We start from the raw sequence: 72,089 nt of genomic DNA, 5'->3' as shown, positions 1-72,089 counted from the left end.
TTAAAACCGAAAGACAAACTGAGAGTGTTCTACTATTTGATTATATATTAAAACCGAAAGACAAACTGAGAGTGCTCTACTATTTGATTATATATTAAAACCGAAAGACAAACTGAGAGTGTTCTACTATTTGATTATATATTAAAACCGAAAGACAAACTGAGAGTGCTCTACTATTTGATTATATATTAAAACCGAAAGACAAACTGAGAGTGTGTCTACTATTTGATTATATATTAAAACCGAAAGACAAACTGAGAGTGCTCTACTATTTGATTATATATTAAAACCGAAAGACAAACTGAGAGTGCTCTACTATTTGATTATATATTAAAACCGAAAGACAAACTGAGAGTGCTCTACTATTTGATTATATATTAAAACCGAAAACAAACTGAGAGTGCTCTACTATTTGATTATATATTAAAACCGAAAGACAAACTGAGAGTGCTCTACTATTTGATTATATATTAAAACCGAAAGACAAACTGAGAGTGCTCTACTATTTGATTATATATTAAAACCGAAAGACAAACTGAGAGTGCTCTACTATTTGATTATATATTAAAACCGAAAGACAAACTGAGAGTGCTCTACTATTTGATTATATATTAAAACCGAAAGACAAACTGAGAGTGCTCTACTATTTGATTATATATTAAAACCGAAAGACAAACTGAGAGTGCTCTACTATTTGATTATATATTAAAACCGAAAGACAAACTGAGAGTGCTCTACTATTTGATTATATATTAAAACCGAAAGACAAACTGAGAGTGCTCTACTATTTGATTATATATTAAAACCGAAAGACAAACTGAGAGTGCTCTACTATTTGATTATATATTAAAACCGAAAGACAAACTGAGAGTGCTCTACTATTTGATTATATATTAAAACCGAAAGACAAACTGAGAGTGCTCTACTATTTGATTATATATTAAAACCGAAAGACAAACTGAGAGTGCTCTACTATTTGATTATATATTAAAACCGAAAGACAAACTGAGAGTGCTCTACTATTTGATTATATATTAAAACCGAAAGACAAACTGAGAGTGCTCTACTATTTGATTATATATTAAAACCGAAAGACAAACTGAGAGTGCTCTACTATTTGATTATATATTAAAACCGAAAGACAAACTGAGAGTGTTCTACTATTTGATTATATATTAAAACCGAAAGACAAACTGAGAGTGCTCTACTATTTGATTATATATTAAAACCGAAAGACAAACTGAGAGTGCTCTACTATTTGATTATATATTAAAACCGAAAGACAAACTGAGAGTGCTCTACTATTTGATTATATATTAAAACCGAAAGACAAACTGAGAGTGCTCTACTATTTGATTATATATTAAAACCGAAAGACAAACTGAGAGTGCTCTACTATTTGATTATATATTAAAACCGAAAGACAAACTGAGAGTGCTCTACTATTTGATTATATATTAAAACCGAAAGACAAACTGAGAGTGCTCTACTATTTGATTATATATTAAAACCGAAAGACAAACTGAGAGTGTTCTACTATTTGATTATATATTAAAACCGAAAGACAAACTGAGAGTGCTCTACTATTTGATTATATATTAAAACCGAAAGACAAACTGAGAGTGCTCTACTATTTGATTATATATTAAAACCGAAAGACAAACTGAGAGTGCTCTACTATTTGATTATATATTAAAACCGAAAGACAAACTGAGAGTGCTCTACTATTTGATTATATATTAAAACCGAAAGACAAACTGAGAGTGCTCTACTATTTGATTATATATTAAAACCGAAAGACAAACTGAGAGTGCTCTACTATTTGATTATATATTAAAACCGAAAGACAAACTGAGAGTGCTCTACTATTTGATTATATATTAAAACCGAAAGACAAACTGAGAGTGCTCTACTATTTGATTATATATTAAAACCGAAAGACAAACTGAGAGTGCTCTACTATTTGATTATATATTAAAACCGAAAGACAAACTGAGAGTGCTCTACTATTTGATTATATATTAAAACCGAAAGACAAACTGAGAGTGTTCTACTATTTGATTATATATTAAAACCGAAAGACAAACTGAGAGTGTCCTACTGTTTGATTATATATTAAAACCGAAAGACAAACTGAGAGTGCTCTACTATTTGATTATATATTAAAACCGAAAGACAAACTGAGAGTGATTTACTATTTGATTATATATTAAAACCGAAAGACAAACTGAGAGTGCTCTACTATTTGATTATATATTAAAACCGAAAGACAAACTGAGAGTGCTCTACTATTTGATTATATATTAAAACCGAAAGACAAACTGAGAGTGCTCTACTATTTGATTATATATTAAAACCGAAAGACAAACTGAGAGTGCTCTACTATTTGATTATATATTAAAACCGAAAGACAAACTGAGAGTGCTCTACTATTTGATTATATATTAAAACCGAAAGACAAACTGAGAGTGCTCTACTATTTGATTATATATTAAAACCGAAAGACAAACTGAGAGTGCTCTACTATTTGATTATATATTAAAACCGAAAGACAAACTGAGAGTGCTCTACTATTTGATTATATATTAAAACCGAAAAACAAACTGAGAGTGCTCTACTATTTGATTATATATTAAAACCGAAAGACAAACTGAGAGTGCTCTACTATTTGATTATATATTAAAACCGAAAGACAAACTGAGAGTGCTCTACTATTTGATTATATATTAAAACCGAAAGACAAACTGAGAGTGCTCTACTATTTGATTATATATTAAAACCGAAAGACAAACTGAGAGTGCTCTACTATTTGATTATATATTAAAACCGAAAGACAAACTGAGAGTGCTCTACTATTTGATTATATATTAAAACCGAAAGACAAACTGAGAGTGCTCTACTATTTGATTATATATTAAAACCGAAAGACAAACTGAGAGTGCTCTACTATTTGATTATATATTAAAACCGAAAGACAAACTGAGAGTGTTCTACTATTTGATTATATATTAAAACCGAAAGACAAACTGAGAGTGCTCTACTATTTGATTATATATTAAAACCGAAAGACAAACTGAGAGTGCTCTACTATTTGATTATATATTAAAACCGAAAGACAAACTGAGAGTGCTCTACTATTTGATTATATATTAAAACCGAAAGACAAACTGAGAGTGCTCTACTATTTGATTATATATTAAAACCGAAAGACAAACTGAGAGTGTTCTACTATTTGATTATATATTAAAACCGAAAGACAAACTGAGAGTGCTCTACTATTTGATTATATATTAAAACCGAAAGACAAACTGAGAGTGCTCTACTATTTGATTATATATTAAAACCGAAAGACAAACTGAGAGTGCTCTACTATTTGATTATATATTAAAACCGAAAGACAAACTGAGAGTGCTCTACTATTTGATTATATATTAAAACCGAAAGACAAACTGAGAGTGCTCTACTATTTGATTATATATTAAAACCGAAAGACAAACTGAGAGTGCTCTACTATTTGATTATATATTAAAACCGAAAGACAAACTGAGAGTGCTCTACTATTTGATTATATATTAAAACCGAAAGACAAACTGAGAGTGCTCTACTATTTGATTATATATTAAAACCGAAAACAAACTGAGAAGCTTTACTATTTGATTATACTGAAAGACAAACTGAGTGCTCTACTATTTGATTATATATTAAAACCGAAAGACAAACTGAGAGTGCTCTACTATTTGATTATATATTAAAACCGAAAGACAAACTGAGAGTGCTCTACTATTTGATTATATATTAAAACCGAAAGACAAACTGAGAGTGTTCTACTATTTGATTATATATTAAAACCGAAAGACAAACTGAGAGTGCTCTACTATTTGATTATATATTAAAACCGAAAGACAAACTGAGAGTGCTCTACTATTTGATTATATATTAAAACCGAAAGACAAACTGAGAGTGCTCTACTATTTGATTATATATTAAAACCGAAAGACAAACTGAGAGTGCTCTACTATTTGATTATATATTAAAACCGAAAGACAAACTGAGAGTGCTCTACTATTTGATTATATATTAAAACCGAAAGACAAACTGAGAGTGTTCTACTATTTGATTATATATTAAAACCGAAAGACAAACTGAGAGTGCTCTACTATTTGATTATATATTAAAACCGAAAGACAAACTGAGAGTGTTCTACTATTTGATTATATATTAAAACCGAAAGACAAACTGAGAGTGCTCTACTATTTGATTATATATTAAAACCGAAAGACAAACTGAGAGTGCTCTACTATTTGATTATATATTAAAACCGAAAGACAAACTGAGAGTGCTCTACTATTTGATTATATATTAAAACCGAAAGACAAACTGAGAGTGCTCTACTATTTGATTATATATTAAAACCGAAAGACAAACTGAGAGTGCTCTACTATTTGATTATATATTAAAACCGAAAGACAAACTGAGAGTGCTCTACTATTTGATTATATACTAAAACCGAAAGACAAACTGAGAGTGCTCTACTATTTGATTATATATTAAAACCGAAAGACAAACTGAGAGTGCTCTACTATTTGATTATATATTAAAACCGAAAGACAAACTGAGAGTGCTCTACTATTTGATTATATATTAAAACCGAAAGACAAACTGAGAGTGCTCTACTATTTGATTATATATTAAAACCGAAAGACAAACTGAGAGTGCTCTACTATTTGATTATATATTAAAACCGAAAGACAAACTGAGAGTGCTCTACTATTTGATTATATATTAAAACCGAAAGACAAACTGAGAGTGCTCTACTATTTGATTATATATTAAAACCGAAAGACAAACTGAGAGTGTTCTACTATTTGATTATATATTAAAACCGAAAGACAAACTGAGAGTGCTCTACTATTTGATTATATATTAAAACCGAAAGACAAACTGAGAGTGCTCTACTATTTGATTATATATTAAAACCGAAAGACAAACTGAGAGTGCTCTACTATTTGATTATATATTAAAACCGAAAGACAAACTGAGAGTGCTCTACTATTTGATTATATATTAAAACCGAAAGACAAACTGAGAGTGCTCTACTATTTGATTATATATTAAAACCGAAAGACAAACTGAGAGTGCTCTACTATTTGATTATATATTAAAACCGAAAGACAAACTGAGAGTGCTCTACTATTTGATTATATATTAAAACCGAAAGACAAACTGAGAGTGCTCTACTATTTGATTATATATTAAAACCGAAAGACAAACTGAGAGTGCTCTACTATTTGATTATATATTAAAACCGAAAGACAAACTGAGAGTGCTCTACTATTTGATTATATATTAAAACCGAAAGACAAACTGAGAGTGTTCTACTATTTGATTATATATTAAAACCGAAAGACAAACTGAGAGTGCTCTACTATTTGATTATATATTAAAACCGAAAGACAAACTGAGAGTGCTCTACTATTTGATTATATATTAAAACCGAAAGACAAACTGAGAGTGCTCTACTATTTGATTATATATTAAAACCGAAAGACAAACTGAGAGTGCTCTACTATTTGATTATATATTAAAACCGAAAGACAAACTGAGAGTGCTCTACTATTTGATTATATATTAAAACCGAAAGACAAACTGAGAGTGCTCTACTATTTGATTATATATTAAAACCGAAAGACAAACTGAGAGTGCTCTACTATTTGATTATATATTAAAACCGAAAGACAAACTGAGAGTGCTCTACTATTTGATTATATATTAAAACCGAAAGACAAACTGAGAGTGCTCTACTATTTGATTATATATTAAAACCGAAAGACAAACTGAGAGTGCTCTACTATTTGATTATATATTAAAACCGAAAGACAAACTGAGAGTGCTCTACTATTTGATTATATATTAAAACCGAAAGACAAACTGAGAGTGCTCTACTATTTGATTATATATTAAAACCGAAAGACAAACTGAGAGTGCTCTACTATTTGATTATATATTAAAACCGAAAGACAAACTGAGAGTGCTCTACTATTTGATTATATATTAAAACCGAAAGACAAACTGAGAGTGCTCTACTATTTGATTATATATTAAAACCGAAAGACAAACTGAGAGTGCTCTACTATTTGATTATATATTAAAACCGAAAGACAAACTGAGAGTGCTCTACTATTTGATTATATATTAAAACCGAAAGACAAACTGAGAGTGCTCTACTATTTGATTATATATTAAAACCGAAAGACAAACTGAGAGTGCTCTACTATTTGATTATATATTAAAACCGAAAGACAAACTGAGAGTGCTCTACTATTTGATTATATATTAAAACCGAAAGACAAACTGAGAGTGCTCTACTATTTGATTATATATTAAAACCGAAAGACAAACTGAGAGTGCTCTACTATTTGATTATATATTAAAACCGAAAGACAAACTGAGAGTGCTCTACTATTTGATTATATATTAAAACCGAAAGACAAACTGAGAGTGCTCTACTATTTGATTATATATATAAAACCGAAAGACAAACTGAGAGTGCTCTACTATTTGATTATATATTAAAACCGAAAGACAAACTGAGAGTGCTCTACTATTTGATTATATATTAAAACCGAAAGACAAACTGAGAGTGCTCTACTATTTGATTATATATTAAAACCGAAAGACAAACTGAGAGTGCTCTACTATTTGATTATATATTAAAACCGAAAGACAAACTGAGAGTGCTCTACTATTTGATTATATATTAAAACCGAAAGACAAACTGAGAGTGCTCTACTATTTGATTATATATTAAAACCGAAAGACAAACTGAGAGTGCTCTACTATTTGATTATATATTAAAACCGAAAGACAAACTGAGAGTGCTCTACTATTTGATTATATATTAAAACCGAAAGACAAACTGAGAGTGCTCTACTATTTGATTATATATTAAAACCGAAAGACAAACTGAGAGTGCTCTACTATTTGATTATATATTAAAACCGAAAGACAAACTGAGAGTGCTCTACTATTTGATTATATATTAAAACCGAAAGACAAACTGAGAGTGTTCTACTATTTGATTATATATTAAAACCGAAAGACAAACTGAGAGTGCTCTACTATTTGATTATATATTAAAACCGAAAGACAAACTGAGAGTGCTCTACTATTTGATTATATATTAAAACCGAAAGACAAACTGAGAGTGCTCTACTATTTGATTATATATTAAAACCGAAAGACAAACTGAGAGTGTTCTACTATTTGATTATATATTAAAACCGAAAGACAAACTGAGAGTGCTCTACTATTTGATTATATATTAAAACCGAAAGACAAACTGAGAGTGCTCTACTATTTGATTATATATTAAAACCGAAAGACAAACTGAGAGTGCTCTACTATTTGATTATATATTAAAACCGAAAGACAAACTGAGAGTGCTCTACTATTTGATTATATATTAAAACCGAAAGACAAACTGAGAGTGCTCTACTATTTGATTATATATTAAAACCGAAAGACAAACTGAGAGTGTTCTACTATTTGATTATATATTAAAACCGAAAGACAAACTGAGAGTGCTCTACTATTTGATTATATATTAAAACCGAAAGACAAACTGAGAGTGCTCTACTATTTGATTATATATTAAAACCGAAAGACAAACTGAGAGTGCTCTACTATTTGATTATATATTAAAACCGAAAGACAAACTGAGAGTGCTCTACTATTTGATTATATATTAAAACCGAAAGACAAACTGAGAGTGCTCTACTATTTGATTATATACTAAAACCGAAAGACAAACTGAGAGTGCTCTACTATTTGATTATATATTAAAACCGAAAGACAAACTGAGAGTGTTCTACTATTTGATTATATATTAAAACCGAAAGACAAACTGAGAGTGCTCTACTATTTGATTATATATTAAAACCGAAAGACAAACTGAGAGTGCTCTACTATTTGATTATATATTAAAACCGAAAGACAAACTGAGAGTGCTCTACTATTTGATTATATATTAAAACCGAAAGACAAACTGAGAGTGCTCTACTATTTGATTATATATTAAAACCGAAAGACAAACTGAGAGTGCTCTACTATTTGATTATATATTAAAACCGAAAGACAAACTGAGAGTGCTCTACTATTTGATTATATATTAAAACCGAAAGACAAACTGAGAGTGCTCTACTATTTGATTATATATTAAAACCGAAAGACAAACTGAGAGTGCTCTACTATTTGATTATATATTAAAACCGAAAGACAAACTGAGAGTGCTCTACTATTTGATTATATATTAAAACCGAAAAGACAAACTGAGAGTGCTCTACTATTTGATTATATATTAAAACCGAAAGACAAACTGAGAGTGCTCTACTATTTGATTATATATTAAAACCGAAAGACAAACTGAGAGTGCTCTACTATTTGATTATATATTAAAACCGAAAGACAAACTGAGAGTGTTCTACTATTTGATTATATATTAAAACCAAAAGACAAACTGAGAGTGCTCTACTATTTGATTATATATTAAAACCGAAAGACAAACTGAGAGTGCTCTACTATTTGATTATATATTAAAACCGAAAGACAAACTGAGAGTGCTCTACTATTTGATTATATATTAAAACCGAAAGACAAACTGAGAGTGCTCTACTATTTGATTATATATTAAAACCGAAAGACAAACTGAGAGTGCTCTACTATTTGATTATATATTAAAACCGAAAGACAAACTGAGAGTGCTCTACTATTTGATTATATATTAAAACCGAAAGACAAACTGAGAGTGCTCTACTATTTGATTATATATTAAAACCGAAAGACAAACTGAGAGTGCTCTACTATTTGATTATATATTAAAACCGAAAGACAAACTGAGAGTGCTCTACTATTTGATTATATATTAAAACCGAAAGACAAACTGAGAGTGCTCTACTATTTGATTATATATTAAAACCGAAAGACAAACTGAGAGTGCTCTACTATTTGATTATATATTAAAACCGAAAGACAAACTGAGAGTGCTCTACTATTTGATTATATATTAAAACCGAAAGACAAACTGAGAGTGCTCTACTATTTGATTATATATTAAAACCGAAAGACAAACTGAGAGTGCTCTACTATTTGATTATATATTAAAACCGAAAGACAAACTGAGAGTGCTCTACTATTTGATTATATATTAAAACCGAAAGACAAACTGAGAGTGCTCTACTATTTGATTATATATTAAAACCGAAAGACAAACTGAGAGTGCTCTACTATTTGATTATATATTAAAACCGAAAGACAAACTGAGAGTGCTCTACTATTTGATTATATATTAAAACCGAAAGACAAACTGAGAGTGCTCTACTATTTGATTATATATTAAAACCGAAAGACAAACTGAGAGTGCTCTACTATTTGATTATATATTAAAACCGAAAGACAAACTGAGAGTGCTTTACTATTTGATTATATACTAAAACCGAAAGACAAACTGAGAGTGCTCTACTATTTGATGAGATATTAAAACCGAAAGACAAACTGAGAGTGTTCTACTATTTGATTATATATTAAAACCGAAAGACAAACTGAGAGTGCTCTACTATTTGATTATATATTAAAACCGAAAGACAAACTGAGAGTGTTCTACTATTTGATTATATATTAAAACCGAAAGACAAACTGAGAGTGCTCTACTATTTGATTATATATTAAAACCAAAAGACAAACTGAGAGTGCTCTACTATTTGATTATATATTAAAACCGAAAGACAAACTGAGAGTGCTCTACTATTTGATTATATATTAAAACCGAAAGACAAACTGAGAGTGTTCTACTATTTGATTATATATTAAAACCGAAAGACAAACTGAGAGTGCTCTACTATTTGATTATATATTAAAACCGAAAGACAAACTGAGAGTGCTCTACTATTTGATTATATATTAAAACCGAAAGACAATCTGAGAGTGCTCTACTATTTGATTATATATTAAAACCGAAAGACAAACTGAGAGTGTTCTACTGTTTGATTATATATTAAAACCGAAAGACAAACTGAGAGTGCTCTACTATTTGATTATATATTAAAACCGAAAGACAAACTGAGAGTGTTCTACTATTTGATTATATATTAAAACCGAAAGACAAACTGAGAGTGCTCTATTATTTGATTATATATTAATACCGAAAAACAAACTGAGGTTGCTCTACTATTTGATTATATACTAAAACCGAAAGACAAACTGAGAGTGCTCTACTATTTGATTATATATTAAAACCGAAAGACAAACTGAGAGTGCTCTACTATTTGATTATATATTAAAACCGAAAGACAAACTGAGAGTGCTCTACTATTTGATTATATATTAAAACCGAAAGACAAACTGAGAGTGCTCTACTATTTGATTATATATTAAAACCGAAAGACAAACTGAGAGTGCTCTACTATTTGATTATATATTAAAACCGAAAGACAAACTGAGAGTGCTCTACTATTTGATTATATATTAAAACCGAAAGACAAACTGAGAGTGCTCTACTATTTGATTATATATTAAAACCGAAAGACAAACTGAGAGTGTTCTACTATTTGATTATATATTAAAACCGAAAGACAAACTGAGAGTGCTCTACTATTTGATTATATATTAAAACCGAAAGACAAACTGAGAGTGCTCTACTATTTGATTATATATTAAAACCGAAAGACAAACTGAGAGTGCTCTACTATTTGATTATATATTAAAACCGAAAGACAAACTGAGTGCTCTACTATTTGATTATATATTAAAACCGAAACAAAACTGTGCTACTATTTGATTATATATTAAAACCGAAAGACAAACTGAGAGTGCTCTACTATTTGATTATATATTAAAACCGAAAGACAAACTGAGAGTGCTCTACTATTTGATTATATATTAAAACCGAAAGACAAACTGAGAGTGCTCTACTATTTGATTATATATTAAAACCGAAAGACAAACTGAGAGTGCTCTACTATTTGATTATATACTAAAACCGAAAGACAAACTGAGAGTGCTCTACTATTTGATTATATATTAAAACCGAAAGACAAACTGAGAGTGCTCTACTATTTGATTATATATTAAAACCGAAAGACAAACTGAGAGTGCTCTACTATTTGATTATATATTAAAACCGAAAGACAAACTGAGAGTGCTCTACTATTTGATTATATATTAAAACCGAAAGACAAACTGAGAGTGCTCTACTATTTGATTATATATTAAAACCGAAAGACAAACTGAGAGTGTTCTACTATTTGATTATATATTAAAACCGAAAGACAAACTGAGAGTGCTCTACTATTTGATTATATATTAAAACCGAAAGACAAACTGAGAGTGCTCTACTATTTGATTATATATTAAAACCGAAAGACAAACTGAGAGTGCTCTACTATTTGATTATATATTAAAACCGAAAGACAAACTGAGAGTGCTCTACTATTTGATTATATATTAAAACCGAAAGACAAACTGAGAGTGCTCTACTATTTGATTATATATTAAAACCGAAAGACAAACTGAGAGTGCTCTACTATTTGATTATATATTAAAACCGAAAGACAAACTGAGAGTGCTCTACTATTTGATTATATATTAAAACCGAAAGACAAACTGAGAGTGCTCTACTATTTGATTATATATTAAAACCGAAAGACAAACTGAAGAAAAACAAACTGAGAGTGCTCTACTATTTGATTATATATTAAAACTGAAAGACAAACTGAGAGTGCTCTACTATTTGATTATATATTAAAACCGAAAGACAAACTGAGAGTGCTCTACTATTTGATTATATATTAAAACCGAAAGACAAACTGAGAGTGCTCTACTATTTGATTATATATTAAAACCGAAAGACAAACTGAGAGTGCTCTACTATTTGATTATATATTAAAACCGAAAGACAAACTGAGAGTGCTCTACTATTTGATTATATATTAAAACCGAAAGACAAACTGAGAGTGCTCTACTATTTGATTATATACTAAAACCGAAAGACAAACTGAGAGTGCTCTACTATTTGATTATATATTAAAACCGAAAGACAATCTGAGAGTGCTCTACTATTTCATTATATATTAAAACCGAAAGACAAACTGAGAGTGCTCTACTATTTGATTATATATTAAAACCGAAAGACAAACTGAGAGTGCTCTACTATTTGATTATATATTAAAACCGAAAGACAAACTGAGAGTGTTCTACTATTTGATTATATATTAAAACCGAAAGACAAACTGAGAGTGCTCTACTATTTGATTTTATATTAAAACCGAAAGACAAACTGAGAGTGTTCTACTATTTGATTATATATTAAAACCGAAAGACAAACTGAGAGTGCTCTACTATTTGATTATATATTAAAACCGAAAGACAAACTGAGAGTGCTCTACTATTTGATTATATATTAAAACCGAAAGACAAACTGAGAGTGCTCTACTATTTGATTATATATTAAAACCGAAAGACAAACTGAGAGTGTTCTACTGTTTGATTATATATTAAAACCGAAAGACAAACTGAGAGTGCTCTACTATTTGATTATATATTAAAACCGAAAGACAAACTGAGAGTGTTCTACTATTTGATTATATATTAAAACCAAAAGACAAACTGAGAGTGCTCTACTATTTGATTATATATTAAAACCGAAAGACAAACTGAGAGTGTTCTACTATTTGATTATATATTAAAACCGAAAGACAAACTGAGAGTGTTCTACTATTTGATTATATATTAAAACCGAAAGACAAACTGCTCTACTATTTGATTATATATTAAAACCGAAAGACAAACTGAGAGTGTTCTACTATTTGATTATATATTAAAACCAAAGACAAACTGAGAGTGCTCTACTATTTGATTATATATTAAAACCGAAAGACAAACTGAGAGTGCTCTACTATTTGATTATATATTAAAACCGAAAGACAAACTGAGAGTGCTCTACTATTTGATTATATATTAAAACCGAAAGACAAACTGAGAGTGCTCTACTATTTGATTATATACTAAAACCGAAAGACAAACTGAGAGTGCTCTACTATTTGATTATATAGTAAAACCGAAAGACAAACTGAGAGTGCTCTACTATTTGATTATATATTAAAACCGAAAGACAAACTGAGAGTGCTCTACTATTTGATTATATATTAAAACCGAAAGACAAACTGAGAGTGCTCTACTATTTGATTATATATTAAAACCGAAAGACAAACTGAGAGTGCTCTACTATTTGATTATATATTAAAACCGAAAGACAAACTGAGAGTGCTCTACTATTTGATTATATATTAAAACCGAAAGACAAACTGAGAGTGCTCTACTATTTGATTATATATTAAAACCGAAAGACAAACTGAGAGTGCTCTACTATTTGATTATATATTAAAACCGAAAGACAAACTGAGAGTGCTCTACTATTTGATTATATATTAAAACCGAAAGACAAACTGAGAGTGCTCTACTATTTGATTATATACTAAAACCGAAATACAAACTGAGAGTGCTTTACTATTTGATTATATACTAAAACCGAAAGACAAACTGAGAGTTCTCTACTATTTGATGAGATATTAAAACCGAAAGACAAACTGAGAGTGTTCTACTGTTTGATTATATATTAAAACCGAAAGACAAACTGAGAGTGCTCTACTATTTGATTTTATATTAAAATCGAATGAGAAACTGAGAGTGTTCTACTATTTGATTAGATGTTAAAATCGAAAGACAAGCTGAGAGTGCTCTACTATTTGATGATATACTAAAACCGAAAGACAAACTGAGAGTGCTCTACTATTTGATTATATACTAAAACCGAAAGACAATCTGAGAGTGCTCTTCTATTTGATTATATATTAAAACCGAAAGACAAACTGAGAGTGTTCTACTATTTGATTATATATTAAAACCGAAAGACAAACTGAGAGTGCTCTACTATTTGATTATATATTAAAACCGAAAGACAAACTGAGAGTGTTCTACTATTTGATTACATATTAAAACCCAAAGACAAACTAAGAGTGCTGTATTATTTTATTATATATTAATACCGAAAAACAAACTGAGGTTGCTCTACTATTTGATTATATACTAAAACCGAAAGACAATCTGAGAGTGCTCTACTATTTGATTATATAGTAAAACCGAAAGACAATCTGAGAGTTCTCTACTATTTCATTATATACTAAAAGCTAAAGACAAACTGAGAATGCTCAACTCTTTGATTATATAGTAAAACCGAAAGACAAACTGAGAGTGCTCTACTGTTTGATTATATATTAAAAGGGAAAGACAAACTGCGAGTGTTCTACTGTTTTATTATATATTAAAACCGGAAGACAAACTGAGAGTGTTCTACTATTTGATTACATATTAAAACCAAAAGACAAACTGAGAGTGCTGTACTATTTGAATATATATTAAAACTGAAAGACAAACTGAGAGTGCTCTACTATTTGATTATATATTAAACCCGAAAGACAAACTGAGAGTGTTCTACTATTTGATTATATACTGAAACCGAAAGAGAAACTTAAAGTGCTCTACTATTTGATTATATAGTAAAATCGAAAGACAAGCTGAGAGTGCTCTACTATTTGATTATATATTAATACTGAAAAACAAAGTGAGAGTGCTCTACTATTTGATGATATACTAAAACCAAAAGACAAACTGAGAGTTCTCTACTATTTGATTATATAGTAAAACCGAAAGACAAACTGAGAGTGCTGAACCATTTGATTATTTAGTAAAACATAAAGACAAACTGAGAGTGTTTTACTGTTTGATTATATATTAAAACCGAAAGACAAACTGAGAGTGCTCTACTATTTTATTATATATTAAAACCGAAAGACAAACTGAGAGTGTACTACTATTAGATTACATATTAAAACCGAATGACAAACTGAGAGTGCTCTACTATTTGATTATATATTAATACCGAAAAACAAACTGAGAGTGCTCTACTATTTGATTACATATTAATACCGAAAGACTAACTGAGAGTTCTCTTGTATTTGATTATATGTTAAAACCGAAAGACAAGCTGAGAGTGCTATACTATTTGATTATGTACTGAAACTGAAAGAGAAACTGAGAGTGCTCTACTATTTGATTATATATAAAAATTAATATTATATATTAATAAATTATATATTACATCACTTGACTCTAACTTAGTGGCAAGACAAGTTTTGGCTACCAAACAGTAAGTTACATCTCTTGACTCTAACTTTGTGACAACACAAGTCTTGGCTACCAAACAGTAAGTTACATCAATTGACTCTAACTTAGGGGCAAGACAAGTGTTGGCTACCAAACAGTAAGTTACATCACATGACTCTAACTTAGGGGCAAGACAAGTGTTGGCTGAGAATTAGTAAGATACATCACTTAAATCTAACTTAGTGGCAAAACAAGTGTTGGCTGCGAAACAGTAAGTTACGCCCAGTGATTCTAACTTATCGATATGTGTTGTCTAACAAACAGTACGTTACATCCAATGTCTTACTGACAAGTGTTGGCTACCAAATAGTAAGTTACATCACTTGACTCTAAGTTAGTAGCAAGACAAGTGTTGGCTACCAGTCAGTTACATCAAGTAACTCGCTAACAACTGTTGGCTAACAAACAATTAGTTACATCACTTGATTCCAAATTTGTAGCAAGATAAAAGTTGGCTAACAAATTGTAAGTTACATCACTTAATTCTAATTTGGTAGCAAGACAAGTGTTGGTTAAGAAACAGTAAGTTACATCTCTTGACTCTAACTTAGTGGCAAGCTAAACAGTAAGTTACATCCAGTGACTCAATGACAACTGTTGGCTACCAAACATAAGTTACATACCTTGACTCTAACTTAGTAGCAAGACAAGTGTTGGATAAGAAACAGTAAGTTACATCGTTTGACTCTAACTTAGTGGCAAGACAAGTGTTGGCTGCCAAACAGTAAGTTGCATCCAGTGACTCGCTGACAACTGTTGGCTACCAAACAGTAAGTTACATCACTTGACTCTTACTTTGTAGCAAGACAAGCGTTGGATAACAAACAGTAAATTACATCACTTGACTTTAACTTAGTGGCAAAAGAAGTGTGGGCTATCAAACATTAAGTTACGTCCACTGATTCTAACTTACTGATAAGTGTTGACTAACAAACAGTAAATTACGTCACTTGACTATAACTTAGTGTCAAGACAAGTGATGGCTACCAAAGAGTAAATTACATCCAGTAACTCGCTTACAACTGTTGACTACCAAAGAGTAAGTTACATCACTTGATTCTTACTTAGTGGAAAGACAAGAGTTGGTAAACAAACAGTAAAATACATCACTTGACTCTAACTTAATGGCAAGACAAGTGTTGGCTGAAAAACAGTAAGTTATATCCAGTGACTCGCTGAAAACTATTTTTTACCATACAGTAAATTACATCACTTGACTCTAGCTTAGTGACAAGACAAGTGTTGTCTACCAAACAGTAAGTTACATCACTTGACTCTAACTTAATGGCAAGACAAGTGTTGTCTACCAAACAGTAAGTTACATCACTTGACTCTAACTTAATGGCAAGACAAGTGTTGTCTACCAAACAGTAAGTTACATCACTTGACTCTAACTTAATGGCAAGACAAGTGTTGGCTACCAAACAGTAAGATACATCACTTATCTCTAACATAGTGGCAAGACAAGTGTTGGCTACCAAACAGTAAGTTACATCACTTGTCTCTAACATAGTGGCAAGACAAATGTTGGCTAACAAACAGTAAGTTACAACCAGTGACTCGTTGGAAACTGTTGACTGCCAAACAGTAAGTTACATCACTTGATTCTTACTTAGTGGAAAGACACGAGTTGGTAAACAAACAGTAAGTTACATCACATGACTCTAACTTAATGGCAAGACAAGTGTTGGCTAACAAACAGTAAGATACATCACTTGTCTCTAACATAGTGGCAAGACATGTGTTGGCTAACAAACAGTAAGATACATCCAGTGACTTGCTGACAACTGTTGGCTACCAAACAGTAAGTTACATCCCTTGACTCTGACGTAGTAGCAAGAGAAGTGTTGGCTAACAAACAGTAAGTTACATCACTTGACTCTAACTTAGTGGTAAGACAAGTGTTGTTTACCAAACAGTAATTTACAACCAGTGATTCGTTGAAAACTGTTGGCTACCAAACAGTAAGTTACATCACTTGACTATACCTTAGTGACAAAACAAGTGTTGGCTACCAAACAGTAAGTTACATCACTTGACTCGAACTTAGGGGCAAGACAAGTGTTGGCTACCAAACAGTAAGTTACATCACTTGACTCTAACTTAGTGGAAAGACAAGTGTTAGCTACAAAACAGTAAGTTACATCCAGTGACTCGCTGACAACTGTTGGCTACCAAACAGTAAGTTACATCACTTGACTCTAACTTAGTGGCAAGACAAGTGTTGGCTAACAAACACTATGTGACATCACTTGACACTAACTTAGTGACAAGACAAGTGTTGGCTACCAAACAGTGAGTTACATCCAGTGACTCGCTGACAATTGTTGGCTACCAAACAGTAAGTTACATCATTTGACTCTATCTTAGTGGTAAGACAAGTGTTAGCTACCAAACAGTAAGTTACATCAATTGTTTCTAACTTAGTGGCAAAACAAGTGTTGGCTAACAAAGAATAAGTTACATCATTTTACTCTAACTTAGTGGCAAGACAAGTGTTGGCTAACAAAGAATAAGTTACATCACTTTACTCTAACTTAGTGGCAAGACAAGTGTTGGCTACCAGACAATAATTTACATCCAGTGAGTTTCTTTTGAACTAGAAAATTATTATTCCAGGTAAACTTTAATAAGAAATAAAATAATATCTAAGCATACTACTAAATACCAAATGTCCGAGAATGATAGTGGTGGTTCTTATTACTGAATATAAATTATTTGAAGATTGTAATGTTGGTTCTCGTTATAGAATACCAGATGTTTGAGGATAATATTGTTGGCTTTCATTACAGAATACCAGATGGTCGAGGATAGTAGTGTTGGTCCTCATTAGTGAATACCAGATGTTCTAGGATAGTAGCGTTGGTCCTCATTACAGAATACCAGATGTTCAAGGATAGTAGTGTTGGTCCTCATTAGTGAATACCAGATGTTCTAGGATAGTAGTGCTTGTCCTCATTACTAAATGCCAGGTGTTTGAGTATAATTGTGTTGACCCTAATTAATGAATACCAGATGTTCAAGGATAGTAGCGTTGGTCCTCATTAGTGAATTCCAGACGTTTGAGGATAGTAGTGTTGGTCCTCATTAGTGAATACCAGATGTTCTAGGATAGTATTGTTGGTCCTCATTAGTGAATATCAGACGTTTGAGGATAGTAGTGTTGGTCCTCATTAGTAAATACCAGATGTTCTAGGATAGTATTGTTGGTCCACATTAGTGAATACCAGATGTTCTAGGATAGTAGTGCTTGTCCTCGTTACTAAATGCCAGGTGTTTGGGTATAATAGTGTTGGTCCTCGTTACTAAATGCCAGGTGTTTGACTATAATAGTGTTGGTCCTCATTAGTGAATACCAGACGTTTGAGGATAGTAGTGTTGGTCCTCATTAGTGAATACCAGATGTTCTAAGATAGTATTGTTAGTCCTCATTACTGAATGTTGAATTTCCAAAACATAATAGTAGTGGTCTTCATTACTTAACAGTGTGTACGTGACCCAAGTATAGGCTAGTGGCTATTTTATCAGTCTGTGAATCTCAGTTTCTTCATCTTGTGCCTTTTTCTACATCTTTTCCCTAAAAACGCACTACGCACTTTGGTTCTTGAGAATGTTATAAGAATAACGGTCGACTCTCAATGTTCGGTCTACAAAATGTTGGCAATGGGTGGTGTTAAATAGCTGATTTCTCTCTATTTTGTTACTTCCAAAGTTACTAAAGAAAACAAGTGATGAGCAACGTTTCTAGTTGTGTCCACTATAACTTTCTGAAATCGGTGTTTAGGAAATCATGAGTGTTCAAACTTTCAGTGGACTAACGTTGTCCAGAAAACTCACTGAAAATGTCAAATTATCCAAACTGACCCCTAAAAAACGACACTTTGAGACTGTAATATAATTGACGTAATTCAACCATAGCTAGGATGAACCTTAGTCATACTGTAACAGGATAATTCCACCACCCTGTTTTCTATAATTGAATCAATATATAATAACAATACCGTTATAACAAAACTAAAATTACATATAATTATCATTCCTTATTGAACTCATTATGAGATGTTGAGATGCTGATGTCGAACCAACCAGCAACAAAGGAGGATCGGATAAGGTTGGCAATCAATCAACTCCTAACCTTAACTGAATATACATTTGTTGTTCTCTAGTATTACATCGGCGACTATTAAATCTCCAACACGTTTAGTTGCTATGATCACATACATTATGACTTAAGGATGACAACAACGAATGGTGATGAGAGAATTAGTTTGAATTTTAGTCTCGGTATGAGGGTGGTTTTGTTTTAAGTTCGTTATTGTTTTATGGCGGTAATTTTAATCACCTACAAGCAATAAATGTATTATATGATGTTAGATATATTGACTTAGTGCATATATATATATATATGCAAATAAGACCCTGGAAATATATACCTATTATATGTTTCTATTAAACATACTTTAAATACAAGCAGTTATAAACATATTCAAAAATATTACTTTCACACTAGTTAATAATGAACAAAGATAACAATACTACTTTCTCACCATTTAATCATGAACAAGTGCAACAATACTACTTTCACAATAGTTAATCATGAACAAATACAACATTACTTTAACACTAGTTAATCATGAACAAATACAAAAATACTACTTTCACACTAGTTAATAATCAGCAAATACAACAGCATTACTTTCACACCAGTTAATAATGAACAAATACAACAGCATTACTTTCACACTAGTTAATAATGTGCAAATACAACAGCATTACTTTCACACTAGTTAATCATGAACAGATACAACAATACTACTTTCACACTAGTCATGAACAAATACAATAATAATTTCACACTAGTTTATCATGAACAGATACAACAATATTAATTTCACACTAGTTAATCATGAACAAATACAACAATACTACTTTCACACCAGTTAATCATGAACAAAATATCAACATTACATTCACACTAGTTAATAATGAGCAAATACAACATTACTTTCACACTACTTAATAATGAACAAATACAAAAATACTTCTTTCACACTAATTAATCATGAACAGATACAACAATATTACTTTCACACTAGTTAATCATGAACAGATACAATATTAATTTCACAGTAGTTAATCATGAACAAATACAACACTATTTTCACACTAGTTAATCATGAACAATAATAACAATACTACTTTCAAACTAGTTAATCATGAACAGAGATAACAATATTAATTTCACACTAGGTAATCATGAACAAATACAACACTACTTTCACACTAGTTAATAATGAACAATGATAACAATACTACTTTCACACTAGTTAATCATGAACAAATACAACACTACTTTCACACTAGTTAATAATGAACAATGATAATACATCTACTTTCACACTAGTTAATCATGAACAAATAGAACAATATTACTTTCACACTAGTTAATCATGAGCAAAGGTAGCAATACTACTTTCACACTAGTTTATTTTGGATCACTGTAATTGATTCACGTTTCGCAGGTAGTGTGATGTCACCAGAAATTGCCTTTCTTGGGGAAGGGTATGAAACAGTCGTTTTCGGCACAAAACATTCCCACATTAATATTATAAAAATGTGTTCAGATCCAAGATGTGAATGTTCCTTGTACTTAATGGGATGAGAAAACAAACGAATGTGAATTAGTTTAGAGCACCTGAACTGTGTATATAGGGATTTGCAACAAGTTATACGCCAGTAGCTTTAGTAAGCAAAATTCAGTGTCTTGCAATAAGTGAGAATCTAGGAATGAAAGGTCAGAGGCAAATTAGTCCACGTACTCCAAGCAACAGTAAAAGGTCAGAGACAAATTTATCCATGTACTCCAAGCAGCAGTGAAAGGTCAGACAAATTAGTCCATGTACTCCAAGCAACAGTGTATAACATAAAGTTAAAAAAAGGACAAACTTTGAATCGAAAATACTTAATTTTGATGTTTTGTTCGTTATATAGTTATTATGCTATATTATCGATAATTTAAAGAACTTGCAATACCCTTCCTCGTAACTACTTTAACCTCAACTGGTTTGGGGTCGGCTGGTAATTTTGTATTTACCAGAGGTTGTACCAGACCCACTAGTCATTTTCTAGAAAAAAAAGAAGTGAAAAGGATAACGTTTGTCTATAAACGAGGTAAACAGTGTATGGTTTTATGAAGCTAGACACTTCCAGTCATTCCTTCCATTCAACAAACGTATACCTCAAACAGTTGGGGAATGAAACAAATACATACTGGACAATTCGCAAGACTACTAAATCGTGCGTTATTAAGATTTTGAAACGGGCACTTGGAAACGAGGACGTATATTAGATGGATTATAGAATGCATGCACGTAGCAGTAATGAGCTTCAGAAATGACAAACCTTCGACGACGTCTCTTGCAATGAAAATTACGCTGCAAGTTAGTCAGACAGAGCATGACCAGACGTGACAACCTGTACTGTCACGATGTGGTGAAGCTCCACAATTGTTTTAACCTAAATAATTTAACCTGGTATAACTTGTTCTCAATAGTTTTCATACTTTTCCAACTGTGATGATTCTTTATTAAAATGCCCGTCCCATAAAAAAAAAAAGAGATTATCTTGACAACAATTCAGAATAAGTTCCTGAAGAAAGCATGTTATCAATATTCACTGGTAACCAATGCAACTTTATATAATACACAAATATGTCAACATTCTCATGTGTATAACATCTGGAACATTTTGAAATATCATTAAAGCATTTAGAGAACATTGCCTCGATGGATATCTTTCTGTCGGAATATTCTTATGTTGTATTGTTTGTAAACAGTAAGGCATACAGAGGAAAAAGAACTATTGCTTTTCTACTGTTATAGTATTTACACACCCCATTTAATAGTTACCAGAAGAGGGTAAGAAGCACTAATTGTACACTTCAAGTACCAAGACAGTAACTACATCACTTTATTGTCCACATGAATGCCAGATGAATAACTGTCACTTTGTTGTCCACATGATTGTTAGATGAATAACGGTGTAACTTTATTATCCACATGAACGCCAGATGAATAACTGTCACTTTGTTGTCCACATGATTGTTAGATGAATAACGGTGTAACTTTATCATCCACATGAACGCCAGATGAATAACTGTCACTTTGTTGTCCACATGATTGTTAGTTGAATAACGGTGTAACTTTATTATCCACATGAACGCCAGATGAATAACTGTCACTTTGTTGTCCACATGATTGTTAGATGAATAACTGTCACTTTGTTGTCCACATGAATGCTAAAGCCAATGGACTACAAGATAATTAAGCAGTAACGGTGAGGAATATACAATGTTAAAATTCGGTTTGTTTCTGTTTGCTGAACAATGCGCACCTATATCATTATGTTAGTCAAGAAAAAAAGAACATTCCAGGATGTTTTAAAATATTTCTTTGTTTTCAAGAACAAAGCCACAACAAGCCACCTACTATATCGACAACTAGGAATGGAACCCCGGATTATAGTTATAATTCAATAGAATTTGTACCATCTTATCTCAGGACTAATTTTTAACAACTAGCAACATATAAATAATTTAAATTCCGTCAAATTGTTCTGAATTATTGTTTATGATAATAAAATTATTTAATTTTTGGTTGTATATTATTTTTGTAACCCATAATCACCGATTGTTTAAGAGTAAAGTTTATTTTCTCATGCATGTAATTTACAAGTAATTCTTGTTGCTTTACGAATTGAAGTCACAAATTTATTAATAATAATTTTTATTAGCATCCTCTTTATCCACCGAAAGTTTCATCGGTTAACACTACACATTGTTATGAGTTAGAAGTGTAAATCAATTAATTCTTTGGACAATGAATTGAAGTACTTCCTCATTAAGAAACTTGCGTTGTTGAAACAAAATCCGAAAACGACTCGAAAATCTCAAATCCAAAAAGAACAAATAAACAGCTAGTAGACCTCGCAATGCAAAACTTGGTATGCCAAGTCATCTTTGAACAATGCTGTTCTCCATTTGGATGTAGCTTACGCACAACTTACTTTCTCCTGTTTTTAAGAAACTAAAATAAACTTGATCTACTGCTCGTAGTAAGGCGGGTAGAGTTAGGTGTACCGACAGTCGGGATATTTTCTTACTTATTTTTTCTTACTTTGAAACAGATGCTGGAAGTTCTAGATTAACTCTGTTCCAATTATCAAAATAATTATATTTGTTTTAAGATATGTCATAGCACAATTCTGATAAATAAGAGTTATATCTTACAATTTATCATTTTAACCTTCACAGTGGTAAACTTTAAACTGTATTTGTACTTCCCGTGTGTTGATGCGTTATTAATAAACAAAATGTTTCTGAATTCACAATAACAACAGAAATGTGTATGTGTTCTAAACAATGCTTCCTCTTTCAAAATACACATCTCTAGTTTTTATTTATTGTTCAAAACAGAAAAGGTAAAAATATATACGTTCTGTGAATGACAACATTTGAAAACATGGATTTTAACTTCATATGATACCATCAATATATGTTCCATGTAATATAACTAATATAAGACTTTACCATGATAAACAATGTATAATAATACAAGTCATTATATTATAGTACTTTACTATTATGTACGACACGTCACTGGTACAGTACCTTACTATTATGTACGACACGTCACTGGTATAGTACTTTACTATTATGCACGACACGTCACTGGTATAACACCTTACTATTATGTACGACACGCCACTGGTATAGTACTTTACTATTATGTACGACACGTTACTGGTATAGTACTTTACTATTATGTACGACACGTCACTGGTATAGTATTTTACTATTATGCACGACACGTAACTGGTATAGTACTATACTATTATGTACGCACGTCACTGGTATAGTACTTTACTATTATGCACGACACGTCACTGTTATAGTACTTTACTATTATGTACGACACGTCACTGGTATAACACCTTACTATTATGTACGACACGCCACTGGTATAGTACTTTACTATTATGTACGACACGTCACTGGTATAACACCTTACTATTATGTACGACACGCCACTGGTATAGTACTTTACTATTATGTACGACACGTCACTGGTATAACACCTTACTATTATGTACGACACGCCACTGGTATAGTACTTTACTATTATGTACGACACGTTACTGGTATAGTACTTTACTATTATGTACGACACGTCACTGGTATAGTATTTTACTATTATGCACGACACGTAACTGGTATAGTACTATACTATTATGTACGACACGTCACTGGTATAGTACTTTACTATTATGCACGACACGTCACTGTTATAGTACTTTACTATTATGTACGACACGTCACTGGTATAACACCTTACTATTATGTACGACACGCCACTGGTATAGTACTTTACTATTATGTACGACACGTCACTGGTACCTTACTATTATGTACGACACGCCACTGGTATAGTACTTTACTATTATGTACGACACGTCACTGGTACAGTACTTTACTATTATGTACGACATGTCACTGGTATAACAACTTACTATTATGTACGACACGCCACTGGTATAGTACTTTACTATTATGTACGACACGTTACTGGTATAGTACTTTACTATTATGCACGACACGTCACTGTTATAGTACTTTACTATTATGTACGACACGTCACTGGTATAGTACTTTACTATTATGCACGACACGTCACTTAGTACTTTACTATTATGCACGACACGTCACTGGTATAGTACTTTACTATTATGCACGACACGTCACTGTTATAGCACCTTACTATTATGTACGACACGTCACTGGTATAGTACTTTACTATTATGCACGACACGTCACTGTTATAGTACTTTACTATTATGTACGACACGTCACTGGTATAGTACTTTACTATTATGTACGACACGTCACTGGTATAGTACTTTACTATTATGCACGACACGTCACTGGTATAGTACTTTACTATTATGCACGACACGTCACTGTTATAGTACTTTACTATTATGTACGATACGACACTGGTATAGTACTTTACTATTATGCACGACACGTAACTGGTATAATAATTTAGTATAATATTCGATACGTCACTGTTATAGTACTTTACTATTATGCACGACACGTCACTGTTATAGTACTTTACTATTATGCACGACACGTCACTGTTATAGTACTTTACTATTATGTACGACACGTCACTGGTATAGTACTTTACTATTATGTACGACACGTCACTGGTATAGTACTTTACTATTATGCACGACACGTCACTGGTATAGTACTTTACTATTATGCACGACACGTCACTGTTATAGTACTTTACTATTATGTACGACACGTCACTGGTACAGTACTTTACTATTATGCACGACACGTCACTGGTATAGTACTTTACTATTATGCACGACACGTCACTTAGTACTTTACTATTATGCACGACACGTCACTGGTATAGTACTTTACTATTATGCACGACACGTCACTGTTATAGCACCTTACTATTATGTACGACACGTCACTGATATAGTACTTTACTATTATGCACGACACGTCACTGTTATAGTACTTTACTATTATGTACGACACGTCACTGGTATAGTACTTTACTATTATGTACGACACGTCACTGGTATAGTACTTTACTATTATGCACGACACGTCACTGGTATAGTACTTTACTATTATGCACGACACGTCACTGTTATAGTACTTTACTATTATGCACGACACGTCACTGGTATAGTACTTTACTATTATGTACGATACGACACTGGTATAGTACTTTACTATTATGCACGACACGTAACTGGTATAATAATTTAGTATAATATTCGATACGTCACTGTTATAGTACTTTACTATTATGCACGACACGTCACTGTTATAGTACTTTACTATTATGTACGACACGTCACTGGTACAGTACTTTACTATTATGCACGACACGTCACTGGTATAGTACTTTACTATTATGCACGACACGTCACTTAGTACTTTACTATTATGCACGACACGTCACTGGTATAGTACTTTACTATTATGCACGACACGTCACTGTTATAGCACCTTACTATTATGTACGACACGTCACTGGTATAGTACTTTACTATTATGCACGACACGTCACTGTTATAGTACTTTACTATTATGTACGACACGTCATTGGTATAGTACTTTACTATTATGCACGACACGTCACTGGTATAGTACTTTACTATTATGCACGACACGTCACTGTTATAGTACTTTACTATTATGCACGACACGTCACTGGTATAGTACTTTACTATTATGTACGATACGACACTGGTATAGTACTTTACTATTATGCACGACACGTAACTGGTATAATAATTTAGTATAATATTCGATACGTCACTGTTATAATACTTTAATATACGATATGTCACTGATGTAATACTTTACTATAATAAACAATGTCACTAAACAATATTTCTAAATTAAACAATACACTTTTACATAGTTTTTATGATATATGTTTACTGATAATGTAGCATAACATGCAGTATGACCTGACAAATAAACATATATTATAAAGTAAATACAAACACTTGATGAACAATGAAGTCACCCTCCGCTTGAAATGAAAGTTTTATCACCTGATATGGTTTTAGTTATGCCTTTAAAGCATAGTTGGTCCATACTTACATAACACTATTCATATCCTTTCCACTGTTATTATTTAACTCATTGTTTATTAAGCCACTTGTAATTCACCGAAAAGTAACTTAACACCACGTGTGTTACACCTAACTCTTGATAAATGATCTTGAAATGTAATAAGAAATGATCAGTGATTTGTTCTAGTTTCATTTTGACCGTATACTGAATGTTCTGCTGAAGGGAATGCTTATTTTTAGATATACTGTTGTCGTATGGCACTGACAACCGAACGAATCGGATTAGAATAGGCTGAAAAGAAAGTGGATGTGGGTTCTTGTAACACGGACGAAACCGTTGATCCAAAAATGGAACTAAAATAGTTTGTTGCTCCACACACTCCAACAGAGACCTCATGACTTTGTTTGGGGAATTCTCATTGAATCACAGTGTTGGTGGGATTGTCTGGTCACACTGCTGGTCCAATCAGAAAAAGGGTTGTATTACACTCTAGATCTGCAAAACAATGGCGTTAGTTTGTTCCGATTTAAAAGGAAAGCGTTCCATTTTGTGGCACAGAGCAGCTTTCGAACGTAAGTGGTGACTTTTACCTTTGTCTTTGGTAATGGTGTCCTGCCTATTTACAAGGGTCTATCAGACAGTGTGTGTTTTAATGAAATATTCTGTTTAACCAGAGACTGAGTGAGTGACCAACATGCGACTGGTATTCAAAGGCTAACAGATTGCTGTTTTACCCGATTTCTGGGTAGTAACCAAAACCATTACCTTTGCTCCTTCCTCAAACACCCATCTAGTCATTATACTCCGTCCTTTATTGTATCATGAAATGTTTGAACTGAAAACACTGGTCATATTTTAAATCCTTCCCCTAACATCAAGCTAAAAATCCTTCCACACCAATCACTGGTCTTGTCCTTTAAGACTTAGTGAAATGACCCAGGTCTTATTTTAAATCCTTCCTCTTAACACCCAGCTGAAACTCCTTCCATACCAATCATTAGCTTTGTCCTTTAAGACTTAGTGAAGTGATCCAGGTCTTATTTTAAATCCTCCCTCTAACACCCAGCTAAAACTCCTTCCATACCAATAATTAGCTTTGTCCTTTGAGAGTTAGTGAAGTGACCCAGGTCTTATTTTAAATCCTTCCTCTTAACACCCAGCTGAAACTCCTTCCATACCAATCATTAGCTTTGTCCTTTAAGACTTAGTGAAGTGATCCAGGTCTTATTTTAAATCCTCCCTCTAACACCCAGCTAAAACTCCTTCCATACCAATAATTAGCTTTGTCCTTTGAGAGTTAGTGAAGTGACCCAGGTCTTATTTTAAATCCTTCCTCTAACACCCAGCTAAGACTCCTTCCATATCCATCACTGGTCTTGTCCTTTAAGACTCAGTGAAGTGATCCAGGTCTTATTTTAAATCCTTCCTGTGACAACCAACAAATATTTTTTTTCATACTAATCATTGTACCGTGCCCTTTACAGTTTGGTGATATGTTTGATTCTGAAAACCCAGGCCATATTATAAATCCTTCCTCTAATATCCAGTAAACACTTCTACCATATGAACTATTGTGGTAAAGTGTTTGGTCTTATCTAACAAGTGAAAGTCTCACACATAAGACTTACCTTCTCATGAAAGTTAGATGTTGTACGTTTACACATTTTTAAACTTTCAATCATATTTTTCCAACCAACTACACCTTTTACACGGCATGATGTTCCCAAATGTCTATTCTGTTTCTGATTGGATAAGCAATTTAACCGTTGTACTTCTTAAGGCCTAACCATAACATGGAGTTAAGAACTTATTCATACGTCTTACAGTCAATTTATGAATGAAGAAATGCAGTGTTCTTTTTTAAAATATTTTTATTAGAATTACTTAACCCTTCCCTGTCCTGTTATCGTGAATTATTTTTTATTAAATAACTAAGCCTCAACTCAATTCTCCCTGAGTATCTTAAATTTATTATTTTAATATTTTGTATTAGATAGGCTTATGTAGGCTTATTTAACGACTTGGTCCAACTGATAACAACAGCAGCTTTCGTTGTTCAGTTGGCGGTACCAGCCTATTAATTCAGATCTGATATCAGTAGTCAACCGAACACATAACTGTAGTTTAAGCATATTTATTGTTAAAATTCTTAGCGTTTTATTAGCTGCACAATTTCGAATTAAACTATGATTTAGGTATGGAATGTAATCAAAGTTGCACACAATGTTTTCTCCAACACAAAAAGTTGTGAGGATAAATGTTTTCCCGATTATATCGTTTATAACCAATTTAAGAAATAACAAAAAAAAATTGTCTCTAAACTCTTTACAATTTGTTACAAAAGAAAACCATTTCGTGTAGTTTTAGGAATATATTTCACTTTGCAATGTTTGTTTCTTTATAGTTAAGCACAAACCTACACCAAACGCTGTTTGTACGCTGCCCACGACGATTATCAAAACCCGGTTTCTTGTGATACAAGTCCGCAAATTTACCAGTGGGGGCATATTTAAAATCTGTATCATAATAATGAAACATATAAAAGTTACCTCGTAAAAGTTAACGTACGTTTAAAAACAACATTACAAAACCAACAACCATACACGAGGTTGATACTTTATAAATCACAGAATTTTACTTCTATCATAAAAAAACGACAAACCAAATGGTAGTGAATGTTGTTCTTTAAAAACAATGCCGGAAGTTGGTATCGGGGTCTCCATATTAACACCGTACTGTGTACGATACATCTAAGTATCATTATATTTCATATGAGTATTAATGTTAAAAAACGGGCATACTCAACTTGAAGTATTAACGCTTCTTTTAGGAGCTAGAAACCGGTTTTCCATATCCGTGGTGGGCAGAATACAGATACCCCATGCTCAACTTAAAACAAATAAAATATAGAAATTTAAATTTAAAGGGGTAAACCAACAATACTAAAACGTGCATAGAATGTTTTACTTGTAGATTTTTGAATAATACTGAACGTTATCTTGTAGACAATTCTTGAAGAGAGTCGAACACTAGTTAGTTAGCTCCCTAATGGCTCAGTGCTAAAATCCGGGTTTCGCTATCAGTGATGGACACAATAAAAATACAAATAATTAATTTAAAATATAATAAAGGAACTTTTATAGTAGCAAGTAGATAAGTTATTAACTTAGTAGTAGTTAAATGTAACTCTTAGCTAATGGTGATTTGATACTTATCTCTACCGCCCATGGCATAGCGGTTTGCTTGTGGATTTATACCGCTAAAAACTAAAAGCTTTCTGAATCAATTATTTAGTTTACTAGGATCTTTAATAAAAACATAAATGGTTCCTATTAAAATCTTTAATATTCCAACGTTCAATTTTTAATATCATTGTGAAGTGTATTTAAATAGAAAATAACGAAAATTTTGAAAATTAATCCAGTTTACCGTACTGACATCTTAACTAACTAAACCAAGAAAATATAATCCGTTATCGTTACCTTTAGAAGTTCTTAAAAAGAATTATTATTCATATTTGGTAATAATTACTAACACTTTCAAAACATTGAAAGTTATATCAAAATTAAATTAGCTCAGATTAGAATAATACAATAAAATGCAAATATCAGTTACGTTAATTGAAAAATTATATTTATAATAATAATTCTAGAATAACTAGATTTATGCGTCTTGTTTCCTTCTTTTTTCCTTAAGTATTCGCTGCCACTTCTGTTCTTCTGCGTCCTCCAGAGGTTCTTAAGCCTTGTTAGGCCTTCGTCTTTGATTTTACCTTTACAAAACAAAAATGGCTCCACCACCAACAGAAGATCCCGATCCAAGCGAGTACCTGTTCGTCTCCCTCGAACAGAAACGTAAAGACCAGACTATGCCCTATGATGGCAAGAAGATGGTGTGGGTCCCGGATGAGAAGGAGGGATTTATTATCGGTAATATTGTAAGCACGAAGGGAGATCAAGTAACAGTGGACTGTCCCGGTGGTGACGTAAGTCGATAGTATTTTTGTAACGACCTCTACTGTTGTGGCTGAGTTTTTGAATAATTTGTAGAAAAAAAAATATACATATAAATAAATAAACATTGTCCATTCCATTTAATGATGAAAACGTTTTGTGAATTACAAGTTAAACACTTGAAAATTATTATTATTAGATACGTCTTACTTCACAAATAACGATAAACAATTACTTATTTCTTGTATCTACAGTATTTATTGTACTTATATTTCTTCGTTGAAACATAAAATTACGGAAACAGAAAAACCATAATAAATAATAAAAGTTATAATAGATCAAACAACTAAAAGCGTAATAAACAATAAACCATTGTGACAAGTGAAACAATTAAAATCTTAATCATTAATAAACCATTGTTATAGATCAAACAACTGAAAACGTAACAAAAAATAAACCATTGTAACTGATCAAACAACTAAAACCTTTTTAGTTAAAAAATTAGCACACAGGATTACCTACAAAAGTTGTAGTGGTTTCAAACGAAACATAAAAATTGAGAGCTTTCTAATAGTTTACCATTCAACTTGAGGACAATAAAAACGTTTTTCATCATTCCGTTTTCCAAATTATTGTTTTAAAATGAACGTAATAGTGCTGTTTTATGCATAGCTGATTATAATGGTAACTCAAGTTGGACACATTGTGTTGTGGTTAGTAGATCAAAGAATTGTATCGCAGTTTCTAAAAAATAATACTTTTTTCATTGCATATATTTTACTGCTGCCATCTATTTACCATTTATTGCATTTAACAAAATAAAATATCGGAAATATTGTAATGGTTTCCATACTCACAACCACGGAAAACTGAAGGTGTGATTTAATGGTCTTTGCTGGTATTCTTGTGTTAGAAGATAAAGTTTGTTAAACTTCTGTTTTTCCAAGCAAAATCATTTGTGCTTTCATTTTTATTCGTGACATGATTGTAGCGCGTCATCAAGAAAGACCTGCTGCAACAGGTTAACCCACCAAAGTTCGAAAAGACCGAAGACATGTCTAACTTAACCTACCTGAACGACGCCAGTGTTTTACATAACCTAAAACAACGGTATTACAACAAGATGATCTATGTGAGTATTATCTGGTAAACTACTATTTTAATTTTACTTACGGTTCCTGTGCTAGTGACAGACTGCCACCTACCGCCAACTTTTGGTCAACTCTAATAGAATAATCGGTGTTATTAGAATCTCATCACCATTCTAACCACCAGGCCATACCCAGACCATTTTGTTTGGACCGGCATGCCCAGGTGGTTAAGGCACTCGACTCGTAATCTGAGGGTTGAGGGTTCGAATCTCCGTCACATCAAATATACTCGCCCTTTCAGCAGTGGGGGCTTTATAATGAGACGGTCAATCCAGCTATTCGTTGGTATAAGAGTAGCCCAAACGTTGGCGGTGGGCGATGATGACTAGTTGCTTTCCCCCTAGTCTTACACTGCTAAACTAGGGACTGCTACCGCAGGTAGTCCTCGTGTAGCTTTGCGCAAAATTCAAAAGAAATCAAACCTTTTCTGTAAGTTTATCAGTAACAACAGTATTAATGAGTTTATATTTTTCAGTCACAGCATTTCTTTACCAAGTTTAGATGAAAATAGTTTGTAAATTATATAAAAGTGGCATGCAAACTTCGAGGATTAGGTTAATTCGAATAGCCGTAAAAGAATCGAAATACTAGCGTTCATCGTGGGGAACATGTGCTTGTCCCTTTACAAATTCTTTGTTCTGTCCACAGACCTACTCTGGCTTGTTCTGTGTAGTGATCAACCCGTACAAGCGTTTCCCTATCTACACGAACCGAGTTGTCCAGATGTACAAGGGTAAGAGGAGGACTGAGATGGCTCCTCACTTGTTTGCCGTTTCTGATGGAGCTTACAATGACATGTTGCAGAGTAAGTTGCATGTTCATTGGGTTTAATGGAGATAACTAGAATTTGCAGTAAAATTTATTTTCTTGGATTATTTAAAAAGTTACTTGATGCACAAAAGTGTGAGAGCTATTTTGAGAAGTAAATTATTCATATTGTTAAGTTTCACATGTGTGCATTATATTCTGAAATGTAATCTTTCATTGTTTTTGTGTTGGTTTTTTCAGACCGTGAGGACCAGTCCATGCTGATTACGTAAGTATGTTAGTTTGTGTAATTTTCAAAGTATAAAATAAATCATCATGTTTGGAGTATGTAAATGTTTTCCAATACATGATTTATCGTCCTCAATATTACACATCTGGGCATTGATTACTATTTTTATTTTTAACTACTACGTCCTATATAAGCCTAAGAACAATACATTAACCGACTTGTTGTTATATGTTATACTGAAATCTTATTAAAAGAGTGGCAATTCTCTCTTAGAAAGGAGAAAATATATTTATATGGAAATACTTGTTTGAATTATTTATTTTAAGCATACGCTTACAAACATAAAAATGACGGATTTACCTAAACCCCTCTCCTCAAAACCGTCCTTCAAATATCTGGATGTCTATGTTTTCTCAGTAAAACCACCTTTTTTTTTTAAATTAAAGTGTCCAACTTGTCCTTCCCCTATGTGCCATTTTATTTTATAAATTTGGCTTGTCCAATTCCCACCGAAACCTAGTCTGAAAGAGTTGCATCAGTTTGAATGTTATTTGACGTCTGGACGAACAAAGAAGTCCAAAAATTTGATTCAACCTCCCCCATCCCTTCATAAACCCTCGTCCTTCTCTGCCACTGGGATTCTTATCATCTTAACATCAATATTTACCTTTCAAAAACAGTGGCGAGTCCGGTGCCGGTAAGACCGAGAACACCAAGAAAGTTATTGCGTACTTTGCAAACGTCGGTGCCAGTACTAAAAAGGAGGACAAGGAGAAAATTTCTAAGAAGGTAATACAACCTCTAGGGGTTAGGGGCTCCTGTTGCACAACCAGCCTGGTTCACTCCATGTCCCCCTAACTTTCTGAAGAGCTCTTCAGTAACACGTAACAAAACACAAGTTTCCCTAAATGATTTTGTTTTCCATTTTAAATCGAACTACTACCTCGCAGATCGTCTTTTGACGATCCTGTTGTGACACATCCTGTTTTATTGTTGTTTATATCAGTGTAATTACACAACACCATAATCTACGTCTGAAATTAACAACACGCTACTAACCTAACAAACCTGGCAGAATTTTCTAATTATCAAACTAACGTCAGAACTCCACTTTACAATGGTTGCTAGTCCTGCACCCAGCTGCTTGAATCCTGCTTTGCACCAATTGCTAGACTTGTACCAAAGATGTTTTTTTGTCTGTATTTTGTGGTTAATAGTAGAGATACAAGTAGTTTCCGTCTTTAGTTAGTTGTGAAGAAAATCGACTAAAGTAATTATCACTTTTAAAATTTATCATATACCACAGTAGTTTAGTTGTCATATGCCACAGTAGTTTATTTAATAATAACATAATATTCTATAATAAGGCAAACTTTTAAAGCCAAACATAAAGAATATAGAAGTAGTATACTTTTATTCGGGTAATAACTGTTTATTGTATGAATCTAAACATCACACTAATATATGCATGGAATTGAATTGTGGATATGTGGCATTGGCTAGTCTTTAAACTTTATAGCTCACGCAAACACTCACGACAAAAATGTCTTTTGAAAAATTCAATTGGCATTTTAGCTTCAGCATAAAGTTTACATTCATTTGTATGTATTCGTCAGTCGATAACTAAATAGTTAATAGAATATTAGTGCTTGAACAGTGTTTTACATCCATAACTCCACTTGATCAATCTTCACTACAGATAACGTTTACAGAGGAGATTTGTAAAGTTTTGTCATTTTTCTGGTGTTTTTAAATGTACGTAGGGTAACTTAGAAGACCAGGTCGTCCAAACCAATCCTGTTCTGGAGGCTTTTGGTAATGCCAAAACTGTACGTAACGACAACTCTTCTCGATTCGTAAGTAGTTCCTTTTCCTAATTACTTTATCACGAATACATTATACAAGAAATGTCTGCTCTGTATACTTAGCACTGTAAGGGTAAAACAAGTTTAACCAAAAGAATACAATAAACTTTGATTACAGCTACATGAATCACTAACACTAAAATAACAGTATCAGAATAAACTTTTAATGCATCTATAAAAATTACTGACAATAGACAGAACAACAATAAAAGTTTAATGTATTTCCTAGAATGAAATTGTTTTTTAATAATTTTATTATTTCATGCATTTAAACTTCTTCAAGTGCTTTTGTATGTGTCAACTTCCATCTTAAGTTTGAACTATCCTGTTTGTTTTTTTTAACTCATGCTTCGCCTTTTGGTGTTTTAGGGTAAATTCATTCGAATCCATTTTGGTGGCATGGGTAAACTGGCAGGTGCAGATATTGAAACATGTAAGTTAACAAATTTTTTTTGTTTTTAGTTTTCAGTAGTTTTTGAAGATAGAATTAGTATTTGGTCACCAAAGTTATTCAGATAAATATATTTATATTTAATTTTAATTTACGATAATAATTTTGTCACAATCTTCGAATTATTATATTTATTCTCTTGATGGACAGATTTTCTCACACTGGTGTCGTCCGTATTGACGCACAGAATAATGTACAATAAATCAAATATTTGATTAAGCCTTTAAAAACAAATCGATAGCATATCAAATTAAATGTATTTATCTTCATCATATATCTTATAAATTATTAACTTATTAACTATCACAATTTACAAACTTTATTTTGATATTTAATCATGTACTGTTGGCACAACAATGAAGATAGGATTTGGAATTTGTTCTACAGTATACCTGTCCTGTTAATAAAACAATTGACCATAGTAAGGTTTCGCCTTTGCGTTTTCTTCAGGACTAGTACATAAAGTTTTTGATATTAGATTATTTGTTAAATTATCAAAACTGCGTGCAAATGCACTTCTCGGGTCTACCTAACATGCTCGTAAAAATATATAAAATATTATTACTGTCTCACATTTATTTTAATATTGCAGTATTGGGTAACATTTGACATATATTACTTGTGTGAAACACATAAATAAATAAAACTAGAAAATGTTTTATGATCAGTTACAAAATAGATAGTGTATTACATAGTTTAACAATTTCATATTCGCAACAGCAAAATAACTAGCTGCATTCTTGATGTTTTTTAGTCTATCACTGCTAGTAAACTATGTATCCTTTTAATTTAAATTACTTGTTTCTCAACAGCTTCTGTTTTGTCACTAAACAACTAATATTTTAAAATTATATTTATTTTTGTACTTTACGTAAGCAATATATGTTAAATATTGGTATAGCAATACTGTAATATCAGAATAAATTTGAAACAGTAATAATATTCTATACGTTGTTAAAAGCATGTTAAGGTGGACATTTTAAATAATTTAACGAATACTGTAATATTAATTTAATGATAAATATCTGGAGTGTAAGGATAAATTTTTTTAAAACTTTGTTATCAAAATATGTAAATCTCTCCAGTTATCACTACAGATTTGAAAGACAACAAACAATGACTAAAGCAGGACACAACAATCAGTGACCAAGTATAGGCCTTTATGTGACTAATACTGTGTGTTTAAATGTTTAAAACTCACTGTTATTCTAGGAATTAGAAGTGATGTATCTGTGAAAATTAGAAACTGTTAAAAACGTTTTCTATATGTTAAATACTCAATACATGTTTTTGTTTTGCAACATTTTACAATCATAGTTAGATGGTAATTAAATTAGCTGTGCTACGTTATTTACTAGGATAAATTTTAGCTGTGATCGGTATAGATAGTTTGCTTTGATAAGAAGGTATTAATAATTTAATTAATTAATACATGTAGTATTTCCTTACGTATCAACCAGTCATGAGATATTTTCGTTTTGTTTAGGCCTACAATCTGATATCAGTGTAACAATCAGTAATTATGTTGTAAAAATAAGACAATAACGTAAATAATATATCTTCTTCTGAGTAGTAATCTTATACATGTTTTAAAACCGTTGGTAAAAGATACGTTCAATCTCTTGTATTAGGAATTCTAATGAGTAGGAATTAAAACAGTTATATTTAATTGTTCAGACTGTGAAATTCACTGTGTTAGAAGTGACTGAAATCATTGTCTTTAGATCTTCTGGAAAAAGCTCGTGTGATTTCACAGCAACCTGCAGAACGGTCCTACCACATCTTCTACCAACTCTCATCTGAGGGTATTCCTGGGACAAGAGGTAAGTTAGGCTTAATATTTTACTAAAATGAGTATTGTATTACGTCTATTGTTCACTCATGTCTGAAGTTATTACTAGGACTAAGTTACACATGAATGTAGGTTCTTTAAGTTAGGTCCAATATTTAATTAAGATGTGTATATTGTATGATATATCTATTGTTCTCTTGTTTGAAGTTGTCACTTGGACTAAAATATGTGTGTAGGTGCTTTAAGTAAAGCCTTATGTTGTATCATATCTGTCACTTCCTTTTTGAGAGTATCCCTGGAATTAAAGGCAAAATTACATAATTTTGTTTTTCCGTATCTTTTATCACCTTATGTCTGAAGGTATTTCTAAGATTAGAGGTTAATCAGTATGCAGTCCTTAGATTAGGACTAGTGATCTGACTTAATCCGTTTTTGAAGCTGTTATTTTACGAAGGATATGTAAAATTAAACTATTATATCTTAATTTTTGCATACTTGCTATGGCGTTAGACGTAATGTATAGATAGCAACCTTTCACTAAACAATTCTTATACAATGTTTGTATGTGTGACTGATGAAATATTTATTTACAGAAAAGCTCGTCCTGTCCGACAACATCTATGATTATCATTTCGTGTCTCAAGGAAAGACAGACATTCCTGGTGTTGATGACGGTGAAGAAATGCGCCTGACAGACGTGAGTACAATAAATAGCTCATAATGATTAGGTTTATGATTACACTTGTACGCATGTATTCTGCGGGTTCGACGGAAACTCTTATTTTTCTGATGTAAAACAGTTTTGCTTATAATATTGCAGCCGCCTATGGTTTTTACATTTTCTGCATATTCCACACAGTTAGCGAATTTTATTTCAAGAACCATGCATGTGGTTTAAGCCACATTTCACTTCCAGGTTCAATGTTATAACACATATTCTTTGCAAATGTTTTGATAGGTTATTGTCATGCGTCTCGGCCCCGGTAATATGAATGCTTTGTATACTGATTGTGCATCACACCATATGTGTTGTTTTCACAAATTAGAACCCCCCCTCAAACATTATATATACGGGAGTGAGAGGTGAAATTGTTTTTTAAGCATCTAATAATTAAAAACCGAGACACAACTGTAATAAATGTAGGGTAAGAATACGAATATCGCTGTGGTAACAGTAAGATATAAACATTGTTGTAACTATTATGTGATAGATAATACAAACATTGTTATGGTAACAGTAAGATATAAACATTGTTGACACTATTGTGTGATAGATAATACAAACACTGTCGTGGTAACAGTAAGATATAAACATTGTTGTAATTATTGTATAATAAATAATACAAACACTGTCGTGGTAACAGTAAGATATAAACATTGTTTTAATTATTGTATGAAAAATAATTCAAACACTGTCGTGGTAACAATAAGATATAAACATTGTCATTATTATATGACAAATATTACAAACACTGTTGTGATGGAATATTACACATATTACTAACAATTTGACACAGATTCTAAACTGGAAATGTGAACCAGTTTAAAATATTCTGAACACAGGACTGGTTAATGGTCAGAAATTGTATATATATTCAGTGTTGAAGTAGGGGAGACATAACAGAAGTATTGCGTACAGCAGCGTGAATGTTACGCAGAACGTTCTATATCTGTTATGATGTACATGGTTTTGTTTTCTACGTAGCACGCTTTTGATGTGTTGGGCTTTACTGACGATGACAAATCCAACATCTACAAGATTGTCGGTGCTGTCATGCACTTGGGTGAAATGAAGTTCAAACAACGACCCAGAGAGGAACAGGCCGAAGCTGACGGGACAGCGGAAGGTGAGCGAGTGGGTCACCTGCTGGGTGTGAACCCTGCTGACCTGTACAAAAACTTTCTCAAACCTAAGATCAAAGTCGGCAACGAGCTTGTTACTCAAGGAAGAAATAAGGACCAGGTAAGGAAACTGTTAGGAATACGGACTTACAAATGAAAATAGAATAAAATGTGAACCAAATCATATCTGTTTTATTCGCTGCCAACGAGACCTTTCGCCCGTATCAGGGATTTTCGCGGCCGTCTGTTTTCTGACAGATGTAGCACTGGTTGAAACATTATTTTTATTAACTGATTCAAGAACAAGTTTTACTGTTGGACATATAGTTTGATGAAGTGTACTTTTTTAACAATTTTACATCGGAATTCGCGTGAGGATTATTTCAAAGTCAGACCATCTAATGAGGGATTATCAAAGGATTTTCCACAACTATATACGACGTAAACATAGAAAGCGACACTTTCACCTTGCTTATCTAAATTGAAACTGGAAAATACCACTAACAAATGACATGAAGTGGTATTATTAACAAATGACATGAAGTGGTATTATTAACAAATGACATGAAGTGGTATTATTAACAAGTGACATGAAATGGTATTATTAACATATGACATGAAGTGATATTATTAACAAATGACATGAAATGGTATTATTAACAAATGACATGAAATGGTATTATTAACAAACGACATGAAATGGTATTATTAACATATGACATGAAGTGATATTATTAACAAATGACATGAAATGGTATTATTAACAAATGACATGAAATGGTATTATTAACAAATGACATGAACTGGTATTATTAACAAATGACATGAAGTGGTATTATTAACAAATGACATGAAATGGTATTATTAACAAACGACATGAAATGGTATTATTAACAAACGACATGAAATGGTATTATTAACAAATGACATGAAATGGTATTATTAACAAACGACATGAAATTGTATTATTAACAAACGACATGAAATTGTATTATTAACAAATGACATGAAATGGTATTATTAACAAATGACATGAAATGGTATTATTAACAAATGACATGAACTGGTATTATTAATAAAGGACATGAAATGGTATTATTAACAAATGACATGAAATGGTATTATTAACAAATGACATGAAATGGTATTATTAACAAACGACATGAAATTGTATTATTAACAAATGACATGAAATTGTATTATTAACAAACGACATGAAATGGTATTATTAACAAGTGACATGAAATGGTATTATTAACAAATGACATGAACTGGTATTATTAATAAAGGACATGAAATGGTATTATTAACAAACGACATGAAATTGTATTATTAACAAACGACATGAAATTGTATTATTAACAAATGACATGAAATGGTATTATTAACAAATGACATGAACTGGTATTATTAATAAATGACATGAAATGGTATTATTAACAAACGACATGAAATGGTATTATTAACAAACGACATGAAATGGTATTATTAACAAATGACATGAAATGGTATTATTAACAAACGACATGAAATTGTATTATTAACAAACGACATGAAATTGTATTATTAACAAATGACATGAAATGGTATTATTAACAAATGACATGAAATGGTATTATTAACAAATGACATGAAATTGTATTATTAACAAACGACATGAAATTGTATTATTAACAAATGACATGAAATGGTATTATTAACAAATGACATGAAATTGTATTATTAACAAACGACATGAAATTGTATTATTAACAAACGACATGAAATGGTATTATTAACAAACGACATGAAATTGTATTATTAACAAACGACATGAAATGGTATTATTAACAAATGACATGAAATTGTATTATTAACAAACGACATGAAATGGTATTATTAACAAATGACATGAAATGGTATTATTAACAAATGACATGAACTGGTATTATTAATAAAGGACATGAAATGGTATTATTAACAAATGACATGAAATGGTATTATTAACAAATGACATGAAATGGTATTATTAACAAACGACATGAAATTGTATTATTAACAAATGACATGAAATGGTATTATTAACAAATGACATGAAATTGTATTATTAACAAACGACATGAAATGGTATTATTAACAAATGACATGAAATTGTATTATTAACAAACGACATGAAATGGTATTATTAACAAATGACATGAAATGGTATTATTAACAAACGACATGAAATTGTATTATTAACAAACGACATGAAATGGTTTTATTAACAAATGACATGAAATGGTATTATTAACAAATGACATGAAATTGTATTATTAACAAATGACATGAAATGGTATTATTAACATATGACATGAAATGGTATTATTAACAAACGACATGAAATGGTATTATTAACAAACGACATGAAATGGTATTATTAACAAATGACATGAAGTGGTATTATTAACAAATGACATGAAGTGGTATTATTAACAAATGACATGAAATGGTATTATTAACAAATGACATGAAGTGGTATTATTAACAAATGACATGAAGTGGTATTATTAACAAATGACATGAAATGGTATTATTAACAAACGACATGAAATGGTATTATTAACAAATGACATGAAATGGTATTATTAACAAATGACATGAAGTGGTATTATTAACAAATGACATGAAATGGTATTATTAACAAACGACATGAAGTGGTATTATTAACAAATGACATGAAGTGGTATTATTAACAAATGACATGAAGTGGTATTATTAACAAATGACATGAAGTGGTATTATTAACAAACGACATGAAATGGTATTATTAACAAACGACATGAAATGGTATTATTAACAAATGACATGAAATGGTATTATTAACAAATGACATGAAGTGGTATTATTAACAAACGACATGAAGTGGTATTATTAACAAATGACATGAAATGGTATTATTAACAAATGACATGAAGTGGTATTATTAACAAATGACATGAAGTGGTATTAGTAACAAATGACATGAAGTGGTATTATTAACAAATGATATGAAATGGTATTATTAACAAATGACATGAAGTGATATTATTAACAAATGACATGAAGTGATATTATTAACAAATGACATGAAGTGATATTATTAACAAATGACATGAAGTGATATTATTAACAAATGACATGAAGTGATATTATAATGTTTTTTGAATTCTTTACTTTATGGTTTTTTTATAGTGCACATATTCTGTCGGCGCTATAGCAAAGGGTATGTACGACAAGCTTTTCAAGTGGTTGGTCAAGAAAGTCAACGAAACACTGGACACTAAACAGAAGAGACAACATTTTATTGGCGTACTGGACATTGCTGGTTTCGAGATCTTTGACGTAAGTCTGATAAACATCACGGAAAACCGTTTTGAAAAAAATTAAAATTATACTTGTTTAATGTTGGTGTGGCGTTTAATGTTGGTGTGGTGTTTAATGTTGGTGTGGTGTTTGAATTTCGTGTTCTTATTAATACAATACTTTTATATTGAACGGTTTGAACTAAAACATTTGATAGTTTTACCTGATGGTTTTTTGCCATAAAGATTGTTTTACAAATTTTACAGTTCATGCGTTATGTACAACGTATCGTGTGTCTATTATAACGTATCGTGTGTCTATTATAACGTATCGTGTGTCTATTATGACGTATTGTGTGTGTATTATGACGTATCGTGTGTCTATTATAACGTATCGTGTGTCTATTATGACGTATCGTGTGTCTATTATAACGTATCGTGTGTCTATTATAACGTATCGTGTGTTTATTATGACGTATCGTGTGTGTATTATGACGTATCGTGTGTCTATTATGACGTATCGTGTGTGTATTATTTTCTAGTTCAATGGATTTGAACAACTGTGTATAAACTTTACAAACGAGAAACTACAGCAGTTTTTCAACCACCACATGTTCGTGTTGGAGCAGGAAGAGTACAAAAGAGAAGGTATTGATTGGGAATTTATTGATTTTGGTCTGGATTTACAAGCTTGTATTGAACTTATTGAGAAGGTAAGGACTTGTAGTAATTTCTCACTTTCTCGTTTAACGTAAATGACTTATTGTATAACCATTGCTTTCTTTTTGATTGTTTTAGTTAAGAACTAGCTGTGTAGTCACTGTTCCCTTTTCTATTGTTCTCACTTAAAGTTAAAGACTAGTTATATAATAATTGTTCCCCTTTTAGCTGTTCTGGCATAAAGCTGTACACTAGTTATACAGTGAGTGTTACTTTTTAATTGTTTTAATTTAAAATTAAGGTGTTGTGCTATGTGTTATTATCCACAAAAATTAAGTGAAATCTTTCTGTTTCACGGTAACACTACGAATAATCACATTTCGTAACCATCGCTTGAAAATTGCAAAAAGTACTGTCGCAGATGATTTTCTCCATAACAAAAGACCTTCACCTGATTTATAGCTGTTTTAAGCTTTATTACACGCGAAATAAGTGAATTAATGGTGAATATGTAATCAGTTACATACATTTTCTGTACACGTTGTCATGAACATGAGTTTGAGTGAAAAGAAACAATATAGAATAGAGTTCATTCTACCTTGTGTCAATAATCACCATAACTCTGACTTCTAGCCCATGGGTGTCCTGTCCATCCTTGAAGAAGAATCCATGTTCCCCAAGGCTACCGATAGAACCTTTGAGGAGAAATTGAAGAACAACCACCTGGGTAAATCTCCCAACTTTATTAAGCCTAAACCTCCTAAGCCTGGCCAACAAGAAGCTCACTTCGCAATTGTGCATTACGCTGGCACAGTAAGTGTTAGGTTTGTTTGTATTAGGCTAAATTTGGTGTATCCTAAAATGTAAACAATTTGCGATATAATGTATTCGGACTTCATTTGAAAATAATATTAGAAAAGGCAGGAAGTTCGATATAATACATAAAACAGTCAACACTTAAGTTCTTGAATATTTAAATGGTTCACTAGTAGGTTCCTATGGCAGTAAATTACTTTATTATGCCTTTTGTTTAAATATTTGCTGTTTTTCAGGTGCCATACAACCTAAACCATTGGCTTGAGAAGAACAAGGACCCTCTAAACGACACTGTTGTTGACCAGTTCAAACATGGTCAGAACCAGCTGCTGATTGCTATTTTTGAGGATCATCCTGGACTTGGTGGTGGCGACCAAGGTGGCGGCGGTAAAGGTAAGATTTGTTTGATAAGTTCTGCTACACGTACAAATGTAAGATTTGTTTGATATGTTCTGCTACACGTACTCTATAATTACTGAAAATTCGCTTTACGTATTGACTTAATTTAAGGTTCGAAATAGAACCAATCTTGAAATGTGCCCACTTTTAATACACTTCATCACTTTACATTAAAGTTTTAAAGTGACTTCATCACTTTACAATAAAGTATTAAAGTGACTTCATCACTTTGCATTAAAGTTTTAAAGTGACTTCTGGTAATATGTGTAAGATTGAATATTAAGAAGTAATAGATATGTTCTGGTGTAAGACATGATTATTTTATTTATATTGATAATTTATCTAATAATAAACTTCAGTTATTGTTAAAAACTTAAGGGTAAAAATTAATGATGTCTTTTGGACGGTCCAATACTCTGGAGTTCGATTTCTATGGTGGCAAGAGCCCATTGTGCAGTCTTGGGCTTGAAAACAAAAACATTATTGACGAAGTAAGGCAAATTTCAAACAGTAATAGTTTGAAAGACACGAAGTAAGGCAAATTTCAAACAGTAATCGTTTGAAAGACACGAAGTAAGGCAAATTTCAAACAGTAATAGTTTGAAAGACACGAAGTAAGGCAAATTTCAAACAGTAATCGTTTGAAAGACACGAAGTAAGGCAAATTTCAAACAGTAATAGTTTGAACGACACGAAGTAAGGCAAATTTCAAACAGTAATCGTTTGAAAGACACGAAGTAAGGCAAATTTCAAACAGTAATAGTTTGAAAGACACGAAGTAAGGCAAATTGCAAACAGTAATAGTTTGAACGACACGAAGTAAGGCAAATTTCAAACAGTAATCGTTTGAAAGACACGAAGTAAGGCAAATTTCAAACAGTAATAGTTTGAAAGACACGAAGTAAGGCAAGTTTCAAACAGTAATCGTTTGAAAGACACGAAGTAAGGCAAATTGCAAACAGTAATAGTTTGAACGACACGAAGTAAGGCAAATTTCAAACAGTACTCGTTTGAAAGACACGAAGTACGGCAAATTTCAAACAGTACTCGTTTGAAAGACACGAAGTAAGGCAAATTTCAAACAGTAATCGTTTGAAAGAAATATAGTATTAGATTAAGTTCACACAAATTATCTGTTTGTTTGTAATAACAATGAATTTCTCTACTGTGCCCACCAGGGGTAGCGAAATTAAGTTTACATTATTTACTGTGTGAACGTTTGGCCAGATGAATTAGTAACTTGGTTGTTTACATCTACTGTTTGCACACTTGGTCAGATAAATTAGTAAAATGGTTGTTTACATCTACTATTTGCACACTTGACCTGATGAATTAGTAACTCGGTTGTTTACATCTACCGTTTGAACGCTTGGCCTGATGAATTAGTAACTCGGTTGTTTACATTTATTATATTGGTTCTTTTGTTCAGGTCGTAAGAAAGGTTCAGGTTTCCAGACAGTGTCCGGACTGTACAGGGTGAGTAACAGTAATATGACAGTTAATCGTGTTGTAACACAATAAATAATGATAGAAAATTAAAGTTTTTTCTTAAAAGTTATGGATATAGTGACGAATTAAATATAATGTCACCAGTGATGACAGAAGTTTGCAGATAATTGTAATACAATGTAATACCTGTCTCTAAACTCTCTTGGATAAGGAGCTGTAATTGAATAGAAGTAAAACGTTTTATTTTGGAGTAAAGAGTTTATTGTGTACTTTGAGATTAGTTTTATTCTTTCATAATATTTATTTCAATGATAGCGAAACTCTTTAGTTTACTCCCTCCTACAGGAACAGTTGAACAAGCTGATGACCACCCTCCGAGCCACCCAGCCCCACTTTGTCCGATGCATCATTCCAAATGAAACTAAATCTCCAGGTAGAACCCCAACCTTTCTTTGTTTAGAGATCCATACAAAGCATGTGTAGTGAGAACTTACAGCAGAGGAGGCCCCCAAATTGGTGCTATGTGACAGCAGAAGAGGCCCACAAGCTGGTGCTGTGTTACAGCAGAGGAGGCCTCCAAACTGGTGCTGTGTGACAGCAGAGGAGGCCACCAAGCTGATGCTGTGTGACAGCAGAGGAGGCCCAAAGCTGGTGCTGTGTTACAGCAGAGGAGGCCTTGAAGCTGGTGCTGTGTCACGGCAGAGGAGGCTACCAAGCTGATGCTGTGTAACAGCAGAAGAGACCCCAAGCTGGTTCTGTGTCACGGCAGAGGAGGCCTCCAAACTAGTGCTGCGTGACAGCAGAGGAGGCCACCAAGCTGGTGCTATGTAACAATACACCATTTTTTGTAATTCCCTGGCTTCTGCTGTAAGTTCTTCATGTTCAGATCACCAGGACCACCAGACTCGAACCTTACATTGAAAACCCTACAGGTAAATTTCACCTCACCCATAGCAGGTTCCCTCGAAATGTAGCTTAATTCTACTGCCCAACTAGATGAAATTAACGTTAACTGTTAACTACTAGATACTATTGTAGACGTAGAACTAACAACACTTTAAGTAATTCACTTAATTACTGAACTGTTGTTTCCAGTAACGCCAACAAACATAACGCTGTGAGCTAAAAGAAGCATTACCCAGCAATGTAACCAGTTGTATGATGCTAACAGTCTTTCATGCTCTAACTTTTTATGTTTTGCTTCATTTAGTGTGTTGCTTTCAGTGCTCAACTAACTGTTCTGTACTGCAGATGGACGTTCATTTTACTACGTCAGCAACTGAGCAAGTTATTGACCACTTTGAGGAATGGAGCGCCACACTTTGTACGTTACCTTAATGATATGGTAAGTATGCAGATAGTAAAGTGGCCCAGCTCTTAACGTGTAAGAATATAGCTCGTCTTTCTAATAAAAGCAGGTAAGTTTTGTTTGCCCTTTATTGCTGGATTCGTTTTTATGTTTCAGTTAAATACTATGAAAGGTAATAACTGGAGTAAAAAATGATTATTAGTGTTAAGGCTAAGATACAATAATTCGTGATGTGATGTAAGACAATTAGTGATAGGGTGATTTTATAATTGAATGATAACTTTGTTATCTACTTCACTTCTAAGTTTTAATATTCTCTCTGACATACATTAACTGGTGTCGCCCTCTAGGAGTAATCGACTCTCACTTGGTGATGCACCAGCTGACCTGTAACGGTGTACTGGAAGGTATCCGTATTTGCAGAAAAGGTTTTCCAAACAGAATGATTTATCCTGACTTCAAACACAGGTAACGTGAGCAGGGTTCTTTATCAGTGTCTCATATAACGTGGATAGGGTTCTTTATCAACGTTTCAGGTAACAAGGATAAGGTTATTTACTCAGTGATGTCGAGAAAACCCACTTGTAGAGAAATATATATGCAAAAAAACGGCTCGTTTGGGTTGAGAAAATATTTTACATAGAAGAGCGAACAACGTTTCGACCTTCTGACGGTCATCGTGTAGTATACTGTAGTATACTTCCTGTAGTATACTGGAAAGAATAAAATCTAAGTGAAAACTGAGTCTAATACCAATATTTCTGACGGTCATCGTCAGAAGGTCGAAACGTTGTTCGCTCTTCTATGTAAAATATTTTCTCAACCCAAACGAGCCGTTTTTTGCATATAAGGTTATTTACTGATGTCTCAGATAACGTGGACGGGGTTCTTTATCAACGTCTCGGGTAATATGAGCAGGGTTATTTATTGATGTCTCAGGTAACGTTGGCTGGGTTATTTATCAATGTCTCTGGTAACGTGGACAGCGTTATTTATTACGTCTCAGGTAATACGGGCAGGGTTCTTTATCAACGTCTCGGGTAATATGGGCAGGGTTATTTATTGATGTCTCAGGTGACGTTGGCTGGGTTATTTATCAATGTCTCTGGTAACGTGGACAGCGTTATTTATTACGTCTCAGGTAATACGGGCAGGGTTCTTTATCAACGTCTCGGGTAATATGGGCAGGGTTATTTATTGATGTCTCAGGTGACGTTGGCTGGGTTATTTATCAACGTCTCAGGTAACGTGGGCAGGGTTATTTACCATTGTGTTAAAATAAAGTTTCTCATGTAATTATCTAACGCAACATTGAGTGGTTTAACAATGAAGTGTATATTCCATATTGAAAGGTATGAAATAATAATATACTATATAAGTATCTGTCTAAATTATATGATTTATGAATACACTAATTATTTAACTCATGCCAATATTTTATATCTGAAATGTATAGTGAATTATTAATGAATGCTTATAAATATTTGAGGTAATATAAACATATATTTAGACATATTTATAAATGTTTTTTTTATATTGTCGAAAATGAAGATTTCTTTAAAAGCATAATTCTAGTAATGTTCATTTCCGATATATATTAACTTCAATATTATATTGATGTTTAAATGTCAAACCATCACGATATCTGTGGGACGTTATCAAGGTCCTAGACAGTGAAATTTACTTATACAGTCTCTCTCCAGTCACTATGTAAAGTATTTACTGTGAATATATCTTCATACCACAAACCTTAGCAGTTAAAAGGGTGTCCACAGAAGTTGGAAGATATTTAAGTAACTCATTGATGTAGTAATGGTGACCCTTTACCAATACCTGTTCCAGGTACACTATCTTGGCTCCAAATGCAGTACCCAAAGGAGCGTTTGTAGACGCTAAAAATGCAACAGAGAAAGTTCTAGAAAGTATCCAACTCGAAGCCAACGACTTCCGGTTGGGCCATACTAAGGCATGTACAAGTTCTATAATATTCTGACAAACTCATGGAATTCTCTGATTCTTAATGTAATTACTATTGTTAAAAGCTCATTTTCCGACAGCCCTGGAAACCAAAGGCTTGCTGACAGAATAATGGTGATAGTTTTTGTTGGAATATTAGTATTATGTTTTGTCAGACTCTCTGATAAGTCAAGATACCTTCAGAACCTCTGTTTCTCCTACTTGTACTACCTTTTACTGAAACAGAATATCTTCCAAGATATACAATATTTGTAGAAAGCCAAATACACCTTTTGACACGAGGAGGTCCTCAAAACAGTTTATTTTCCTTCCTATAACAACAAAAAGAAAAACCAGAATAATAAATAGCTTACTTCTCGTAGTATACTTCAAAGATAAAAATATATCAGATCTGAGTCTGATACCAAACTACCATCAAAACAGCTTCCTCCCTTTCCTTCCTGTAGTACACTGGAAAGAATAAAATCTAAGTGAGAACTGAGTCTAATACCAAACTACCATCTAAACAGCTTCCTCCCTTTCCTTCCTGTAGTATACTGGAAAGAATCAAGTCTAAGTGAGAACTGAGTCTGATACCAAACTACCATCAAAACAGCTTCCTCCCTTTCCTTCCTGTAGTATACTGGAAAGAATAAAATCTAAGTGAGAACTGAGTCTAATACCAAACTACCATCAAAACAGCTTCCTCCCTTTCCTTCCTGTAGTATACTGGAAAGAATCAAGTCTCAGTGAGAACTGAGTCTGATACCAAACTACCATCAAAACAGCTTCCTCCCTTTCCTTCCTGTAGTATACTGGAAAGAATCAAGTCTAAGTGAGAACTGAGTCTGATACCAAACTACCATCAAAACAGCTTCCTCCCTTTCCTTCCTGTAGTATACTGGAAAGAATCAAGTCTAAGTGAGAACTGAGTCTAATACCAAACTACCTTCAAAACAGCTTCCTACCTTTCCTTCCTGTAGTATACTAGAAAGAGTAAAATCTAAGTCAGAGCTGTGTCTGATACCAAACTACCATCAAAACAGCTTCCTCCTTTTCCTTCCTGTAGTATACTGGAAAGAATCAAATCTAAGTCAGAGCTGTGTCTAATACCAAACTACCATCAAAACAGCTTCCTCCCTTTCCTTCCTGTAGTATACTGGAAAGAATCAAGTCTAAGTGAGAACTGAGTCTGATACCAAACTACCATCAAAACAGCTTCCTCCCTTTCCTTCCTGTAGTATACTGGAAAGAATCAAATCTAAGTCAGAGCTGTGTCTGATACCAAACTACCATCAAAACAGCTTCTTCCCTTTCCTTCCTGTAGTATACTGGAAAGAATCAAATCTAAGTCAGAGCTGTGTCTGATACCAAACTACCATCAAAACAGCTTCCTCCCTTTCCTTCCTGTAGTATACTGGAAAGAATCAAATCTAAGTGAGAACTGAGTCTGATATCAAACTACCATCAAAACAGCTTCCTCCCTTTCCTTACTGTAATATACTGGAAAGAATCAAATCTAAGTGAGAACTGAGTCTGATACCAAACTACCATCAAAACAGCTTCCTCCCTTTCCTTCCTGTAGTATACTGGAAAGAATCAAATCTAAGTCAGAGCTGTGTCTGATACCAAACTACCATCAAAACAGCTTCTTCCCTTTCCTTCCTGTAGTATACTGGAAAGAATCAAATCTAAGTCAGAGCTGTGTCTGATACCAAACTACCATCAAAACAGCTTCCTCCCTTTCCTTCCTGTAGTATACTGGAAAGAATCAAATCTAAGTGAGAACTGAGTCTGATACCAAACTACCATCAAAACAGCTTCCTCCCTTTCCTTCCTGTAGTATACTGGAAAGAATCAAGTCTAAGTGAGAACTGAGTCTGATACCAAACTACCATCAAAACAGCTTCCTCCCTTTCCTTCCTGTAGTATACTGGAAATAATCAAATCTAAGTCAGAGCTGTGTCTGATACCAAACTACCATCAAAACAGCTTCCTCCCTTTCCTTCCTGTAGTATACTGGAAAGAATCAAATCTAAGTGAGAACTGAGTCTGATACCAAACTACCATCAAAACAGCTTCCTCCCTTTCCTTCCTGTAGTATACTGGATAGAATCAAATCTAAGTGAGAATTGAGTCTGATACCAAACTACCATCAAAACAGCTTCCTCCCTTTCCTTCCTGTAGTATACTGGAAAGAATAAAATCTAAGTCAGAGCTGTGTCTGATACCAAACTACCATCAAAACAGCTTCCTCCTTTTCCTTCCTGTAGTATACTGGAAAGAATCAAATCTAAGTCAGAGCTGTGTCTGATACCAAACTACCATCAAAACAGCTTCCTCCCTTTCCTTCCTGTAGTATACTGGAAAGAATCAAATCTAAGTCAGAGCTGTGTCTGATACCAAACTACCATCAAAACAGCTTCCTCCCTTTCCTTACTGTAATATACTGGATAAATTGTCATTCAGCACGTTCGGTTCTGTTCTTTAAAGATTTGTTAATAATTGAATGGACAAAAGAAACTCGTGCATGTCCTTTCCTTAGTATGAACAATAAATAGAGAGAATATGTTACACAAAACGTGCGACTGGTCTTTAAGCACGTTACTGTCCTGTAGTTTCACTTATCCTCTGTATTCTTTATAGAAATATTGGTCTAAAGACCTCAATTAAGGTCCCTGTAATACACTTGTTTTCTCAGGTTAAAACCACTGACAGTGAACTTTCCGATTCTTAGACTAATAATTAAAGCCTACCTTACGACTTACTTCAGAGTGTAATAAAATGATTAAAGAAAGCAAATCAAAATTACAATAGATGTAAATGTTAGATCTTACACCGAAATTAACATAAAGGTGTCATAGCAACGTTTAATTGTGATAACAACGTAAATTTGTTGTACGATAAATATTTACTGTTTTAACATTAACTATCATTTAGGTCAACTTGTGACAATTGTTTGAAATATCTGTATTCTCCTATCACGGTTTAGACATAGAAAGTTTTGTGTTTCCTGTCCACAACTAAACTAGCCTCCATCCCCACCACGTAGTTGATCTTTTGTTAAAACGTGCTTTAGATTAGTTAGCAAAAGTTATCACATGAGAAAATGTCAGAGAATGCTGATTTATAGCTTTGGGTGAAATTAGAATGAAGTCCTTTACTGTTTCCTCGCATGTATTTTCAAATCCTATGTTTCATCATATAAATCCCTCTATTTCCCAATGATCCACCCAGATATGCCATCCTAGCTCCTAATGCTGTTCCTAAAGGATTCGTGGACGCTAAAGTGGCCACAGAAAAAGTGTTAGAAGCAATTCAACTGGACGTCACTGAATTTCGTTATGGCCATACGAAGGTAGGTTTGTGGTCAAGGCGAAACTCGTCTCCCAGAACGTAAAGTAGGTACTGGTGTATAGTTCTTTTTAATTGTAAAACAACATACGCACCGAGAAATATCGTTTCTTTTAGAATTAATATTTCTTTATGTTACTTCTGAGTAATTTTAAGTTTAAAACTGTCTTTTCTTTCCTGTTTTGGATGTTACTGTTTTTAACTGGTCATAGCCAACTTTCAATGTTATTCTGTTATCTCAATGTTTTGTAACACTGTTTCATTAATTATTTTATGGTCACAACATTTTAAGTGGTTATCGTGTTTAATCGATCATAAAATGTTATATCTCAATCTTGTATCAACAAGTGTAACACTGTAGATCATAATCGTGAATAAAGAGTTACAAAACTATAGATTCTAATCGTGTATAAAGAGTTACAAAACTATAAATTTTAATCTCGTATAAAGAGTTACAACACTGTAGATTCTAATCGTGTATAAAGAGTTACAACACTGTAGATTCTAATCTCGAATAAAGAGTTACGTTGTACAAACAATGATTCCCTGTTCACCTCAGTTTTAAGTTTTTCTGGTTTTTACAATGTTAGGTGTTTTTCCGCGCCGGTGTTTTGGGTAGACTTGAAGAAATGCGAGATGAACGTCTGAGCAAGATCATCTCTTGGCTCCAGAGTTGGATCAGATGGTACATGTGTAAGAAGGAATTCAAGAAACTTCAAGAACAGAGGTAACTTTTGTTGTCTTTATTTCACAATCGTAGAATGTCTTTAGAGTAATGAGGAAAATCTTTATATCCTCGCGTGATGAAGAAATGATAAATATGACCATTGGTTGCAGTAAGATTATTCCTGGTACTAAAAATAATTCATTTGAATTTTCAGAGTTGCTTTACTTATTATCCAGAGGAATCTTCGAAAGTTTCTGCAGCTTAGAAACTGGTTATGGTGGAAACTGTATTCCAAGGTGGGTTCAGATGACAAATGTTCTTTACTGTGTAATTTGTGACATTAAAAATTGAATGAGCCAAAAAGGGTTCCAGTAATAAACATTTATTTAATTTGAAATAAATCATCTTACCCTGTATTTTAGCAAAATGTAACTGTGTAGAAATGTTATTAAGATATTTTGAATTATAAGAAATTTAAATTGTAAAACCTCCAGTGTCAGAGAATTAGAAGGTGTGTTTCTATTCATATAAAACTTACTAAAGAGTGCCGAAACTCTTGAACTAAATGTATTATTAATTACAGTTTAAACTCATACAAAAAAGTGCGTTACGTTCCTGATAACAGTGTGCTTCAGTGTCTTATTGTGGTCACCTCTTTGTAGGTCAAGCCGTTGTTGAGTATCGCCAGGGTGGAGGACGAGCTTCGGGCTTTAGAAGAGAAGTTGAAAGCAGCGACTGAGGCCTTGGAGAAGGAAGAGAAACTGAGAAAGGAGCTGGAGACTCAGAATGTGAAGGTTCTTCAGGAGAAAAATGACTTGTACATGCAGCTGGAAGCTGAGAGGAGCTCGTCTGGAGACGTCGAAGAGCGACTGACCAAGGCTCTGACACAGAAGGGAGACTTGGAATCCCAAGTACAGGTGCGTTTTGTGGAAAGAAAGCATGTTTTATCCGTCTGTTACAGCCAGTTTTATTCTTTTACGTACTTGGTGGATCCACAGTTTGTTTATATCACCTAAATAATCCATTTCTATGTCTATACATCGAATACATACCTGCTTAGCTCAGGAGTCTCGAAATAGATTTCATCCGACTATGCTCATTTCATCCGACTTTGCTCCAATAGTAATGAAACATAATTTACGATATTTGATAAGCTATTGATCTTCTATAAGTTATCGGTGAATCTTAGTAAGACCCGCCCACCAACCTGTACTCAGCAAATCGGCGACTGGGCTTTTTGAATGTTTTCCCAGAAATGCCACAACCTAGCCAGATAGGTATGTTGGCGCTGCCAAGAAACGACCAGAAGGGGTGTTTTCTTCACCTTCGTTTCACCCACTGTCAGGTGTTCTTACGATATAGGTGTCGAGGCAGACCTTGTTTCACTGAAAGAGAAGATATCTGTTATTATTTATTTTCTCTAATTATATTACTGTCGACAGATAACGCGTTCAGTTTTTAAATCTTATTTCTGTTTATCATTAGCTGGAATATTTCTTTCTTTTGTGTAAAATTAAACCTTCTTTATGAGAACCGATAACGAGTGGTTAAATCAAGTAAAACCACGCTTAGTTTAGAATGTCAGGAGTAACTCACACAAATAAAGACGATTCAAACTTTGGTCGTGTGCAGGAGCTGAACGAGAGACTCTCCCAGTATGAGATGTCTGCATCCCAGCTAAACCAGAGCAAGAAGAAACTCGAGGGAGACATCAGCTCCCTGAAGAAGGAGATAGAAGATCTGCAACTCGCCCTGCAAAAGGTACTGATATTGATTACTATTGATGTTAGTTGAAACCAGCTTAGATTGTTATGTGATGTTAGTTGGAACCAGCTTGGATAGTTACGTGGTGTTAGTTGAAACCAGCTTAGACGGTCACGTGATGTTAGTTGAAACCAGCTTAGATTGTTACGTGATGTTAGTTGGAACCAGCTTGGATAGTTACGTGATGTTAGTTGAAACCAGCTTAGACAGTTACGTGATGTTAGTTGAAACCAGCTTAGACAGTTACGTGATGTTAGTTGAAACCAGCTTAGACAGTTACGTAATGTTAGTTGAAACCAGCTTAGATTGTTACGTGATGTTAGTTGGAACCAGCTTGGATAGTTACGTGATGTTAGTTGAAACCAGCTTAGACAGTTACGTGATGTTAGTTGAAACCAGCTTAGACAGTTACGTGATGTTAGTTGAAACCAGCTTAGACAGTTACGTAATGTTAGTTAAAACCAGCTTAGACAGTTACGTGATGGTAGTTGGAACCAGCTTGGATAGTTACGTGATGTTAGTTGAAACCAGCTTAGACGGTCACGTGATGTTAGTTGGAACCAGCTTGGATAGTTACGTGATGTTAGTTAAAACCAGCTTAGACGGTTACGTGATGGTAGTTGAAACCAGCTTAGACGGTTACGTGATGTTAGTTGAAACCATCTTAGACGGTTACGTGATATTAGTTGGAACCAGCTTAGATAGTTACGTGATATTAGTTGAAACCACCTTAGACAGTTACGTGATGTTAGTTAAAACCAGCTTAGACGGTTACGTGATGTTAGTTGAAACCAGCTTAGACGGTTACGTGATATTAGTTGAAACCAGCTTAGACGGTTACGTGATGTTAGTTGAAACCAGCTTAGACGGTCACGTGATGTTAGTTGGAACCAGCTTGGATAGTTACGTGATGTTAGTTGAAACCATCTTAGACGGTTACGTGATATTAGTTGGAACCAGCTTAGATAGTTACGTGATATTAGTTGAAACCACCTTAGACAGTTACGTGATGTTAGTTAAAACCAGCTTAGACAGTTACGTGATGGTAGTTGAAACCAGCTTAGACGGGTACATGATGTTAGTTGAAACCAGCTTAGACGGGTACGTGATGTTAGTTAAAACCAGCTTTGACAGTTACGTGATGGTAGTTGAAACCAGCTTATACGGGTGCGTGATGTTAGTTGAAGCCAGCTTAGACGGTTACGTGATGTTAGTTGAAACCAGCTTATATAGTTACGTAATGTTAATTATCATTAGTATTTCATATTAGGTTATTTTATTAATCAGTGACGTGTAATTAGTTTACACTACAAAACGTTAATAAAACGTGTACTTTCAATGAGATTTTCATGGTTAAGTTTCTTTCAAGTGTTCCTTCTTACAATGTTTGTCACGTTGTTTGTAGATTTAGTAAACTGTAACATGTATTTATAGGCTGAACAAGATAAGTCAACCAAAGACCACCAGATCAGAAACCTAAATGATGAGATAGCCCATCAAGACGAATTAATCAACAAACTAAATAAAGAAAAGAAACACTTACAGGAAGTTAACCAGGTACGTTTATAAACAGTTACTTACACTTTAAACAGAAACATTTACAGGAAGTTAACCAGGTGCGTTTATAAACAGTTACTTCCACTTTAAACAGAAACACTTACAGGAAGTTAACCAGGTACGTTTATAAACAGTTACTTCCACTTTAAACAGAAACACTTACAGGAAGTTAACCAGGTACGTTTATAAACAGTTACTTCCACTTAAAACAGAAACACTTACAGGAAGTTAACCAGGTACGTTTATAAACAGTTACTTACACTTTAAACAGAAACATTTACAGGAAGTTAACCAGGTACGTTTATAAACAGTTACTTCCACTTTAAACAGAAACACTTACAGGAAGTTAACCAGGTACGTTTATAAACAGTTACTTCCACTTAAAATAGAAACACTTACAGGAAGTTAACCAGGTACGTTTATAAACAGTTACTTACACTTTAAACAGAAACATTTACAGGAAGTTAGCCAGGTACGTTTATAAACAGTTACGTCCACTTTAAACAGAAACATTTACAGAAAGTTGACCAGGTACGTTTATAAACAGTTACGTCCACTTTAAACAGAAACATTTACAGGAAGTTGACCAGGTACGTTTATAAACAGTTACTTACTTCCATTAAATAATTATACTAATTTAAGATTGACGTTTAGCAAACAATTACAGTTTATTTATTACGTTAAGATTATTGAAATTGTTGTAAATAATTTTTAAGGCTAAGAACCACACATGTATTTAAACTTTAAAATTTATCTGAGATCTACCAAACCACTGAAGACGGAATATAAGAGGAATGGAATGTTGTTTATTTTGATGTAGAAAACATCAGAAGATCTACAGGGTTCTGAAGATAAAGTGAATCATCTGAACAAAGTGAAAGCTAAACTGGAACAGACCCTAGATGAGGTATGTATGTTTGACGGGAACGTAAGAATAGTCACAGTAAACAGAAAAAGCTTTTACTGAAAAAAACGGGACCAAGCAAGTATAGGTAATGTATTCTTGTTGACCACAATAGTTGGAAGACAAGCTAGTATAGGTAATGTATTTTTGTTGACCACAATAGTTGGAAGACAAGCTAGTATAGGTAATGTATTCTTGTTGACCACAATAGTTGGAAGACAAGCTGGTATAGGTAATGTATTCTTGTTCACCACAATAGTTGGAAGACAAGCTAGTATAGGTAATGTATTCTTGTTCACCACAATAGTTGGAAGACAAGCTAGTATAGGTAATGTATTCTTGTTCACCACAATAGTTGGAAGACAAGCTAGTATAGGTAATGTATTTTTGTTGACCACAATAGTTGGAAGACAAGCTAATATAGGTAATGTATTCTTGTTCACCACAATAGTTGGAAGACAAGCTAGTATAGGTAATGTATTTTTGTTGACCACAATAGTTGGAAGACAAGCTAATATAGGTAATGTATTCTTGTTGACCACAATAGTTGGAAGACAAGCTAGTATAGGTAATGTATTCTTGTTGACCACAATAGTTGGAAGACAACTTGGAGAGAGAGAAGAAACTGAGGGGAGACGTAGAGAAGATGAGGAGAAAGGTAGAGGGGGACCTGAAGCTTGCCCAGGAAGCTATAATGGATTTGGAGAAAAACAAGAAGGAAATGGAACAAGCCCTTCAAAGGTAAGGATTATCTTCCTTCGGAACAAGTACGATTTTAACATAAGAATTATCTTCCTTCGGAACAAGTAAGGATTTTAACATAAGAATTATCTTCCTTCGGAACAAGTACGATTTTAACATAAGAATTATCTTCCTTCGGAACAAGTACGATTTTAACATAAGGATTATCTTCCTTCGGAACAAGTACGATTTTAACATAAGAATTATCTTCCTTCGGAACAAGTACGATTTTAACATAAGAATTATCTTCCTTCGGAACAAGTACGATTTTAATCTTTAACAAAATATATGTTTTGAAAATCGTTATTTCAAAATGATCATTATGATTTTCTTCTGAAGGAAAGAGAAGGAAACAGCCAGTATCGCTTCAAAACTGGAAGACGAGCAAAGTTTGGTTGCCAAACTCCAGAAACAGATCAAAGAACTTCAGGTGAGTGAAACTGTGCACCTTGTTGGTGCACGTGTCTCCATCATGTCTGTACCGTGTTGCTGGTACACGTGTCTCCATCATGTCTGTACCGTGTTGTTGGTGCACGTGTCTCCATCATGTCTGTACCGTGTTGCTGGTGCACGTGTCTCCATCATGTCTGTACCGTGTTGCTGGTGCACGTGTCTCCATCATGTCTGTACCGTGTTGCTGGTGCACGTGTGTCCATCATGTCTCTACCGTGTTGCTGGTGCACGTGTTTCCATCATGTCTGTACCGTGTTGCTGGTGCACGTGTTTTCATCATGTCTGTACCGTGTTGCTGGTGCACGTGTCTCCATCATGTCTGTACCGTGTTGCTGATGCACGTGTTTCCATCATGTCTGTACCGTGTTGCTGGTGCACGTGTCTCCATCATGCCCGTATTTGAACTCCTATGTCTTAGTGTCATCGATAAAAACTTTATCTATGTGTAAGTTTTTCTAGTGTAAAAGTTTGTCAAACCGAGCAACATGTTAGATGTACCCACAACTATTTTAGTGACATTTCCGACCGAGTTCAGCGCCTACGTATACTTATCTAGTAACTGATAAATGGTGCTGTTCCTTTCAACGTGGCAACAGACCGTAAACATGTACTGGTGATGTATGAGGAGAGACTCACGTTCCATCACTCTAGAACGTGACACGTGCTAGTATGCTCTTATAAGGAGACATATCAATTCCGAATATGTTGGCCAACAGCCAGTACCTTCTGGTGTCACCAAAGAAAATTTCATTTGTTAATGAAACGATTTTAATTTTTATTTTGTTAAACCTAAAGGGTGGGTTTCAAACATGACTGTGATATTATGGAGAGATGAAGCAAAGTCATGGAACTCGCTGAGACTATCATAGAATTAAAAAAAAACATGGTTTATTGAGAACCAACGGTAATTTTTTGTAGTAGAAAGAAAATCTCAAAATCAAAATCCTAAAAGAAATGTTCAAACCAAGATGTTTTTTTGAGTTAAAGAAATGTTTATCGTAGACAAAAAGCTACCAGCCGTTTTTCTCCTAGTATTTTGTCCATTTCTAGTGAAAATAACCCAGAACAAATTTTTATAGTATGCGTTAATGTTTCATGTAATTTAGGACTTTTTACTAAATCGGTAATTAAGCAGTTTATCTCACTGCTAACACTAAAATAATTCCAAATAGCGAACAACATGAAAACTGTGATAATTGGGAACTGTGTAATCCCGGGTAAATATTTTGTTGTTTTTTTGAGACGAGATTAGAGCTTATAACTTTGTGAAAGTTTCTCAAATTCAGAAGCCATTAACATCAAAGTACATTTTAACATCAAAAATAACCATTCTAAGAACACACTGAACATCTTTTAGAGAACCATCAACACCGTTTATGTTTTTTAAATGTTATTACATTTTTTTAACAGGCAAGGATCGAAGAGTTAGAAGAAGAACTGGAAGCCGAGAGACAAGCCAGGGCTAAGGTAAATATTAAACATCCAGGTTTGACATGATACAAGTTTTCAAACTTAAACATCAAAATGCGCAGTTTATTCACTGCTGGGTATATATATAGACATATATTTATTTATATAGGCTGAAAAACAGAGAGCTGACCTCGGTCGGGAACTTGAGGAACTTAGTGAGCGATTGGACGAAGCTGGTGGCGCCACCTCTGCTCAGGTAGATTGTGAAAATTTTTATTTTTAATGTAATGTATTATTAAGTTATTTTCACTGAAATCAGAGTCTTTAATCATAACACTGTATAATTGAAGATGTCTCGTTTTATTGTTTATGGCAGAGGTGAGCACAGAGAAACTTTAATGAATAACTGCTTTTAAGAATCAAACACTTAGTAACAGCTACATTGGAAGATTGCAAAGTTACTGATCTATTAACAGATCGAGATGAACAAAAAGCGGGAAGTTGAGCTGGCCAAACTGAAGCGTGACCTGGAGGAGTCCAGTATTCAACATGAACAAGTACTATCTAACCTCAGGAAGAAAAATAACGATACAATAGCCGAGCTAAGTGAACAAATAGACCACTTGACCAAGCAGAAAGTCAAGTAAGATGTTTTAACAAATTGACCACCTTACCAAACAGTAAGTCAAGTAAGATGTTTTAACAAATTGACCACCTTACCAAACAGTAAGTCAAGTAAGATGTTTTAACAAATTGACCACCTTACCAAACAGTAAGTCAAGTAAGATGTTTTAACAAATTGACCACTTTACCAAACAGTAAGTCAAGTAAGGTGTTTTAACAAATTGACCACCCTACCAAACAGTAAGTCAAGTAAGATGTTTTAACAAATTGACCACTTTACCAAACAGTAAGTCAAGTAAGATGTTTTAACAAATTGACCACCTTACCAAACAGCAAGTCAAGTAAGATGTTTTAACAAATTGACCACCTTACCAAACAGTAAGTCAAGTAAGATGTTTTAACAAATTGATCACCTTACCAAACAGAAAGTTACGTAAGGTTTTTTAACAAGTTGATAGTCTAAGTATTTCTTGAAACTACTAGTAACAGAGTAACTAAATCCATTACAACAGAAAATAATGCTTCTGATGTTTACTATTAGTAAATTATTGAATGTCTGGAATGATAACTCTGGTATTTTGTAATCATAATGTTGTTAATTAGTTGTAATAAACATTTTCTTTTTTGCTCAGGGTGGAGAAAGAGAAGGCGCAGATGAAGGGTGAACTGGACGACTTGCGGGCCAGCGTCGATCACGTGAACAAAGAAAAGGTAATAAATATGGAGACAAAAGTGTTATACGTGAAACCTGAAGTCACGTCGCTGTTGTTGGTTTAACTAGAGCACACCGAAGTCATGTTGCTGTTGTTGGTTTAACTTTTGCACACCGAAGTCATGTTGCGGTCGTTGGTTTAACTAGAGCACACTAAAGTCATGTCGCTGATGTTGGTTTAACTAGAGCACACCGAAGTCATGTTGCTGATGTTGGTTTAACTATAGCACACCGAAGTCATGTTGCTGTTGTTGGTTTAACTATAGCACACCGAAGTCATGTTGCGGTCGTTGGTTTAACTAGAGCACAATTCAAGAAGGAACATCCACATCTACAACGTCTCGTTGGCTCTTAGCATTTTTTTCTCTTCATTCTCAGAACACTTATATCGTGGGCTGTGGGAAAAACATCGATCTTGAAATTCATGTTGAAGAATGGCCGACCAGTTATATTCTGCGCATGCTCTTTAATACTTGAACTCAAACAAGGAATTGTAGAGTCCACATGGCTATGGTTACACCTTGAACATCTAAATTCTTACTAAATATTAATCAGTCTCAACAAAATTGGAAATTCTCTTTAATATAAATGTTGTGCTTTGATTTGCTAAAGGCTGTGGCTGTACACTGTTTGGTGCAGTACTAAAGTAACCAATTCATATAAATTTAGGGTATTTTCTCTCAACATTATCAATCCAAGATATCCGTGTCTTTAGTCGAATATTTTGACATCTAACATTGGATGAAACTTCACTAAAACCATTCTGAATGTTTAATTAGTAAGAAAACAACGGAATAAGCTAACAAATTATGTAGTTTGTCAGTTTCCAGTTAGAGATAAAATGGAGATTTATACTTAGTGTGTTTGTTGCAGGCAAATTCCGAGAAAAACCTGAAACAGATGGAAGTCCAGCTTCAAGACGCTCAATATAAACTGGACGAAGCCAATCGTTCTCTAGGAGATTTCGATTCTGTTAAAAAGAAATTATCTACTGAGTGTGGCGACCTCCAGAGGCAAGTTGAGGAATTAGAATCACAGATCATGCAGCTTGGCAAGACTAAGATGTCCCTCCAGACACAACTGGAAGATACCAAAAGATCAGCTGATGAGGAGAGCAGGGTTAGTATATGATGTAAACAAGAGGTCACTGTAGTAATACAGGCCATTATCAGAGTGTGTCATGTAAACCAGAGGTCACTGTAGTAATACAGGACATTATCAGAGTGTATCATGTAAACCAGAGGTCACTGTAGTAATACAGGACATTATCATAGTGTATCATGTAAACCACAGGTCACTGTAGTAATACCTGAAATTATCATATCGGTAGTTACATTTCTCTAAACTTAGTCTAAGAGGTCAGTGTTTTATTTGAGGAAGAGAAACATACACAACCCACGAACGTTTATTTAAACTAAAGATAACACAAACAAGTCGTTTGTTTACTGATTTACAACAATGCTTTAACTAATAGCCTCTGTTTATATACGTTAAGAATAGAAAGTAAATACTGAGTACGCCGACAGGTGGCGTTTTGATCTTTAAAAAGAGTCCTTTTTGGTAATTGTATAGTTTAATTGAAATACCTTCCTCTTGGAAGGTATCGAGTTGTCAGAAGATTCAGATGATAGGTTGAACTTCAACCTATGGTTGAGATCCATCCACATGATGCCGCTTGTATAAGTTACATTCTCTGCTTTAGGAGCGTGCTGCAGTTATGGGCAAATTCAGGAATCTGGAACATGAGCTGGACGGCCTGAAGGAGCAATTGGAGGAAGAACAGGAGTCTAAGAACGACCTCCAGAGACAGCTGAGCAAGGCCAACACCGAGATTCAACAGTGGAGAAATAAGTTTGAAAGTGAAGGTTTAGCTAGGGTGGAAGAATTGGAAGAAGCTAAGTGAGTCACTGGATATCATAAAGTAAAACTAAGTGACTGTAATAAAAGGCAGAAGTTAGCTTTGAGAAAATGGCTTCAAGCTCTTAATTAAAGGTAGATAAAACGAACTTATTGGGAATACGTGACGTAACGGGAACAGTGTTGAATTATAAGTGTCTTATTTTGTATTAACGGGAACAGTGTTGAATTATAAATGTCTTATCTTGTTTCTCAGAAATAAACTTCAAACTAAACTACAAGAAGCTGACGAACATATCCAACAGGTCAACGTTAAATGTAGTGGATTGGAAAAGGCCAAATCAAGGCTCCAGGGAGAAATCGAGGACATGTCTATTGAGGTGGATCGGGTAAGTCGAATCATCTTATAATAATTAACTTTCCTTTCTTGTGAAGCTTATATGGTCGAATTGTTTTTGTGATAGTTATTGGAAAACAGACTGTAGTTTTTTGTTCTCATGTGATAGTGGTTCGAGTTATTTACGTACATATTTCACTAGGTTGGTCACTTGTGATGACTGAATCATTTCTTCTCCTGTAATTCGTACAGTCATGAACGGAATTTAAACCAAAGTTTTTGTGAGATTTCTTTCAACTTTCCAAGGACTTGTTACATTAAACGTTATTTTAAAAACTGCTGATATCATTGTGTGGAAGTTTAAAATATCGGTTTATTTATTATTTTATTACTTTTATTGATGGTTACCTTAGGAATTTGGTGATGCACGTGCAAAGACGCGCGTGGAAACTGGAAACTGATCATATTAAAACAAACCATTTCTTACCAGGCTAACAGTCTCGCTGCTACGTTGGAGAAGAAACAGAAGTCCTTCGACAAGACGATATCAGAGTGGAAGCAGAAGGTGGACGATCTCTCGGCAGAGCTGGACGCTTCACAGAGAGAGTGTAGAGATTACTCTACGGAACTCTTCAAGATGAGAGCTTCGTTCGAGGAGAGTCAGGAGCAGTGCGAGGCTGTGAAGAGAGAAAACAAGAACTTACAAGGTGAAGACTGTTGTAACACCCATACCTTACTAACTTGTAACTCATGATGAAGACTGCTGTAACACCCATACTTTACTAACTTGTAACCCATGATGAAGACTGTTGTAACACCCATACCTTACTAACTTGTAACTCATGATGAAGACTGCTGTAACACCCATACCTTACTAACTTGTAACCCATGATGAAGACTGTTGTAACACCCATACCTTACTAACTTGTAACTCATGATGAAGACTGCTGTAACACCCATACCTTACTAACTTGTAACCCATGATAAAGACTGCTGTAACACCGATACCTTACTAACTTGTAACCCATGATGAAGACTGCTGTAACACCCATACCTTACTAACTTGTAACTCATGATGAAGACTGCTGTAACACCCATACCTTACTAACTTGTAACCCATGATGAAGACTGCTGTAACACCCATACCTTACTAACTTGTATCTCATGATGAAGACTGCTGTAACACCCATACCTTACTAACTTGTAACCCATGATGAAGACTGCTGTAACACCCATACCTTACTAACTTGTAACTCATGATGAAGACTGCTGTAACACCCATACCTTACTAACTTGTAACCCATGATGAAGACTGCTGTAACACCCATACCTTACTAACTTGTAACCCATGATGAAGACTGCTGTAACACCCATACCTTACTAACTTGTAACCCATGATGAAGACTGCTGTAACACCCATACCTTCCTAACTTGTAACCCATGATGAAGACTGCTGCAACACCCATACCTTACTGACTTGTAACTCATGATGAAGACTGCTGTAACACCCATACCTTACTAACTTGTAACCCATGATGAAGACTGCTGTAACACCCATACCTTACTAACTTGTAACCCATGATGAAGACTGCTGTAACACCCATATCTTACTAACTTGTAACCCATGATGAAGTTTGCTGTAACACCCGCACCTTATCCTTATAACGAACTTGTGACGCATGCTATAAACTTTTGTAACACCAACATCATATGTTGATATCAAACCTGTAACCCATGAGAAGTATTGCTGTAACACTGACATTACATCTTGCTAATGGACTTGTAACTCTTGATGCTGGGTTTTTATAGAGATATTAATGAATTACTGGTTCAACCTACAGACGAAATCAAGGACCTTATTGACCAACTTGGTGAAGGAGGGAGAAATGTTCATGAACTGGAAAAGTCCAGGAAGAGGCTGGAGATGGAAAAGGAAGAACTCCAGGCAGCTCTGGAAGAGGCAGAAGCAGCGCTTGAACAGGAAGAGAACAAGGTGCTCCGTGCCCAACTTGAACTTTCTCAGGTCCGCCAGGAGATTGACCGGAGGATTCAGGACAAAGAAGAGGAGTTTGAGAACACGAGGTTTGTGTCCTTCATTTTGTACGAAGTTATGTTTTATCTTTTGTCAGTAAGCTATATATGATGAATGTCTCTACAACCACAGGAAGAACCACCAGCGAGCCATCGACTCCATGCAAGCTAGCCTGGAAGCCGAGTCCAGAGGCAAGGCCGAGGCTCTGCGAATGAAGAAGAAGTTGGAGAGCGATATTAATGAACTGGAGATTGCCCTGGACCACGCCAACAAGGCCAACTCCGAAGCCCAGAAGAACATCAAGAGATACCAGCAGCAGATAAAGGAACTTCAACAAGCGGTTGAAGAGGAACAGAGGGGGCGAGACGAAGCCAGAGAGCAGTACGCCATGGCTGAAAGGCGCAGCCACGCCCTTCAAGGTGAACTGGAGGAAAGCAGACAACTTCTGGAACAGGTGAGACATCATGAAACTCCGTAACGTAGTCGATCATAGTTACACTTTCTGGTTAAAACTGGTTTCAGTGTTTTTGAGAATGAGGGTTAATCTGCGAATTAAAAACTGAACATGTTTCTCGCCCAGGCTGATCGGGGTCGACGCTCGGCAGAAACAGAGCTGGCCGATGCTCACGAGCAAATGAATGAACTATCTGCTAATTCAGCGTCTCTGTCGATGGCCAAAAGAAAACTGGAAGGTGAAATGCAGGCCTTACAGGTAATTTATCTCTTTTGCAAAACATCTACGATATAGAATTTAGAAACCAAGATTGTCACAGTAGCTCGTTTGTAATTAGCACAGACAACACCTCTGTAAATATATACACGTATATTGTCATTCTTAGTGAAACTTACACTGTTCCTTACATCATATTGTTACTGACGTAAATATATAGCGTGACGTAGATATATATATATATATATAGTGTGACGTGAATATATATAGTGACGTAAACATATCATCTTTATTTTCATCAGTCTGACCTGGACGAAATGCTGAACGAGGCCAAGCAGTCTGAGGAAAAGGCCAAGAAGGCCATGGTGGACGCTGCTCGTCTTGCGGACGAATTGAGGGCCGAACAAGAACACGGACAGCAGCAAGAGAAGATGCGCAAAGCAATGGAAGCTCAGATGAAGGACCTCCAGGTCCGTCTGGACGAGGCAGAAGCTGCGGCTCTTAAGGGCGGGAAGAAGATAATTCAAAAGCTGGAACAGAAGGTCCGAACTTCTCTGTTTTAAAAACGTGTACATTGTGGATGATCTGTAGAGTTTTCTTAATGAACTTATTTCGTTTCTTGATAATTTGTAAAGATTTACTTTGTATTCTTTGAGTAATCAATGGAAAATATGAAGTCGTAAATAAAACGTTACCGTCTGGATTACCACACCTTAAAATTAGTTAAACATATTTCTATTTTTAATGTTTGATCAATATATCTGTAAAAATATTTATAGGTACGTGAAGTTGAAAATGAGCTAGAAGGTGAACAGCGCCGCCACGCGGACGCTGCAAAAAATTCCAGAAAGGCAGAACGTAGAAACAAAGAGCTTCAGTTCCAAGCAGAAGAAGATCGTAAAAACCATGAACGTATGCAAGACTTGGTGGATAAATTACAGCAGAAGATCAAGACATACAAGAGACAGATCGAGGAAGCTGTGAGTAGCACTGTAAACTGTGGTGAAGTACATTGTAAGTAGCACTGTAAACTGTGGTGAAGTACATTATAAGTAACACTGTAAACTGTGGTGAAGTACATTGTAAGTAGCACTGTAAACTGTGGTGAAGTACATTATAAGTAACACTGTAAACTGTGGTGAAGTACATTGTAAGTAGCACTGTAAACTGTGGTGAAGTACATTGTAAGTAGCACTGTAAACTGTGGTGAAGTACATTGTCAGTAACACTGTAAACTGTGGTGAAGTACATTATAAGTAGCACTGTAAACTGTGGTGAAGTACATTATAAGTAGCACTGTAAACTGTGGTGAAGTACATTATAAGTAACACTGTAAACTGTGGTGAAGTACATTATAAGTAACACTGTCATGTAAACTGTGGTGAAGTACATTATAAGTAACACTATCATGTAAACTGTGGTGAAGTACATTGACTAGACTAATTGTGGTATATTGTTTCACTGGCAACTGTAACGAAAAATATTAAATTTGGAAAGTCTATCTTCAGACACAGTGAACACCAAGGTTCTTCTGAAACAGTATGAATGGTTAACTCCAACTATAAAGGATAACCTAGGATACTATAATGTGTTTTGTTGTATTAAACACATGTACAAATCTGTAATTCATGTGTTTTATTGTACTCCACAGGAAGAGATTGCTGCTTTGAACTTGGCAAAATTCCGTAAAGTTCAGCAAGAGCTGGAAGATGCTGAGGAGAGGGCAGATATGTCGGAAAACGCTTTAGCCAAACTCCGAGCCAGGAACCGTAGCTCAGCCTCAGCTGGTCGGGGAACTAGTCCAATAGTAAGTTATCCAGTTCCTGTGGTAACTAAACATGTGTGGAACATAATATGTAGCTTAGTCTCAACTGGTAAGGTAACTTGTCCGGGAGTAAGTTAACCAGATCCTGTGGTAACTAAACACATGTAGATCAGTCTCAACTAGTGATGTAACTAATTTAGGAGTAAGTTAACCAGATCCTGTGGTGGTAACTAAACATATGAAGAAGATTTCCATAAATATATGAACCACAACATTTTGTTTAAGTTCCTTTCATTTTCTCAATAGCCCGTCATGAGATCAAGTCGTCCTAGAACTAAAGTTGGTGGGGATGAAGAATAAATGACCATCTTTTCTCCAAACTGTAAGTCAGTTTTATTTCATGAACACATGTGTAAATGTAAGAAGTTTATATTTCACCAATGTAGACACAAGTACATGTTGAGACCTCTGTCATAAGTACATATGTAATTAGTCCAGGAGTAAGTTAATGAGATCCTGTGGTAACTGAACATATGTAGATCAGTCTCAACTGGTAAGGTAACTAGTCCAGGAGTAAGTTAACCAGACCCTGTGGTAACTAAACATGTGTAGAACATAATATATAGCTCAGTCTCTGCTAGTGTTGTAACTAGTCCACGAGTAAGTTAACCAGACTCTGTGGTAACTAAACATGTGTGGAACATAATATATAGCTCAGTCTCAACTTGTGATATAATTAGTCCAGGAGTAAGTTAAATGGATCCTGTTGTAACTAAACATATGTAGCTCAGTCTCAACTGATAAGGTAACTAGTTCAGGAGTAAGTTAACCAGATCCTGTGGTAACTAAACATGTGTAGAACGTAATATATAGCTCAGTCTCTGCTAGTGTTGCAACTAGTCCAGGAGTAAGTTAACCAGACTCTGTGGTAACTAAACATGTGTGGAACATAATATATAGCTCAGTCTCTGCTAGTGTTGCAACTAGTCCAGGAGTAAGGTAACCAGACCCTGTGGTAACTAAACATGTGTGGAACATAATATATAGCTCAGTCTCAACTAGTGATATAATTAGTCCAGGAGTAAGTTAAATGGATCCTGTGGTAACTAAACATATGTAGCTCAGTCTCAACTGATAAGGTAACTAGTCCAGGAGTAAGTTAACCAGATCCTGTAACAACTAAACATGTATGAAACATAATATATAGCTCAGTCTCAACTAGTGATATAATTAGTCCAGGAGTAAGTTAACCAGATCCTGTAACAACTAAACATGTATGAAACATAATATATAGCTCAGTCTCAACTAATGATGTAACTAGTCCAGGAGTAAGTTAACCAGATCCTGTAACAACTAAGCATGTATGAAACATAATATATAGCTCAGTCTCAACTAATGATGTAACTAGTCCAGGTAATCATTATCACAAGTACATATCAGTATAACAGATACTCTATATCTACCGATATAATGTGTGTGAGAGATTCTTGTTCCTTGTGTATAACCCACTTTTCTATGTAGTGACTATTAACTGAATGAATCTTTGTAACAAAATCTAGAGATACATGTAGCATTGCAGATGTTGTTTGAGCCATTGTGTTATTAAAGTTTTACTTCATATAATTTCAACTTCTAGTTGGAAATGATACTTTTTGGTGTTTATAGAAATATAATGTAGTGTTATAAGTAACATGAAAAACAACTGGCATGTAACACAAAACTGTCATATCTAGAACTGTTGTAACACAAAACTGTCATATCTAGAGCTGTTGTAACACAAAACTGTCATATCTAGAGCTGTTGTAACACAAAACTGTCATATCTAGAGCTGTTGTAACACAAAACTGTCATATCTAGAACTGTTGTAACACAAAACTGTCATATCTTGAACTGTATATATCTACAGTGGTTTGTTTTTTAAAAACAGGAATAAATATAGATAAAAAGTACCAAGGTACTGATGAGTTACAGAACGTTGTTTCATTATGATTTATTTTCATTTCTCCATGATTTAGAAAAACTTATTTGTTACAGGTTTTCTTTGCTTGCCTCTGAAAATGTGCACCTATGTAGATGACAGCTACTCCTAAGACTGGTCAAGGGATGATTTGTAAACATTTCATTTATAGTTGTGTGCAAAAGTAGAAACCTTAGTGAACCCAAATGTTTGAAATGTTAACTGGGGTTATTTATTTGTTTTGTTAAATATGTCTGGTGGGGTACACACATGAGTGTATCTGTTCAGTCTCTCTTCTTATACAAAATAAAACTGTGTATGGAACGTGCATTTTAAATAAATGTTTCTCATGACTACAAGGTGTCACTCTTGTTCTGTTCCCCCACAAACTATTCAAGTTTGAGTTAAACCTCAGAAATGTTTAGCCAGAAAGTTGAGTTATAGTTCATGAAGGAAAACTATGAATCATCATTATCAAAGATTAAAAAGTTAAAATCGTAAGTAGAATATGACAGATACGTGAATTTTTCTACTTTTTAGCTGCATCTTTAACTATTGAAACAATAATATCACTGTTTTACCGCTACGTATTATACGTTCAAACCTCCAGAATGATCAGTTACAGAACATGAACTACAATCTGACATCACCACATTCGAGGTTAATAGTTTTCATTGTTACTGAATTATATAAGCCATCTGGTGGTCATTTCTTAACACATTTATTACTTCCTTTAGGTTCATAATACAACTAATGTTTATTATAATGCCACATATAAACATTTCTCATATTTCTACAAGAAGGCTGTGATATGGGTATGAAAAAAAAAGACAAACAGTTTTGTTGAAGGATATTAAACTACATTTAGAATAACTTGTTCAAATACTATACTTAGAGGTAGATTTATTAATATGTTTTGATGATAATATAATATGAGAATTCAGCAGTATTGTTGGAAATCAGTACTCTGGTCGTGTTTCACTCATAAGATACTGAGAATAGTAGGAAATCAATACTCTGGTCGTGTTTCACTCATAAGATACTGAGAATAGTAGGAAATCAATACTGTGGTCGTGTTTCACTCATAAGATACTGAGAATAGTAGGAAATCAATACTGTGGTCGTGTTTCACTCATAAGATACTGAGAATAGTAGGAAATCAATACTGTGGTCGTGTTTCACTCATAAGATACTGAGAATAGTAGGAAATCAATACTGTGGTCGTGTTTCACTCATAAGATACTGAGAATAGTAGGAAATCAATACTGTGGTCGTGTTTCACTCATAAGATACTGAGAATAGTAGGAAATCAATACTGTGGTCGTGTTTCACTCATAAGATACTGAGAATAGTAGGAAATCAATACTGTGGTTGGATTTCACTCATAAGATACTGAGAATAGTAGGAAATCAATACTGTGGCCACTCATAAGATACTGAGAATAGTAGGAAATCAATACTGTGGCCACTCATAAGATACCGAGAATAGTAGGAAATCAATACTGTGGTCGTGTTTCACTCATAAGATACTGAGAATAGTAGGAAATCAATACTGTGGTCGTGTTTCACTCATAAGATACTGAGAATAGTAGGAAATCAATACTGTGGTCGTGTTTCACTCATAAGATACTGAGAATAGTAGGAAATCAATACTGTGGTTGGGTTTCACTCATAAGATACTGAGAATAGTAGGAAATCAATACTGTGGTCGTGTTTCACTCATAAGATACTGAGAATAGTAGGAAATCAATACTGTGGTCGTGTTTCACTCATAAGATACTGAGAATAGTAGGAAATCAATACTGTGGTCGTGTTTCACTCATAAGGTACTGAGAATAGTAGGAAATCAATACTGTGGTCGTGTTTCACTCATAAGATACTGAGAATAGTAGGAAATCAATACTGTGGTCGTGTTTCACTCATAAGATACTGAGAATAGTAGGAAATCAATACTGTGGTCGTGTTTCACTCATAAGATACTGAGAATAGTAGGAAATCAATACTGTGGTCGTGTTTCACTCATAAGATACTGAGAATAGTAGGAAATCAATACTGTGGTTGGGTTTCACTCATAAGATACTGAGAATAGTAGGAAATCAATACTGTGGCCACTCATAAGATACTGAGAATAGTAGGAAATCAATACTGTGGCCACTCATAAGATACCGAGAATAGTAGGAAATCAATACTGTGGTCACTCATAAGATACCGAGAATAGTAGAAAATCAATACTGTGGTCACTCATAAGATACTGAGAATAGTAGGAAATCAATACTGTGGTCACTCATAAGATACTGAGAATAGTAGGAAATCAATACTGTGGTCACTCATAAGATACTGAGAATAGTAGGAAATCAATACTGTGGTCACTCATAAGATACTGAGAATAGTAGGAAA

At 33.8% G+C, this 72,089-nt stretch overlaps 1 protein-coding gene across 5 annotated transcripts; it reads left to right on the top strand.

Annotated features, from left to right (window-relative positions):
* Positions 1-27,225: 27,225 nt before the first annotated feature.
* LOC143226920 (myosin heavy chain, muscle-like) lies at positions 27,226-70,049 on the top strand. 5 transcript variants are annotated; one of them, XM_076458476.1, is made up of 43 exons: positions 27,226-27,519; positions 30,644-30,932; positions 31,892-32,032; positions 32,700-32,856; positions 33,060-33,087; positions 33,729-33,837; positions 34,812-34,904; positions 35,283-35,346; positions 37,089-37,187; positions 37,750-37,853; positions 38,862-39,119; positions 42,191-42,340; positions 42,843-43,013; positions 43,594-43,773; positions 44,013-44,169; positions 45,605-45,651; positions 45,970-46,057; positions 47,284-47,401; positions 52,127-52,247; positions 52,834-52,970; positions 53,125-53,206; positions 53,573-53,827; positions 54,543-54,671; positions 56,109-56,231; positions 57,052-57,138; positions 57,731-57,876; positions 58,216-58,306; positions 59,740-59,796; positions 59,909-59,995; positions 60,216-60,382; positions 60,996-61,074; positions 61,949-62,194; positions 62,778-62,974; positions 63,189-63,321; positions 63,760-63,976; positions 65,111-65,351; positions 65,434-65,755; positions 65,882-66,013; positions 66,274-66,513; positions 66,751-66,951; positions 67,623-67,778; positions 68,043-68,118; positions 69,771-70,049. In XM_076458476.1, the coding sequence occupies exons 2-42, from the start codon at positions 30,735-30,737 to the stop codon at positions 68,094-68,096; spliced, it is 5,862 nt and encodes a 1,953-aa protein (XP_076314591.1). In that variant the 5' UTR covers positions 27,226-27,519; positions 30,644-30,734; the 3' UTR covers positions 68,097-68,118; positions 69,771-70,049. The 5 variants fall into 5 exon arrangements, with proteins under 5 accessions (XP_076314591.1, XP_076314588.1, XP_076314593.1 ...); XM_076458473.1 differs by lacking the exon at positions 52,127-52,247 and adding an exon at positions 48,776-48,899; XM_076458474.1 differs by lacking the exons at positions 27,226-27,519; positions 52,127-52,247 and adding exons at positions 27,556-27,628; positions 48,776-48,899.
* Positions 70,050-72,089: the final 2,040 nt, after the last annotated feature.

The sequence above is a fragment of the Tachypleus tridentatus genome, chromosome 9 (genome assembly GCF_004210375.1).
Source record: "Tachypleus tridentatus isolate NWPU-2018 chromosome 9, ASM421037v1, whole genome shotgun sequence".
NCBI lineage: Eukaryota > Metazoa > Arthropoda > Merostomata > Xiphosura > Limulidae > Tachypleus > Tachypleus tridentatus.
This window is presented reverse-complemented; position numbering and strand designations above follow the sequence as displayed.

Excerpts from the sequence above, each read along its gene's own strand:
- LOC143226920 (XM_076458473.1), top strand. The coding sequence starts at position 30,735 with ATGGCTCCACCACCAACAGAAGATCCCGATCCAAGCGAGTACCTGTTC. Across the intron at positions 62,975-63,188 it reads GAAGAATTGGAAGAAGCTAA|AAATAAACTTCAAACTAAAC; the intron begins GTGAGTCACTGG and ends CTTGTTTCTCAG. Across the intron at positions 66,952-67,622 it reads AGAGACAGATCGAGGAAGCT|GAAGAGATTGCTGCTTTGAA; the intron begins GTGAGTAGCACT and ends TGTACTCCACAG.